Here is a 63,119-nt window from a genome sequence, read left to right as displayed (position 1 = left end):
GTGTGTGCGTCACAATAAGAAACTTGAGCTGACCTATTTTTCCCGCAGGCAGAATTAAGTTTCTCATGGATATGTCTTCATCCGCTGCACTGATACCTTCAGTCTCCATGGAACAGAATGTCTCTTCCACAGAGTCCTTTTGGAGTCATTTCAACACTGCCTGGACAGACAATGACAGTGGTTCTCAAATATGTTATAGCAGGGGTCTTCAACATTTTCAGGCCAAGGACCCCTTAGTTGAGAGACAGATGAAGCAGGGACTCAATCACAATAAATAAAGGCATATAATAAACATGACTTAGGCAACAAACAAACCAAAAAGAAGGAACAGAAATCTCATGATTGCCTAAGTCATCTAGACGATGCAGATTTCATTTCTTTCCTGAAAACCATAAAAATATAACTTACTTATAGGCAATCTATGAGGCTAATACTATTGTAGATTACTTTTTACTCCACTGCAATTATTTGAAAACTTTAAAGATACATTAACCCCTATATTATAGTATCAGTGTATTTCAAATGGGCCTTTTGACTCAGCTTTCAGGAAGAAACCAAAAATACACAGGGAAGCCAACATTATAACCACACCCACCCAGTAGTCTAGAGACACATCAAAACTATGGCACCGCCTCTTTAAGCCATATTTTATGCTTTATAATTCATCTAAAGCTCACAGTGCATCACAACTTGCAATCCATTGTGAGCTTTTTGTGAGTGAGTAGGCCTATTTGGGCAGTTTGTGAAACATTTTGAATATTTGTGTAAACAGAAAATTGTGAAATGGGACATTTTGAATAATAAGTAGGCTATAATTTAACTTTTCGTAGCCTATATAGGCCTACTGTCAAGTAAACATTTGGACTTTTAATACAACTGTTTTACTACACACACAACAGAGTATTTTTTATATTGTGGTATTGCTACTTTTACTCCAAAATCAGAGCACTGCCTCGTTTATATGCAGTATATATTATATATTATAATATTATAATATTATATATTAGTATATATATATATATATATAATATTTATATGTAGTTGATCAGCATCTTTTTCAAAGCAAACAGTGAACGATGAAGGGCAACCAACCTTTTGTGTTAGACGTTGGCGCCCTCTACTGCTGAAACAGTGCAACAGCTGAGTCGGGCAGGTGCGCAAAAGTGAGCAAAATCGACTCCAAAAACCACAGATTAAATCCCACTGGGATTATCCCAGTGCTTGGATTTATTGTGTACAGTTAGTTACACACCGTACAAGGGCATCAATACCATTGCATTGCATGTACACTTGACTTATTTAAAGCGTAGCCCAAGTTTATCAGCTATTTCAAAATTTCACCAACATAAAGGAAACGTCAGGGCTATTCATCTAGAAATAATAGCATATCAGTGGTACTCAAACCTTTTTATGTCGAGGACCTCCAAATTGACACTCATTAGCCCGCGGACCCCCATTTGAAAAGACATGTTCGCAACTGGTAAAAGAACAAACCTAGCCCAGCCCTACCCTCCCCTCCCCTGCCCCTTCTTTGTAGGCCTACTTCTGTTTTCTTGTTCTTTCATTTTCTTTTCTTTTCATATCTACTGCATAGTACTGTGTTCTATTCGTCTGTCATCCAATGTTATATGAGATACTTCAATGGTTTCCTGTGGAAATAAGCTTAGTCTTTTCATGGATCTCCTTTTAGTAGACCTTGTACCAGTGAACTGTACCGTCATGAAACTGTACCTTTTCCTATGCAAACTTCTAATAAAGTCTTCAATCAATCAATGTCATCATGCCAGGGACCCCCATATAAGAGAAGTGTTCCAACTATTTATTTTTAGTATAGAAGAGGCTATAGAGTAAAATCCTCAGTAGGCCTATTCATGAATCTACTTGTAACTTGTCCCCGAGGGCCAACAAATGGAACCAAATTTGGTTCCATTTGTAGATTGTGTAGGCCTACACTCACATAGTAAAATGTTTATGTTGAGTGAGTGAGTCAGGAGGGATGTTTTAGAACAACAGATTGCACAACAGACCTACAGTATAGATAGACCAAGTATAGTGTTGATTGAGTAGCCAGGTGGAAGTAAAGCTATAGAGCTCTCCAGGGGCGTCACAAGGGGTAGGAAAAGTGGGACTGAGTTACCAGGGCCCAAGGGGGTGGAGGGGCCTTCATTATTTTATACTTTATCTATTGAAAAATAGCAGATATACAAGCTCACAAGATCTGCTATTTTTGAAAAGTCGTGAAAATGTGTGCTGAAAATCTTTGAATATATGTATCTTTTAAGCCAACATTTCTAACTCAAATTTTGCTTCTGGGTGGTCCCTGGAACTAAATATTTTGAGATGGGGGTCCGTGGCCAAATACATATAATTTTGAGGGTCCTTCACATGAAAAGGTTTGAGCTCCACTGACATCCAAACATAGATTTTTCAAAAAAAAAAACCTTAGAAGGATTTGAAATATTCAAAGATTTTCATGATTTTTCAAAAACAGCAGATCTTGTATAATTATCTGCTATTTTTCAATAGTTAAAGCACAGGGGGGGCCCACAGTGAATCCTTGTACCCGGGGCCCAGAATGTGTTGCGACACCCCTGGACCTCTTCTTCCGCTGGCCAGAAGCCGCACAGCAGCATTGATGGGGGCGAGGAGCCTCCTTTACGCGCGCCGCGCGTAAAGGAGGCTGGACTGCCTTTATAAAGCCTCGCTCCCACACTGTGGACCAACAGTTGTTCACAACAAGTCTTCCAAACCGGCAGCTCGGATCACAACGCGTCGAGGTTAAACTTGAGGATGGAAGGATGCAACAGGAGATCTTCTTCTTCTGCCTCCTCCTCCAATAAGGACATCACGGTGCTCGCTCTCCTCCTCCTCCTCGCGGCGCTCATCCAGCGGTTCGGCCTGGTGGGCTCCGCCGCCAACCCGTCGCCCCTGGCGGGCTCCAACTGGGGCAACCCGCGGCGGTACGTCCACCTGCAGACCTCCACCGAGCTCCACAACTACTACCTCGAGGTCAGTCTGAACGGCCACGTGCGCAGAACCACGGCCAGGAGTTCTTACAGTAAGTCTAAGTTGTTTTGTTTTTGTTTTGTTTTTGTTTTGTTTTTTTCAGTGGTGTAAAGTAACTAAGTAAATTTACTTAAGTAATGTACTTATAAGTACAATTTGGAGTTATTTGTACTTTACTTGAGTATTTCCAATTTCCAATACTTTTACTTCTACTCCACTACATCTTGGATCCAAATATTGTACTTTTACTCCACTAAATTTATTTGAAAACTTTAGTTACTAGTTACTTTGCAGATATACATTATAATATTATAAAATACACATAAACGACTTTAGCCTTGTTTTATACCTTGGCTATTTGAAAATAGCCGATCTACAAGCTCACAACACGTCTCATCGCGACACGTTGTGAGCTTGTAGATCTGCTATTTTCAAACATTTAGTACTTTTACTTTTGGTACTTTAAGCACATTTTAATGCCAATACTTTCATACTTTTACTCAAGTACATTTTGAATTCTGTACATTTACTTGTAACGGAGTACATCTACAGTGCAGTATTGATTCTTTAACTTAAGTACAACATGTGAGTACTTATTCCACCTCCGTTTTTTTTTGTTCTTTCATTTTACTTTCTTTACATATCTACTGCATAGTACTGTGTTCTATTCGTCTGTCATTCAATGTTATATGAGATACTTAAATGGTTTCCTGTGGAAATAAGCTTAGTCTTTTCACGGATCTCCTTTTAGTAGACCTTGTACCAGTGAACTGTACCGTCATGAAACTGTACCTTTTCCTATGCAAACTTCTAATAAAGTCTTCAATCAATCAATCAATCAATCAATCAATCAGTCACTAATGGCTAGCCTATACAGATCCTTCTCGAAAAATTAGAATATTGTGTAAAAGTGCATTTCCTTGAAACTGTCGTATATTTCTTGAAATTTTCATATATTCTAGATACATTGGACATTCAGTGAATTATTCCAAACCTTTTTTTGTTAAAATTTTGAATTTTTATGGCATATACATCTCATGAATTTCAAAAGTCCATATTTCAAAATATTACACTATTACACGAAACCACTCAAAACAAGGATTTATAATAGAGAAATGTCAACCTTCTGAAGTCTGAGTTGCTTGAAGTCCAGTGGGAAGTTTCCGAAGTCAGTTATGATTTGGGCTGCTATGGCATCTGCAATGCTTTTTCACACAATATTCTAATTTTTCGAGAAGGATCTGTATATCTAAAATATGATTTGTATATCTAGGACATTTCATGCTTTCATGTTTTGTGTCTCCTGTTTGCAGTTATTTGGACTGGAATAAAACGAATTGTGTTTTCTTCTTCTTCTTCTTCTTCTTCTTCTTCTTCTTCTTCTTCTCTTCTAACAGGTGTTATTTTACTCAAGTCTGAGTCCAGGGAGCGCCTTGCCATCCTGGGGATCAAGAGTAACCGTTATGTGTGCATGGATGGCGAGGGGACCCCCTTCAGTTCTGTGAGTAGATACCTTATTATATACCTTATTATATACCTTATTATATACCTTATTATATACCTTATTATATACCTTATATATTATATACCTTATACGTTATGTGTGCATGGATGGCGAGGGGACCCCCTTCAGTTCTGTGAGTAGAGACTCTACTATAATACCATATATTATATACCTATATATATATTACTATAGAATACCATATAGAGCATCTACTATAATACCATATATTATATATTATATACCTATATATATATTACTATATAATACCATATAGAGCATCTACTATAATACCATATATTATATATTATATACCTATATATATATTACTATATAATACCATATAGAGCATCTACTATAATACCATATATTATATATTATATACCTATATATATATATTACTACATAATACCATATAGAGGGGTAAGAATCTATGGGTTCTTTTAATGCAGGGCTCCTCAAAACCGTTCAGCTCGATTGCCAATTAAGGCAAAGCCTACATTTGGTAATTGGTAGGCTACTATAGCCTAATTCAAGGGATTGCAAAACTAGTGAAAATAGCTCTACAAGCCCACAGGGTCAAGTGAAGTGAGCTTGCAGTTCGGCTATTTTCACTAATTTAGAAAGTTTGATTCTTCTAGCTATAGCTATTTCAGATGTTTTAATTTAAATGTTTTAACAAATGTAAATAATTTCCGATTTCTTTTATTTTTTTGAAAAATTCTGAAAATCTTTGGCAATATAAACACAAACTAAAACGTGACACATTTACTCGTGAGTAGCAACCCATAAAACGTCCCTCGACCCATTTTGGGATCCTATTATGTTTAGGAAACAATAGACCTATAGATCCTCATGTTTAGCAAACAATAGACCTATAGATCCTCATGTTTAGGAAACAATAGACCTATATATCCTCATGTTTAGGAAACAATAGACCTATAGATCCTCATGTTTAGAAAACAATAGACCTATATATCCTCATGTTTAGGAAACAATAGACCTATAGATCCTCATGTTTAGAAAACAATAGACCTATAGATCCTCATGTTTAGGAAACAATAGACCTATAGATCCTCATGTTTAGGAAACAATAGACCTATAGATCCTCATGTTTAGGAAACAATAGACCTATAGATCCTCATGTTTAGGAAACAATAGACCTATAGATCCTCATGTTTAGGAAACAATAGACCTATAGATCCTCATGTTTAGCAAACAATAGACCTATAGATCCTCATGTTTAGCAAACAATAGACCTATAGATCCTCATGTTTAGGAAACAATAGACCTATAGATCCTCATGTTTAGCAAACAATAGACCTATAGATCCTCATGTTTAGCAAACAATAGACCTATAGATCCTCATGTTTAGGAAACAATAGACCTATAGATCCTCATGTTTAGGAAACAATAGAGCTATAGATCCTCATGTTTAAGAAACAATAGACCTATAGATCCTCATGCGTTTATTCAATCAAGAATAATCTTTAAAATCTTTATGCACAAACGAGAGTTTAACGAACATAATTTATGCACATTTTAAAAGATGCGGTATAATTTGATTTGTTGTTGTGAAAATAAGTGTTAAATAAGTGTCAAATTATGGGTATATTGTGATATTTAGGTCTATTCAGTGGTGCTTGTTCAGTAACAGCCTAACAGGTGTTTGTTCAGTAACAGCCTAACAGGTGTTTGTTCAGTAACAGCCTAACAGGTGTTTGTTCAGTAACAGCCTAACAGGTGTTTGTTCAGTAACAGCCTAACAGGTGTTTGTTCAGTAACAGCCTAACAGGTGTTTGTTCAGTAACAGCCTAACAGGTGTTTGTTCAGTAACAGCCTAACAGGTGTTTGTTCAGTAACAGCCTAACAGGTGTTTGTTCAGTAACAGCCTAACAGGTGTTTGTTCAGTAACAGCCTAACAGGTGTTTGTTCAGTAACAGCCTAACAGGTGTTTGTTCAGTAACAGCCTAACAGGTGTTTGTTCAGTAACAGCCTAACAGGTGTTTGTTCAGTAACAGCCTAACAGGTGTTTGTTCAGTAACAGCCTAACAGGTGTTTGTTCAGTAACAGCCTAACAGGTGTTTGTTCAGTAACAGCCTAACAGGTGTTTGTTCAGTAACAGCCTAACAGGTGTTTGTTCAGTAACAGCCTAACAGGTGTTTGTTCAGTAACAGCCTAACAGGTGTTTGTTCAGTAACAGCCTAACAGGTGTTTGTTCAGTAACAGCCTAACAGGTGTTTGTTCAGTAACAGCCTAACAGGTGTTTGTTCAGTAACAGCCTAACAGGTGTTTGTTCAGTAACAGCCTAACAGGGTCTCCCATCCCATCTCAGTCTTTAGTGAACAGAAAATACGTTTTCAGGTCGGGATACCAATTGTATCCGATCAGGAGAGAGAACTCAAACAGGATAGAGAAGTGGAATTGGAAGTGAACAGACACAACTGGAACATATTATATTAATGTTACATAACACTATAAACATATTATATTAATTTTACACCATAAGAATATAAACATGAAGAAGCTGATAAAAGATTACTCTCGGTTTGGTTTTTGCTGACCGAGTACAAGTACGAGTACTTCATTTTGAGTACTCGCCGATACCGAGTACCGATACGAGTACAATTAATGATACAAAATGTCTTTAAATTACGTTTTTAATTTTTTTTATCAGATGTTCCTCACTTTCTGGCTGTATATAACACATTAAATTGAATTGCTTTCCCAGAACATGGCACAACTGCCACACATTTCACCTTTTTTTCAGGTTTAGCCCATGGAAATTACTGTACTGTGCATGATCTTCTAGATCTGCTATGTTCAAACATATTGTATTTTTACTTTTGATACTTTAAGAGAGAGAGAGAAAGGCGAAGTGGCGGAACACACAGGGTACTCGGGCGCTTTGTGAGCAGTATCGGGCGAGTACCGATACCACGAGTACCGATACCGCAAAATAGGCCGGTATCGGGGCGAGTACCGATACCACGAGTACCGATACCGCATCCCTAAGAACTGGAGAGATGTGGAGAACCCAGAACAAACATCTGCAATGATTGCCGACACAATATAAAGCTTTAAAGCAAGAAGAAGGAAAACAAAGCTTTTGGTTTGTTTTTTAACGAAAACACATCACTTACAGACACTGTGTTTAAACAAGTAGGCTGGCCTATAAACACTACAGCAGGATTTGACGTGGGCTTCGTGCTCTTATCAGGGTTCCCACACATTTTTGCCAATTCATTTCCAAAACTTTTCCAAAACTTTTCCAGAATATTTAACCCGATTTCCAGGACTATATAAAAAGAATTCAGCTCAATAACGAGTCGCTTACTCCTATGCGCAATGCCTAAAGACAGGTAGTGTATGCCAGTGGTTCTCAACATTTTCAGGCCGTGACCTCCGAAATAATCATGTTTTAACTGGGGACCCCCACCCTGATGAGCACTAAGAGTTGAGGAATTTTGTTTAACACGGTTTCATGGTGAAAATAGCCGATCTACATGCTCACAACGCCTCGCGTTGCGAGGCGTTGTGAGCATGTAGATCTGCTATTTTCACAATTTCTGCCTCTAATATTTGACAATTTGGCCAATGTTTAATTTGTCATTTCAGAGGTATTAACAAAATCAATAAGCTTTTAACCTCAGCCTTCCCAAAAACAGAGAAAGACACAATGGTCAGAAATGGGACTTTGTGAGGATAGAAGGTGCTAGTGGGACCCCCAAAAAAGGTTTTAAAATAGGAAAAGTGAAAATTCAAGAAGGTGCTAGTGGGACCCCAAGAAAAGGTTTTAAAATAGGAAAAGTGAAAATTCAAGAAGGTGCTAGTGGGACCCCCGAAAAAAGGTTTTAAAATAGGAAAAGTGAAAATTCAAGAAGGTGCTAGTGGGACCCCAAAAAAAGGTTTTAAAATAGGAAAAGTGAAAATTCATGGTGTGTCACCTTTATGTCTCCTCAGGCCGTCTGTCTCCGGGACGACTGCCTGTTCACCCACAAGCTGCTGGAGAACCACCGTGACGTGTACCTCTCTTATGTACCTCTCTTATGTCCCCCCAGGCCGTCTGTCTCCGGGACGACTGCCTGTTCACCCACAAGCTGCTGGAGAACCACCGTGACGTGTACCTCTCTTATGTACCTCTCTTATGTACCTCTCTTATGTCCCCCCAGGCCGTCTGTCTCCGGGACGACTGCCTGTTCACCCACAAGCTGCTGGAGAACCACCGGGACGTGTACCTCTCCAGCAGGACGGGCCTCCTGCTCAACCTGGAGGGCTCCAAGCAGCCGTTCACGGCGGGCCAGAACCTCCCGCAGACCGCCCTGTTCCTCTCCGAGAAGAACACCGTGCCACTGGAGCGCCTGCTGCACCGGGAGAGGAAGAGGAACCGCGGGCTGGCGGCGGCGGCGGCGGACGCGGACCCTCCGTCCGACGGGGGGGAGGAGGGCTGCGACTCCCGGGCGGCGCCGGAGGACGACCCGGACCCGGACACGGAGCCCGGGGAGGGCCACGTCTCCAGGGAGAGCCCGTCCAACCACGACCCGTGGAACGTGGTGTACGCGTCCAACCCGGCCAGCCCCAGGATCACGGGGATGATGGGATGAGTGGTTTTTTTTTGGGGACCACCGACCTTTGGTTTGTGTGAACCTCCCGTGGTGATGTGCGTTTAGTTTTTGACAGCTGGTCTGAGGAAACTCTTCCTTAAAAAAAAAAAGCTAAATTGAAATAATATGTGACATGGGAGAGTGAAGCCTCGATCAGAGTCGGCACCGCGGTGGAAGGCTATCCACCGCGGTGTAGTCTTTTTGAGTCATAAAACTACAACGTTACGTCATTCCTCGCGGTGGAGAGCTTTCCACCGCGAGTCCCGACACATCTCTCTGTTTTTACTTTCAGACAGATAGGCTCTTCACCCCGTTCACTAATTGGTCGACCTGGACCAGTCAGTCACGGTGAATAGGACTTCACCGTGACTGACTATGATGGCCTTCACTTATTTTCTGACTTGAGGTGGAAAGCTTTCCACCTAACATTTGCGGTGGATAGCTCTTCACCGCAGACTCTGATCGAGGCTTAAGAGGTCACCAGCCTATTCGCCTATAACTTATTCGCCACAACACATTTGGTCCTTTCACCTGGCGCTTTCGCTGTGGAGGAGAGTCTTTTCATAGCATAGGCGAAAGTGCCACGCGAAAAGACCTAATCCATCAAGGAAAAGACCTAATCCATCAAGGAAAAGACCTAATCCATCAAGGAAAAGACCTAATCCATCAAGGAAAAGACCTAATCCATCAAGGCGAAAAAAAACAAAACATAGGCGAATATGCCTGACACCGAGTAAGAGTATACCGTTAGCCCAGTGGTTCTCAAATTAACTACAAATTAACAAATTCGAGGCTCTGGCCTAATTTGTGCCTAATTTGTGCCAAACTGGGGGATCTTTAAAAAAAAACATTTGAGAACCACTGCTTTAGCCTCTGGGTGACTTGTGGTCCCATTCATCGTTGTCTGATAATAGGTTTATTATAAACCATGGAAATGGTGAGAAATGAACTCTAAAACAGTGGATTGTCTAAGTTTAACGCCGTGTTGTGGCTTTGCACCGTTTACTAAGATGCAAGAGATTGTGGAAACAAGATCAAAATCTTGAATCGATTTTTGTTTATCGCCTAAAGATTGTGTCCAAACCTTCAGTCTTAATCTAAAGATTGTGTCCAAATCTTCAGTCTTAATCTTTCAGTGTCTGTAAAAGAAAGAAAAAAAAAAACTCACTGCTGGTTGGCGACAGCAGTGAGTTTTAAATAATGTCACCGTTGTTTGTTTTGTTTGCTCTTATTTGTGTATTTTGAACGACAGTCCAGTCTTATTCAATGACTTGAAAGTAAGCCAGTCAACTACAGGGTAAAATAACTACATCACAGACAGGTGTACTAATCAGGGACGTGCTGGGCCCCTGATTCAGCCCGGGAAAAAGAGTTGGAGAGGCCCTCGTTGCGCGCTATAGAGAGAGATCTCTCTCTATAGCGCTGCTGCTACTCAAAGATTTGTGACAAAGTGACAAGCCAGTGGGCCAATTACATGAGTTATATTTTGTCGTTGTCGGGTGGAAACCTTGGATGTCCAAAACCGTTTGTCTTGTATTTATCATTTTAAAAATGATTTAAACTAGTGAAAACAGACGATCTACAAGCACACAACGCCTCGCACCACGAGGCGTTGTGTGCTTGTGCGAGGCGTTGTGTGCTTGTAGATCTGCTGTTTTCACTACTTTTGTTTCAAAATTTACAAATTTGAAACTTGGAGATACGAGGTTTCTGCCCGACAGTGACGATTTACTTTGTTGGCCGCCCAGCCCCCAAAATGGAACGAAGGCCGACATTATATTTGTAATTTTTTCCTAATGGCCGACCTGGACCGGGCCAGTAATGAACCGGCCGTTCGGGAGTTGTCCTGCTTTTCCCAATAGCCAGCACGTCCCTGGTACTAATAACTACATCATAGACAGGTGTACAAATATAAACTCTCGCTCTGTTATTTGAGGAGTTTTATTGGTGCAGGACGCCACCAGCAAACAATCAAGAGAATCAATAAATAATATTTATTTATTTAAAACCATTCCTCTGTTATTTGTATAGTATTTATATAAATACGTAGTAGTTTATGTGCTGCCTACAAGAAAATGTTTTGTTTTGGAATGTGTGAGTTGTGTGCACTGTAAAATTGTTTAAAGAATAAACTAATGAAGTAAAAATACATATTGGGTGTGATTTGCTGATTTCTGTAATTCATTATTTTCAGACACATTTGTTTGTTAGATTTGTGATGTCACCCGTTTTATGCATATAAGCAGTAGTGGTATTTTGAGGCATTTACTATTATTAATACTATATTATACTATTATAATACTATTATAGAGTATTTCCATAACTCTATTTTGTATTATTATTTTAGGCTTACTCCACAACATTGGATGCCTTTCATTAATTTACAAATGTAAAACGCAACAAATAAATTAGGATGCATTATTGCTAAAATATACAAAATATCTCCTTGATCAGCAGCAACATCCATTAAAGGTGGTGTGTGATATTGTTTTGTTAAAATAAGTGTTAAATAGCTCTATGTTCTGAAAGAAATCATTAACTGTTCAGTTACAGATGGGCTCCCATCTCTCCTAACCCTTCACTAACCTATAAGAAGTATAAAGTACTATACAAAGAAATCATTAACTGTTCAGTTACAGTGGCTGCCTAATGGCCACTAGGGGGCTCCGTAGGCTCCCATCTCTCCTAACCCTTTACTAACCCATAAGAAGTATAAAGTGCTATATAAAGAAATCATTAACTGTTCAGTTACAGATGGACTCCCATCTCTCCTAACCAGTAGTGCTTTGGGATTTTCTTTTCAGGGCGGACGGTGATTTATTGACGTCACGTGCACGCGCGTGCACGCGGGAAAACAACGGTTTTCTAGTCTTAATTAAATTTGCATTGTTACTTAAGATTTTATGTTCTACTTTCTTTTAATTCATTTAGAAAATACAGCGCTCCAGTAGGCTATAGAGAAACAAAGTTTGCCTTGAACGAATCTCAAACACTTATACCACAGTAATGGAGCGATGTATGAGGACACACACACACACACACACACACACACACACACACACACACACACACACACACACACACACACACACACACACACACACACACACACACACACACACACACACTCTCACACACACACACACACACACACACACACACACACACACACACACACACACACACGGAACCATAACCATAGGAAGTATTACGTTTGTTTTATTTGCACATGCATGCCATAAATTCCATAGGGATAGATCACAAATTACATTTATGACATCATCATTATAGTCTTTTTTTATACATTTGTATAGTAGTCTATATGCATTCACATTAGGTGTGGAATGTGTATGTGAATGTTTTTTGTCCTGTTCTGTTTGTAGGTACTGTGATAATATGTCAATAAAAAAAATTACAATTAAAAATAAATAAATAATGTGAAGAATCCCCTGGCTGCATGGGGTCCCGACCCACAGGTTGAGAACCACTGTCATATGCAACCTTCTAAGTCTTCAATCAACCAGTGGAGGGCAGTAATACGCCTTTATTGTTGCACCGTCCACACTGACGGAAATCCAAACGAGGAAGAAGAAGATGTGGCAAAGGAGTTCTCCTCAACGCTATGGTCCAAAAATAACAAATACACTTTCGCTACTCAACAAAACAAAGACGGCTTTTGGGAGTTGAAAGCCTACTTTCCTTAGTGGCAACACCCTGAACCCCCACCTCACCTCTAAAATACACCTTTTGGACAGAAAAGAAAATATTTCACCGGAAGGTGAAAATCTGGTCAATGGACATTTCTATTGACAGGATCTGTAGAGGGCGCTGTGGAGTATCTAAAACCTCCGGTGAAATATTTTCTTTTGTGTCCTTAAAGCTATACTGTGTAAGATGCTCAACTAGTGGTCAGTAGCCCTATAGCAAACCGCGGTCGCGTTCGCGTCTTTCGCCCGTTTTTCGTACCTTCACACCCCCGCGTCTGCCTCCACAACGTCGAGAGCTATCTTTAGAGGGGTCCCTGGTTCCTGTGCGTTCAGGCATTCCGGAGAAACGGACTACTTCACCCTGCCTGGTAGGCGAGATTACCTTTTGAGTAAAGAGACACACGGGCGACTACAAATATGGCGACCCCACTTCAAGATGCGCTGTGATTGGCCGGTAGTGTACCATGTGTGCATGATCGGCGATGTGATTGGGCAACGTATACACAACGTATACAGATGATGCAGATTACGTCATTTTGGCGCGAAATCCGGTCCACGGCCAGGATCATAGAAAACATATAAAGAGAAGGCTTCAGAAGCTGAAAATAACAGAGTGGGTGTTCTAAAACTTTAGCGATTTAACAGTTAGGACAATTTTAAGATTTGTTTTATAAAAAAAGTTACATGGCACAACTTTAAAGTGTATTTTAGACGTGAGGTGGGGCCCCCCGGGTGGCCTCTGAGTGTTGCCACTAAGGAAAGTAGGCTTTAAGCCCACAAAAGCCTTCTTTGTTTTGGTGAGGAGTGAAACTGTGTTTGTTATTTTTGGACCAGACGAGAGGCTGCACAGGCTTTGTGGGGGCGCAGCGGATGTAGAGTAACATAGCGTTAAGACAGGGTTGTCAACATTGGACTGTCAGAATCCAGGAGATTTATTTTTTTGGGGGTGCGCGGAACTCCCCAACCAGGGTCTGGGGGGTGCTCTCCCTAAAACGTATTAATAGATATATTTTCCTGTGTTCTGTTGAATTGTGTGCATGTTTGATACATTTATCAGGATTACTTTACTAGCATGTGTACAATTTCAGCCTAAAATGCCAAATGTAGGTGTACAGATTTGATGACTGCAGCAAAGTAAGACATCTTTAATAATGATGTCTCATCTGTAAGTCATTACTTAAGTGAATATCTGTATGATCTTGCATGAATTGCCCCCACCCCTAAAGCGGGGGGTCTGGGGGTCCTCCCCCATAATTTTTTTAACATAGTAGATTTAATCTCCTGTGTTGTGGTGAATTTTGTGCATGTTTGATACTTTTATCAGGCTTGCTTTACTAGCATGGGTACAATTTCAGCCTAAACTGCCAAATTTAGGTGTACAGATTTGATGACTGAAGCAAAGGACATCTTTAATAATGACTTCTCATCTTTAAGTCATTACTTAAGTGAATATCTGTATGATCTTTCTTGCATGCATTGCCCCCACCCCTAAAGCGGGGGGTCTGGGGGTCCTCCCCCAGAAGAAAATTAACATAGTAGATGTAATTTCCTGTGTTCTGGTGAATTTTGGGAGTTTGATACAAAATCCAGGAGAAATCCAGGAGATTTGCCAATCCAGGAGCATGCCAGGAGATGGGGTCAAAATCCAGGAGACTCCTGGGAAATCCAGGAGAGTTGACAGGCCTGGCGTTAAGAGACCTTAAGAGAGTCCTTCTAACGCTAGTACAAGGGTCTTCAACAGGAGGTCCGGGACCCCTAGGCAGTCCCCATAGTTACTACAGGGGGTCCTCCAAATCTTTGCGTGATAGAAACTTTTTATTTTTATTTGAATATATTATTTTAACCACTTGAACCCTTTTGAGAATATTGAGAATATCCGCTTATCGGATTAAAATGCTTCTCATTCAACAATACGGACGATACGGGTAATTCTGCTTGAGCGTACCATATTGTGACATCCGAGAGCCTTCAGCAATTACTTTATTTTTTGAGATATGAACTTTTATGTGGACGTACGTGGCAAATTGGTAACACCGCTCAACACCAGGTCGAGGTGGATCCATGACGGCCCGTCATGTTTCAGGTACATCTTCGTCCCCCAACTCTCGGCGCCTCCGCTCCGGGCCGTCCAAGTGGATACAACGGAGCGCTCCCTACCTCCGGTTCAGCCAATCAGAAGCTTCCGAGGGGGCGGATCTTCTGCAATGTGATTGGTCGGTGACCCATGACGTCACCAATGAGCCAAACAGGAAGTGCAGCGCAGTGATAACATGTTTACCTTCAGCTTGACATTTGTCCGACAGTAAGTGATTGATATTAAATATACTTCATATTAATTTAAACCGTTATTATTATCATCCACATTGATGCACGTGGCAGCATTATGTGTGACAAGTAACACGAAAGCTAATACTGTTTTTACTGATGGGGAATCAGATAACATTGTGTCTGTGTGTGTGTGTGTGTGTGTGTGTGTGTGTGTGTGTGTGTGTGTGTGTGTGTGTGTGTGTGTGCGCGCGCGCGCGCGTGCGTGTGCGTGTGCGTGCGTGTGTGTTCACACAGTGGAGAGACACAATACAACAGAGACAAGCTGCTACAAGGTAGGTCTGATCTAAGACAGGTGAGGGGTCCTCAACCTGTTCAGGCCAGGGACCCCTTAGCTCAGAGAGAGATGAAGCAGGGACCCCTTAGCCGGGACCCCTTAGCTCAGAGAGAGATGAAGCAGGGACCCCTTAGCTCAGAGAGAGAGAGGAATTACATATACCAGGGGTCTTCAACCTGTTCAGGCCAGGGACCCCTTAGCTCAGAGAGAGATGAAGCAGGGACCCCTTAGCTGAGAGAGAGATGAAGCAGGGACTCTTAGCTCAGAGAGAGATGAAGCAGGGACCCCTTAGCTCAGAGAGAGATGAAGCAGGGACCCCTTAGCTCAGAGAGAGATGAAGCAGGGACCCCCTAGCTCAGAGAGAGATGAAGCAGGGACCCCTTAGCTCAGAGAGAGATGAAGCAGGGACCCCTTAGCTCAGAGAGAGATGAAGCAGGGACCCCTTAGCTCAGAGAGAGATGAAGCAGGGACCCCCTAGCTCAGAGAGAGATGAAGCAGGGACCCCTTAGCTCAGAGAGAGAGGAATTACATATACCAGGGGTCTTCAACCTGTTCAGGCCAGGGACCCCTTAGCTCAGAGAGAGATGAAGCAGGGACCCCTTAGCTCAGAGAGAGATGAAGCAGGGACCCCTTAGCTCAGAGAGAGATGAAGCAGGGACCCCTTAGCTCAGAGAGAGAGAGGAATTACATATACACATATTGTATAAAATTGTGTTGCAGTTCAATAGATTTCTCTGACAGCTTAGACTTGTTTGACAGCACTATTCCTGTTGGAGTGATGTGTATTTGACAGCACTATTCCTGTTGGAGTGATGTGTATTTGACAGCACTATTCCTGTTGGAGTGATGTGTATTTGACAGCACTATTCCTGTTGGAGTGATGTGTATTTGACAGCACTATTCCTGTTGGATTGATGTGTATTTTCCACACATTGAACCACTTGAACCGTTATTATCATCCACATTGATGCACGTGGCAGCATTATGTGTGACAAGCAAATCTAATGTTCCACTCAGAATAGGGTTGCTAGGGTTCAAGTGGTAAATGATAAAAAAAAAACATGGTCATATCAAACAAAGATTTGCCACCAGTTTACAAGCATCTAGATTCTGATATTTTCAATAAAATCAGATGACAGTCCCTGCGGCCGAATAATAATAATAGTACATATTTAATTTTTTGGCTCCTTGACATGAAAAAGGTTGAAAACCTCTGGTGTTTTCATATCTGGAATCTAGAGTTGCAATACCAACCCAATACAGCCCACACATCCAAACAGAAAAGTCCTATCTGATTGTATTAAACGTTAAACTCACCAGCATTGCAGCTGTTCGGAAAAGCTTGAATCGTCCTCTTTCTATCTGCAAAGTTATTGTTTCATAAAAATACACCTTATGAGCTACTTTCAAGTGTCAGAGTTGTAGAGTAACGTGTGACCATTGAGGGATTTCCAACCAAGCGCTTCCAAACTCCCAACACTTAGAAGAAATATCGCCTCTGTGGAATTTATTGACAGAATGTACTGCAACATCTAGATTCCTGATATTAAAACATAGAATCTAAGGGTTTTCTTGCGGCTAGTCAAGGTGTACTTAGTCTCTCGAGAACAGACTAACTGAGCTCAAGTGCAAAGGACCTTTTCTGTGACGATGGCTGGCCAGATTGAGGAAGACACAGTGCTTTCAGAAACACTGTTTCATCGGGGTCGTGTTTCTCCCTCCGCGTCATCAGCGCCCACACCCTAGGTGGGGTCGGCGATAGGGCCTTTCTGTGTGGAGTTTGCATGTTCTCCCCGTGTCTCCTAGGATTGATACCCTCACAAAAACATGCAGTAATCCTGGTCTCAATAATGCCTCCCCCTGGCCAGCCGAGGCGCTTGATGGAGGGGAAAGGAACTGGTTGGAATAACGTGTTCCTTCCACGCGCTACGTCCATCCCGGGGAAATCCCCCCTGTCAGGTGAAAAGAAACAACTTGGACTACTCATGCATAGAAGGAAGCATGAGGTCAGTCCGTTGTCTCCCCAGGCGTGGCAGAGAGAGAGCAGAGCCCAGGATTACATAGGCAATTGGCACTGGGTGAAAAAGGGTTGCAAAAATCGTGGGATAAAAATTATATATAAAAAAGAAACACTGTTTCATTTGTGGAGGCCTGCGAAAGTCAGAAATCTCATTAGTCCTACATCTCATTAGTCCTACATCTCATTAGTCCTACATCTCATTAGTCCAAATGTAGTTAGGGTTAGGTTTTAGGGAGGTTTGGGTTAGGTTTAGGCATAGGTTTACTGAGGTTAGGTTTAGGTTTAGGCATAGTATTTTTCACCAGGTTAACATCACCAGATTCTGACTAATGGGATGTAGGAACAATAAGATTTCGGACCAATGCAATGGCACTGTTTCTGTGTTGTCCTGTGTGTTCAGGTCAAGGTGTGGACACGGTGCTGTATTGTATTGTACTCAGTGGTGCTTTGGGATTTTCTTTTCCGGGCGGACGGTCATTTATTGACGTCACATGCACGCGCGTGTACGCGCCTCTAGAGGCTATTTAGATAGAAAGGATGTCAGCAGATCTAATGGTGGGAAAACAATAGTTTTCTAGTCTTAATTACATTTGCATTGTTACTTAAGATTTTATGTTCTAATTTCTTTTAATTCATTTAGAAAATACAGCACTGCAGTAGGCTAGAGAAACAAAGTTTGCCTTAGACGAATCTCAAACACTAAATACCACAGTAATGGAGCCATGTATGAGGACACACACACACATCGACACATGCACATGCAGTCACAGCTGGAAACCTAGGTGTTAAAGTAGGCTATAATATCCATATGAATAGAGGGGGCTTGAGGACGCTCACACATTCACCACTAGAAACCTGTTATGCATATCGCGGATTCGCGGGGCGGGGGGTTGTCGAGAGGGGGGCGGGTGGGCGCCACACGGCGTCCGGTCGCGTCCGGCCCCGAAAGCGCTACTGATTGTACTGTATTGTACTGTAGTATTGTACTGTATTGTACTGTAGTATTGTACTGTAGTGTACTGTAGTATTGTACTGTACTGTGTTGTCCTGTACAGGTCAAGGTGTGGACACGGTGCTGTATTGTACTGTAGTATTGTACTGTATTGTACTGTAGTATTGTACTGTAGTGTACTGTAGTATTGTAGTGTACTGTAGTATTGTACTGTACTGTGTTGTCCTGTTCAGGTCAAGGTGTGGACACTGTGCTGTCAGAGACAGGTCTCCAACAGGCAGAGGCAGTGGGACAGTATTGTACTACTATTGTACTGTACCGTGTTGTCCTGTACAGGTCAAGATGTGGACACGGTGCTGTATTGTATTGTACTGTAGTGTACTGTAGTATTGTACTGTACTGTGTTGTCCTGTACAGGTCAAGGTGTGGACACTGTGCTGTCAGAGACGGGTCTCCAACAGGCTGAGGCAGTGGGACAGTATTGTACTGTATTGTACTGTATTGTACTGTATTGTACTGTATTATTGTACTGTACTGTGTTCAGGTCAAGGTGTGACAGGTCTCCAACAGGCTGAGGCAGTGGGACAGTATTGTACTTTAGTGTACTGTAGTGTACTGTAGTATTGTACTGTATTGTACTGTAGTGTACTGTAGTGTACTGTAGTATTGTACTGTACTGTGTTGTCCTGTACAGGTCAAGGTGTGGACACAGTGCTGTCAGAGACAGGTCTCCAACAGGCCGAGGCAGTGGGACAGTATTGTACTGTATTGTACTGTAGTATTGTACTGTATTGTACTGTAGTATTGTACTGTACTGTGTTCAGGTCAAGGTGTGGACACTGTGCTGTCAGAGACAGGTCTCCAACAGGCCGAGGCAGTGGGACAGTATTGTACTGTATTGTACTGTAGTGTACTGTATTGTACTGTAGTATTGTACTGTACTGTGTTCAGGTCAAGGTGTGGACACGGTGCTGTATTGTACTGTATTGTACTGTAGTATTGTACTGTACTGTGTTCAGGTCAAGGTGTGGACACTGTGCTGTCAGAGACAGGTCTCCAACAGGCCGAGGCAGTTGGACAGTATTGTACTGTATTGTACTGTAGTGTACTGTATTGTACTGTAGTATTGTACTCAGGCGCGTAGGGAGCGGTAGGCGAACAAGGCGACCGCCTACCAACTGAGATCTGATCTCGCCTAAAAAAAAATATATATATAAGTCTCTATTTCCATTGACAAGGCAGTAATAATGTGGAGCTGTGGAGAGAGGACCTGAGATGTCTCTCAACCAGACTGGAACCTGAATGAAACTGGTTGAACCAGTTTCATTCAGGTTCCATTCACTGACTGGTAGCCTACCGGTGGTAGGCGGGGGGCGATTAATCAACACGCGTCTGCACTATGCAGATGTAAATTTTTGCTATTGTTTTCAAGCAGGGGGGGTTTGGACCATTAACTGTCTTACCTGCCTTTTACTGTATAAAATGGGGTCTGAAACTAGCCTAGTCCCATTCATTACTGGACACCAACCAAGATGAGACCAGCTAAGAAGAAGACGAGATTCACCCAGAAGACGCTGAGCTTCACTACAGCCTCCAGCAAGCCGCCGCCTGCACCGCCGCCTACCGAAGAGCCTTCTGCCGGCAACAACCATCCGGAGGCGGCCTGCTTCCCAGAGCCAGCAGCGCCCAGCTGCTCAGCCACTGTCGAGGTGGTGACAACAACCGTTGAGAGTGGGACGCCGCCGCCTGCACCGCCGCCTACCGAAGAGCCTTCTGCCGGCAACAACTATCCGGAGGCGGCCTGCTTCCCAGAGCCAGCAGCGCCCAGCTGCTCAGCCACTGTCGAGGTGGTGACAACAACCGTTGAGAGTGGGACGCCGCCGCCTGCACCGCCGCCTACCGAAGAGCCTTCTGCCGGCAACAACCATCCGGAGGCGGCCTGCTTCCCAGAGCCAGCAGCGCCCAGCAGCTCAGCCACCACCACCGATGCTCCAACAGACCTGTCTGCTATAGACGAACCGGCAACTCAACCCAAACTTAAAAGCTTCCCCAAAACAGACTTCAACGGAACACGCAGGAGTTTTTCAAGCCTATGGTACGACAAATTTCAATTTATTGAATACAGCATTAGTCAAGATGCTGTGTTTTGCAAGTTGTGTCGCCACTTTGGTAATGGAGAGACTGATTTTAGACGTGGTGGATTTAAAGGCTGGAAAAACATGGCTACGTGCTGTGCTAAGCATGAGAAGAGCGACGGACATAAAGGAGCAATCAAGAAGTCCCTGGGCTACAAAGGAACCACGACCAGTGGCCGTGGAACGGTCCTAAATCAGCTGACAAACCTCGAAGGGATTAACCTTGGAAAAATTGAAGACAATCGGGATCATGTCAAAGCTGTTTTGAGCTGTATTCTGACATGTGCAAAGCAAGGCATAGCACTACGTGGACACTCAGAGACAGACACTGCTGATGGCGACGACAGTCACAACCAAGGTAACTTCCGAGAGCTGTTTAAACTGATCTCCATGCATGATCCCCAAGTGCAAGCGCGCCTAGCTGAGCTTGGTGACAATTCTAAAATGCTCAGTCCTACAATTCAAAATGATCTAATCGAAGCTGCATCCACGTTGTTGCTACGCACGATAAAGGCTGAATTGCATGCTCCTCAGACATTTTACGCAATACTAGCAGATGAATGCAAAGACCTCTCAAAAAAAGAATTGGTGGCTGTTTGTTTACGCTATGTGTACAAGGGTGCTATCATGGAGAGAGCCATAGGATTTGTTGAAACAGAGAAGATGACGGCTAAAGTAATTGCAGAGAAAATCCTGTCAATTGTGCAACCTTTTAACCTGGACAAAAACATGTGTGTTGGGCTGGGGTTTGACGGGGCTTCTGTGATGTCTGGTTACAAAGGCGGGGTGCAGGCCATTCTTAAGCACTCCTTTCCAAACGCTACCTACACACATTGTCACTCACATAGGCTTAATCTTGTTTTGTCTGCTGTAGCACGCACATCTCAAGACGCAGAGTCGTTTTTCACTACTCTTAATACACTGCATGCTTTTATGACAGGCTGCAGCCGACATGCTACTTTCATTGATCTTCAGAAAGAGAAATATCCACACAAGAGACCCCTTGAACTTGAACGTGGTTGTGACACAAGGTGGAGTTCAAGAGCTAATGCTGTTACTAAAGTGCACGAACTTTTTGACATTATAATAGACCTTTTGACTAATTATGTTGAGAATCGAGGTTTGTCATGTGAGGAGGCACATTCATTGTTGCTTACGATACAAACAAAGAAATTTGTTTTCCTGCTCGTCCTCTTTAAAAACCTGTTTTCTATTTCTGAAGCGGCAACCAATGGCCTGCAAAAAAAAACCACTACTGTACCAGATGCTATAGATTTAATTGATGGGCTCAAAAGACAGCTGTCAGCAGTAAGGTGTGATGAAAATAGCAGCAAAGGATATCAAAGCATCCTGACCGAAACAAATGCTTTATGTGATGAACATGATATTGTAAAGTGGGAAAGATATGCAGTTAGTACCAAGCGAAAATGCTTTCGTCCCTCTAAATTCAATGATAGTGTCGTTACCACTACCCTGGGAAAACAGTCAAGAGTCCAATGTGACAAGGATTTACGCATCATGTTAAACCAGATTGTAGACTGTCAACTTAATGAGTTGAATACCAGGTTCCAACCAGACTCCTATGGTTTCATGACATCTGCTAGTGTATTCTTAGCAACTCCCCGTGCTGTTAATGTAACTGATGCTGATGTAACTGAAATGGTAGAAACTCTCAATGTCTCTGGCAGTGTTTTGGGTGTTACAGCAGTTAAAGAAAATGAGCTTGCTTCATTTATGACTCACCTTGATATCAAAGAAAGCAAGGGAGCTAAATGTAACACACTGCTTAAGGTTTTGGATGTGTGCCCAGATGGCGCCTTCCCCAGTGTCCATTACTTCTTAAAAGCACTAATTACTCTGCCCATGACAACATGCTCTGTTGAACGTCTGTTTTCCAGTGTAAAAAGAATCAAATGTGCACAAAGAAGTACCATGACAACCGCTCGCCTAAATGGTCTGTGTCTCCTCGAGTTTGAGAGAGACTTAACTGAACGTCTGAACTACGATGCAATTATCGATATTTTCAAGCTCAAGCCCCGCCGCATGTTGTTGTGAGCCATGTATTTTAAGGGACTTATTATGTTTACTTTGAACTAATTTTTAGCTAGTGTTGTAAATTGAATTGTCGCAAATTGAAATATGTCACTATTTGGGAGCAATGTTCGCCTTGTTTGTAATGCTATACTGTGCTTTTTGAAAATAAAAACCCTTACACTGAATATACTGGAATAGTGTTTTAATTATAATGTATTTTAAAATGTGTTATTTGTTGATGGGCTGATAGCCCCCTCCTCCTCCTCCTCGGGGGGGGGGGGGGGGGGGGGGGGGTCTCCTCGGGGGGGGGGGGGGGATTTTTTTTTTTTTTTTTTTTTTTTTGGGGGGGGGGGGGGGGGTGCTGGGTTGGCATTTTGGTTGGCATTTCGGCTGGCATTTCGCCTACCAAAATTTAATTCCTGGCTACGCCCCTGATTGTACTGTACTGTGTACAGGTCAAGGTGTGGACACTGTGCTGTCAGAGACAGGTCTCCAACAGGCCGAGGCAGTGGGACAGTATTGTACTGTAGTGTACTGTAGTATTGTACTGTACTGTGTTGTCCTGTTCAGGTCAAGGTGTGGACACTGTGCTGTATTGTACTGTAGTGTACTGTAGTATTGTACTGTCCTGTGTACAGGTCAAGGTGTGGACACGGTGCTGTCAGAGACGGGTCTCCAACAGGCCGAGGCAGTGGGACGGTTCCTCCAGGAGCTCCACTTCGACCACGTCCTGGTCAGCAACCTCCAGCGGGCACAACAGGTTGGCCTTTCACCATTAGGACATTTTCAGGGTTCCCACGGTCATGAAAGTCCTGGAAATATTTTGAAATTAGAAAAAGATTTTTTCCAGTACTGGAAAAGTTTGGGAATTCATCAAGGGTCCTGGAAAAAATAGCTATGCATTGTCTTTGGTTATTGATTTAGTTAACACATATGGTGCCAACCCCGAGTTTCCCGAGTTTGTATTGGTACTAGTGCTGTGCCAACCCCGAGTTTCCCGAGTTTGGGCCGTTTTTGAAAAAAAAAATCTTTTTTTTTTCAAAAAAAATTTTTTCAAAAATTTTTTTTGGACCTCCAGAAATGTATTAGGCATGATCGCGATCGCGAAATTGCATGTTTAACCCCCATACCAACCCATTCTTTCAAACATGGCAGCCATGTTTGTTTACATCTGAAGAAAACATAATGGCTGATAAATCATGAATGCCTGCACGGATTTCCAAGCGGATTTTTTTGTTTGAAAGCTGTGAACAGCATCTACACACGTGGTGCATCATCTAGGCATGGACGTGCACTTTTTACACACTTGCACAATTACATGGAAGTCTATGGTAACCATGGCAACGCGGGACATTGGCCGGAAAAAATCATTGCAACATAAGTGTTAATACCTCTGAAATGACAAATTAAACAATGGCCAAATTGTCAAATATTAGAGGCAGATCTACATGCTCACAACGCCTCGTTGTGAGCATGTAGATCTGCTATTTTCACAATAGAAAAGTGTTATACAAAATTCCTCAACTTAGTGCTCGTCAGGGTGGGGGGGTCCCCAGTTCAAATATGATTATTTTCGGGGGTCACAGCCTGAAAAGGTTGAGAACCACTGGCATACACTACCTGTCTTTGGGCATTGCACATAGGAGTAAGTGTCTCGTTATTGAGCTGAATTATTGTTATATAGTTCTGGAAATTGGGTTCAATATTCTGGAAAAGTTTTGGAAAAGTTTTGGAAATAAATTGGTAAAAATGTGTGGGAACCCTGCTTTTTACACAGCGATGAATTGCCACTCAAATAATTGCATTAGACATTTTGTCCATGATTAATGAATGCCTGGAACATTTTATAGAGTCGATCGATGCATTGACAGATGTTTCCCTTCTGCTGCAGACTGCTGAGGCCATTCTGAGGAACAACACTCACTGTTCTGACAAAGAGATGGTTCTGGAGCCTTTACTCAGAGAGAGGGTAAGTCAGTCTGACACAGAGATGGTTCTGGACCCTTTACACAGGGAGAGGGTAAAGCCCGTATCAGAGTCTACGGTGGAGACTTAAGCCGACATCATAGTCGCCTGGGCGGTGGAAGGCTTTACACTGCGGTGTAGTCTTTTCGAGTCTTTTTGAGTCATGAAACTACAACGTTACGTCATTCCTCACGGTGGAGAGCTTTCCACCGCGAGTCCCGACACATCTCTCTGTTTTTACTATCAGACAGACAGGCTCTACACCCCGTTCACTGATTGGTCGATCTAGACCAGTCAGTCACGGTGTACAGGACTCCACCGTGAGTGACTATGATGTCCTGCACTTATTTTCTGACTTGAGGTGGAAAGCTAATTTGCGGTGGATAGCTCTCCACCGTACACTCTGATACGGGCTTTATCCACCGCAAATTTGAGGTGGAAAGCTTTCCACCTCAAGTCAGAAAATAAGTGCAGGCCATCATAGTCACGGCCCACTGTGAAGTCCTTTACCCCGTCTACAGACCTGCCAACCCGTACGCATTTTGCGTATTTAGCACGCATTTTAAGGCTCTGTACGCAGGTACGCTTTATCCAATGATCTCTACGCAATTTCGTGTCATGGGTGCGGTAAAACAATTAACCCAAAAAAAAGAGAGAGAGAAAAAAAACTTGCTGAGCGCTGGTGAGAGAATGCCTGCCCGCCCGCTCGCCCCTCCCCTCCCTGCTACAATCTCCTCAAATTGGATGCAGCTGCGACCTATGGCTGCGACAGCTGATCAGCTGGAACACTGAACACCATGGGAGAAGACTTATCCACCGTCCGTCAAGCAAGTTCGCCCGTGTGTTCGCTGCGTGACTCCGGTCGTAGAAGCTTACATTGGGGATAAATAGCAGTGGTGTGATATGGATTTTAGAAGTGTGGGTCCTCTAAATTCATGACATGCGAGAACGCTGTTTTTATTGTCAAGAGTGTTTAGTGTATGCATATGAGGCGCGCGTGCGTGCAGCAAAATAAGCGTGGGCTTGCCGAGCCCACGGCATCTTACCCCTGGCTGTAAATAAGGCTTTAGAATCCAAAATGATGAAAACAAATGGGGGCGTATATATATTTTGATGTGTTTCGAGCGGCCAACTCTGTTCCATAGTGTCAGAAGGAGAACTCCTTACGCTATGGACCAGAGCTGAGCGAGCAACTGAACTGCCTTGCAGCCTGAGAACATTATTTGGTAAAAAAGAAAGGGTCTTCATTGACACCTTGTGGGGGAAAGTGGTATCAGCGGTCTGTTCCTAATAAGCGATATTCTATTGAATACCCCTTAATTTCATGTGCACTTAAAGGAGCTATGGTCAACTTTCTTGAAAAACGGACCCTAAAATAAAAGTTTTGAAAATGTTTTATAAAAAGATTAAGCTTCATATGTGTTTCTATCAAAATTGAAGTGTAAAATAATCATTTAATTTGGCCATTGTCAGACTGACTTTGTTTGAATCCCTTATCAATCCATATAAAATAGGAGAGGGATATAAACAGTCAGTCTGACAATGGCCAAAATGATTATTCTATCATTATTTTATTCACGATATTCCTGGCCCCGCCTCTGGCTTCCTGTTCATATCCTGAAAGAAAATAAAAAACATCATTTGGTTTCCTGTGTCCTTGCATTAAAGTGTCAGTAGAGGCGCTCTGGGCTCTTGGCTCTGAATGAACCGGTGTTGCCATGTCTGCTTATAATAAGCAATTGGTGTCGTTGTTTATTGGGCTTACTTTCTAATATTTTTTAAACCAGTGGTTCCCAAATCTTTTCATATCAAGGACCCCAGATTAACAGATTTGTCCACAGTCGCAGACCCCCATCTGAAAATATGTGGTGCCAGGGACCGCCACACAGATTTGTGTTGTTAAAATGTTTCAAAAATATTCAAATTATTTTCGTTTTTTCTTTCCTCTATATTTTTTAAATAGCAAATATACAAGCTCACAATGTGTCACAATGTGACACATTGTGAGCTTGCTGATCTGCTATTTTCAAATGTAAATGTAAAGTAGTAAAACTGAACCTAGTTAATTCTATTGGGCTTATTATTCATAGACCTGGCCGCTTGTCTCTGGCAATATCTGGCAACAGACAATTCCCTGTCACTTCCTTGGGATCTCTTGTTCTTCGACTTGGGAGGAAGTGAAAAGATGTTTAAAAATGCTCCAGCGCCCTCTGTAAAAGGAAAATGGCAGCCTCCATAGAATGGCCAGGAATATCGTGAATAGAAACCTACATGAGTTGAATACTTTCAACTTCATGCAAATAGTGCACAGAAATGTGTTTTTTTTTTAAGTCACTGGTGATCGACTGTTAGTCTATAACTAACTCTGACCAAGTGCAGTTAGGGTATTACCTGGTAAATACTTTTTCTCCGGACCAATGTTATTTTTATTTAAAAGGTAACGGCTTGCCTCCATTTAATGTAAGTCAAGACATGCAATGTGCTACATTTCTGTTGTGAGATTTCTTAAATCTAACTCTAAAGGTCCCACCCATAAAGGTGAAAAAAAAGAAAATAATGCGCTGTGCGGGGAAAACCTCAAAATTTGCGGCGCGGGTCCTGCGGGCGCTGCGGGTCCTGCGGGCGGCGCGTGGGCGCGAAAATTTCCCAAGGTTGGCAGGTCTGCGTCTAGACCGGTTCAGGTCGACCAATCAGTGAACGGGGTGTAGAGCCTGTCTGTCTGATAGTAAAAACAGAGAGATGTGTTGGGACTCACGGTGTAAAGCTCTCCACCGCGAGGAATGATGTAACGTTGTAGTTTCATGACTCAAAAAGACTCGAAAAGACTACACCGCAGTGTAAAGCCTTCCACCGCGGACCCGACTATGATACAGGCTTAAAGCCCGTATCAGAGTGTACGGTGGAGACCTATCCACCGAAAATAAGTGCAGGCCATCATAGTACGCCACGGTGGAGACCTATTCACCGTGACTGACTAGTCTAGATTGACCAATCAGTGAACGGGGTGTAGAGCCTGCCTGTCTGATAGTAAAAACAGAGAGATGTGTTGGGACTCGCGGTGGAAAGCTCTCCACCGCGAGGAATGATGTAACGTTGTAGTTTAATGACTCAAAAATACTCGAAAAGACTACACCGCGGTGTAAAGCCTTCCACCGCGGACCCGACTATGATACGGGCTTAAGTCAGCCAAGTCATGGAGTATTTGTAGTTAATAATGATGTCAACGAGGTTAGAGCAAGTTCTGTCAGGGAGGCCATGGCTACACAGAGCTTGATTTATCATATATCCTGGTTTTTCAGATATCCACATAGAAAAATATCTACGTCCACACGACAAAGATATCTAGGTCTAACAAGCACACACACACACACAGTAAAGTCTTCAGAGATATCCAGGTTCCCTGTCTACACGGATCCAGTGAATTGGATATTTTTCAATGTCTCCACTTATTTATCCGGTTTCAAAAATATCCAGCTTCGCGGCCGAAATATCCAGCTTCATGTGGCTGCAAGCCCCAACAGCACCAAAACATGTCTAGATTCAGAAATATCCAGCTTCATGTAGCCCCCCCCCCCCACCCCCCGCCTGCACGTGTGTGCACACACACACACACACACACACACACACACACAAACACACACACACACACACACACACACACACACACACACACACAGCTGGTTAAACATGTTGCCTCATGCTAGATGCAGAATAGATAAGCCTCATGCTAGATGCAGAATAGATAGTAGATACACCATAAAAATGCTAATATACAGCATATGATTTGTGAAAGTGACAAACGGGCTTCACAGTTATGTCAGGTGTGTTCATATGCTAATGGTGATACGATTTCAGATCAATTGCTCCAGCCACTGAGGAAAAACGCTGTGACAGACAGACAGACATTTGGAAAATTATATGTTTGATGATGAGAGGTCAAAGTCCTTGCATACTTCCTTCATGATAGATCACCCTATTTACATGTCTGTGTCTCCTTTATCAATCACACAGGGGTTTGGCATTGATAGATCACCATATGTGACCGAACACAGCTGAGAGCTATTCATTGACATTTTTTTCATTTTCACTTTTTTTGACCCAACAGTTTTGTAGATATAGCTTATAGAGTTATGCCATGCAGAAATACTAGATCTGAGAAATTCAGCCTTTTAGATAAAATGTAACCTGCAAAATGTGAGGTTTCTCTTCACATTAATTTAAAAAAAGTCTTATTTACATGCAGAGTTAAGCTCTGGCGTTTCAGTGAAATGTAGCCTGATATTTATGAAATGTGTTTGTGGCTTTATCACTTTTTAGAAAAGAAAAAAAAAAAAGTAATTTCAGGGCTGGTCAAAAGCTGTGCTTTCCGAAATGACTGCCCCTCTGCTATGCTGGGACACATATTTACATGTCTGTCTCCTTCATCAATCACACAAGGGTTTGGCATTGATAGATCACCATATTTACATGTCTGTGTCCTTCATCAATCATACAGGGGTTTGGCGTTGCTGAAGGACGTCCCAAAGAAGACTTGAAGAACATGGCTAACGCTGCGGGACAATCCTGTCGAGACTTCACTCCACCAGGAGGAGAGACCTTGGACCAGGTGAGACCTTAGACCAGGAGGAGAGACCTTGGACCAGGTGAGACCTTAGACCAGGAGGAGAGACCTTGGACCAGGTGAGACCTTAGACCAGGAGGAGAGACCTTGGACCAGGTGAGACAGACTGGAGGAGAGACCTTGGACCAGGTGAGACCTTAGACCAGGAGGAGAGACCTTGGACCAGGTGAGACAGACTGGAGGAGAGACCTTGGACCAGGTGAGACAGACTGGAGGAGAGACCTTGGACCAGGTGAGACCAGAAGGTGGTTCCACACTGTGATGTTCAAAACAACATGTAGGAGACGGAGTGCATTGTTTTTACAACAGCACCCCACAGTGGCCTTGTGTGGATATGGCAGTTTGTTCTTGTACTTATTTCATATATTGTATTCCGGAAACCAAACCACTTTGTAAGTGCAGTTTTGAAAAGGGTCATATAGAACTCTGCCGAAAGCAGATCCTTGTGTCCAGTACCGATCCTGATTCTGGAGAGTCTCTAGACCAGGGGTCTTCAACGTTTTCAGGCCGAGGACCCCTTAGTTGAGAGAGAGATGAAGCAGGGACCCCCACAACCTGTTCATAGATTCCATATAGTTTCATTGTTTGACAGCACAATCATCAGTGTATTTTGGATTCCTGTCAATTAGTGTTTTCAGATTAACCACTTGAACCGTTAATACTTAATAAACTTGACCTTTCACTCTGTACTCAGTCTGCTCTTTTCCCCCCCCTCTACACCAAAGCTCGTTGCCGAAAATAGCAGATCTACAAGCTCACAACGCCTCGCAGCGCGAGGCGTTGTGAGCTTGTAGATCAACTATTTTTGGCTTAAGTTCTCAGAATATGGACACTAGGGTTCAAGTTGTTAATATAAAAATGATTGGAAGATTTGGAGGACCCCCTGTAGTAACTCTGGGGACCCCCTAGGGGTCCCGGACCCCCTGTTGAAGACCCCTGCTCTAGACTGTAATTACCCATGCTTTAACCTGCATTTCATCAAAGATTGCAACATTTTCTTATCAATTTGAAAAACACAGATTTGATCAAAGTTTCTAGGTTATTTGAGAACAATAACTTCTGAGCCAAAACAACCAAAACTTTTTGATGGATAAAAAAACATTTAAACAATAACTTTAGTATTCAGGAGAGGAAAAATGTCATAAAACATCCTTGTACTCTTAAGGTGGATTTGATGTAAAAGGCCTTCAATATGTTTGGGCCAGAGACTTAAAAATACACAAACACACGTCTTATTTTAGTCATTTTATTCAACCACCGATACATTTTCACAAGAAATTCTTTTCAAACTTTTCGCCTGTAATAACCTGAATAACCCAAATATAGGCTGCATGACTGCCAATACCAAAGTCAAATAGCAACCCAGTGATGTCATTACGTGCGCATCCCGCATCAAAAACTCATTCAAGTCACCCAGGGACTCATTCATGTCATGGTCCTGGGGTCCCGGGGATGCGCCTCCATTGGAGTCCATGTTAAAATAATTTACCGCGTTGTTTTTCCACAGACACCACCATTGTTCATGGGTGAAAGCATCCTACTTTACCCTACGTTAACACAAGTAAAATCCACGTAGAAAAAGTATTTAAACAGGCGATAGAAACGTCAATGTTTTGATTCCACCGACGTCCGACGCCATTTTGCGCGAGTAAACTTTATATTGAGGACTCATAATACTTTTCTGGGACCCATTTGAATGACCACCTGTGGGTCCCGGGACCCATTACATTGAAAACCTAGTAACATCACTGAACCCATACATAAAGTACCTCATCTCTGTTCTCCTGCTCACAGGTGAGGCTGCGATTCAAGAAGTTCCTCAAAGTCTTGTTCCAGCGGTTGGTAGACGAGCACGGCTGGCCGGCACACAGTGACAACATGCCGGGACAGAGTGACACCATGGGACAGAGGGACACCATGGGACAGAGTGACACCATGGGACAGAGGGACACCATGGGACAGAGGGACACCATGGGACAGAGTGACACCATGGGACAGAGTGACACCATGCCAGGGGTGGCAGCTGGAGCAGCAGCGGACGTCCCCAATGTACGCATGTCACACATACAGGGTTCCCACGGTCATGAAATTCCTGGAAATATTTTGAAATAAGAAAAATATTCTTCCAGTAATGGAAACGTTTTGGAATTGATCAAGGGTCCTGGAAGGTCCTGGAAAAAAATAGCTATGCATTGTCTTTGGTTATTGATTTCGTTAATACCTCTGAAATGACAAATTAAACATTGGCCAAATTGTCAAATATTAGAGGCAGAAATTGTGAAAATAGCCGATTGCGAGGTGTTGTGAGCATGTAGATCGGCTATTTTCACAATATTAATTTTATATGTTTATATGTTTTCTATGAGTTGTGAGGGGGGGAGAATTTCCCGGCAAAATGATGTCATCTCCCACATGATACACTACCGGCCAATCACAGCGCCGATCATACACCACCGGCCAATCACAGCGAGTCTTGCTGTCTCTAAAGGAAGTAGCTTCCCTCAGCAACTGTGTTTACATTGGTGAAGGAATCTTGCCTGCTACTCCCTCAATCCTGGTCTAAAAATGATGGGAGACGGCTCTACGGAATCGTATCGGCGAGGCGGAGGTGCTCGCGACGGCCGCGGGGGTCCGGCGACTCCGGCCGAAAAAAGCAATACCGCTAATGACCACTAGTTGAGCAGCTTCCACAGTACAGCTTTAAATATTCTGGAAAAGTTTTGGAAATTAATTGGTAAAAATGTGTGGGAACCCTGGTGTAAAATGTGGTGATTCTTCTCCACAGCGGCCCCGCCCTGGTGACGAGGATGCGCTCCCCCCTGTGGGCCCCCCTGGTGGCGCGGGGGTCCCTGTGGGGGTCCCCGGCGAGGGCCTGGGTGGCGTGGGGGTCCACGTCCTGGTGGTGAGCCACGGAGCCTTCATCCGCGTGGCCATCAGGTAGGAGTGGGCGATATGGTGATAAATATCGTTGAGGCGATACAATGTCTCCACGATATGCCTTTTCAGAGATATCGTATGTATCGTGATACAATGAGGGAGTCAAGGTCTCCCTTTAACTCTGACAGTATACAAATTAAACCAAATTGGTTTCATTTGTACACTGTCAGAGTTACATTCTTGTAAGGGTCAAATTTAAACCTCCCAAAAGGAACCCAGAGAGTCCCTGGACCCCACATTGAGGACCACTGGTCTAAATTGTCGGTTTTTCCTTTTTCCTTAAAGGGACTACACCATGAATTTACATTTTTCCAATTTTTATGTATTTTCTTGGTGTCCCACCAGCAACTTCTATCCTCACAAAGTCCTATTTCTGACCATTGTGTCTTTCTCAGTTTATGGGCAGATCTATGTTAGCATGTCTCAGAACGGTCCTGATTGTGAAAGGTCAGATTTGTGATGTCACAAGGCCTGAGAAGGAGGCAGGAGGAGCTGGGAGAGGGTTGGGGAGGGGTGGGCAGGCCTGAGAAGGAGGCAGGAGGAGCTGGGAGAGGGTTGGGGAGGGGTGGGCAGGCCTGCTGAGCAGGAGGTGGGGAGGAGTGTGGGGCCAAAACTGGTTCAATAGCGCAGTCCTCCCACTCAGGACAAGGTGGTACTGCAGCTGAAAATGCTCTGAAAGCCAGGCAGAAATGACAGGGGCTCTGTATTCAGGAGTGGTAATTTAGCCTCAAACCTTTTGAAAAACGTTTTTGGGACACAAACAGTGTTATATAAATTATTTTTAAATGCATGGTGTGTAGGACCTTTAATTTTTTGTTAGCTTGTACTGTAGGTGGGGCGGCATAGCCCAGGGGTAGAGAAACCGTTTAGAACACGAAGGGTTCCCAGTTCGAATCCGGGCTCCCCCTGAGTTAATGTGCAAGGGTCCTTGGGCAAGACTCTGAACCCCTAGTTGCTCCCGGTGAGCAGGTTGGTGCCTTGCATGGTTTCCTCCGCCACCGGTGTATGAATGTGTGCGTGAATGGGTGAATGTAATGCACAATCTCTGTAAAGCGCTTTGGATAAAAGCGCTATATAAATGCACCATTTTTAAGTGGTTGTACTGTTAAAGGAGTAGTTCACCACTTCTCAACCTGTATTCATATAATAGGTCCTCACTAATGTTCATGATAAAATATCACAATTCTTTTCTACTCAGTCCAAGTCTCCTAGGAGAGCTGTGGGAAGTTCAGAATCCATAGTCTTGTGACATCATCATTTTCCCCCAAAAAAATGTAATCAATATTTTTGAAAAAAATATTTAGATTTTTAATATTGCGAGAACAATGGCTTCCACTTTAAAATTGCAACTTTTCAGGAATAGAAAGCCTGCAGTTTCTATAAGCTGGATTGGTAATCGATGATGTCACAAGACTATGGGTTTCTGACCAGCCCACAGCCCTCCTCTGAGAGAAAAAAAAAAAAAAAGAAAAGCTATTTTTGAGTGAGGACCAATTATATGAACATAGGTTGAAAAGTGGTGGAGTGCCCCTTTAAGTAACTTGGAAAATAACCATCAAAACCAACATGAAAAAGAATGGTGATAAGATTGTGTATCGTGATTTTGTGTTTTTCCATATCGCCCACCCCTCCCATCAGGCACCTGGTGGACGACCTGCGCTGCTCTCTGCCTCCGGGCACCAGGACGTCCCAGGTGTTCTCGCCCTGTCCCAACACCGGCATCAGCCGCTTCCTGCTCACGCTCAGCCGCCGGGCCCCCGCCGCCTACCCCCCGCACAGCCGCCGGCCCCCCGCCGACCCCCCGCTCAGCCGCCGGTCCCCCGCCGACCCCCCGCCGACGCCGCTGCTGTCCTCCGTCCGCTGTGTGTTCACCAACAGGAAGGACCACCTGGCCAAGCTCAAGGACCCCCAGTAGCGGAGTGCAGGGGGTCGCGACCCCAGGGGACTCCCCAAATTATTTTGGGGAGTCCCCAGATGATTAACTTAAAGGGCCACTTCACCTCTGGGACAACCCGATCTTATTTTATTGTTGTTTGGGACACGATGAACACAAACCTGAGTAGTTTTTTGTGTTTAATCTGTTTTTTGAGATATTTTAGTATTTACTAGTGATGTATTGTAGTAGTTTTGCATCACTGATGATGCAAAATGCATCACTAGTCATGCTTAAATACTAAAATATCTAAAAACACAGATTGGACACAAAACATAACTCAGGATTGTGTTGATCGTGTCCCAAACAACAATAAAATAAGATCGGGTTGTCCCAGAGGTGAAGTGGCCCTTTAATGTGCAACATTGTTTTCTCACAGTAAAGAAACCAACATAAAGTTTACGTGTATAGAGGGTATCTGCAAATATCTAAAGTGACAATTTAAGGACTTTTTAATACCTCTAAAATGACAAATTAAACAATGGTAAAATATTAGAGGCAGAAATTGCTATTTTCACAATATAACCGTGTTATACAAAATGTAATGCCTCAACTCTTAGCGCTCGTCAGGGTGGGGGTCCCCATTTAAAATATGATTATTTTGGGGGTCCCCAGTTAAAATATGATTATTATTTGGGGGTCCTCAGTTAAAATATGATTATTTTGGGGGTCGTGGCCTGAAAAGGTTGTAGGCATAGCGAGGAGGGAAGGGGATGCCTTACATTTTATCCCTAAAGGTCTTTGCCTTGTTTTACTATTTTGAAAAACATTTTAAATATTTCAAATAGCTGATCTATTGTGGATATAAGACACTAAACCCAGACAAACCTACGTGGAACGTAACAGGCTATTTGAAAATGTTTTTCAAAATAGAAAAAAGGAAAAGAGGTTTAGGGCTAAGGTAAGGCATGGACATGGCGGATGTGGTAACTGTGTTTTGTTATTTCCTATCATTATGCAAATTATCGGCCATCAGTGGTCTAGGTCTAGGATTCTCCAAAATCGGGATTGGACGCAAAAATGTGTCATCGGTCGATTCGGTCGGGCTCCACGGGGTTAGGGTTAGGGTTAGACCCTAACCCTAACCCATACACCCAGGGTTAGGGTTATAGGCCTGGGGCCAATTCTGATATCTTCACAAATTGGTACCACCCAAGGTGACCGTACGTTTTTTACATTTTTGACTTCTTACATGTTACATTTTGGTATGATAACCCTTTCTGAGACCCAGCTTAATTGATGTTATCAGCCGTTAGAGTCGGTGTCCCATTAACTTTACATTACAGGGGAAAAAAAGCTAAAATTAATCTGCTTTAAGTAGCATATGAGGGGTCAAACTAGGGGGTTTTCATGATTCTGAATCCATTGCAAGCATTTGTTTTGCACGAAAAACATTCCTTGGGCTAAAATAGCCCCCACAAAAGTGTGAAAAGTGATGACTCATCACTTTTCATCCCTAAACCATAGTCTTGTGGGTCCGTTTGTAGCCCAAGGAATGTTTTTTGTGCAAAACAAATGCTTGCAATGGATTCAGAATCATGAAAACCCCCTCGTTTGACCCCTCATATGCTACTTAAACCTGTAATGTAAAGTTAATGGGACACCGACTCTAACGGCTGATAACATCAATTAAACTGGGCCTCAGAAGGGGTTATCATACCAAAATGTAAACTAGAGACATGTACGAAGTAAAAAATGTTAAAAACGTACGGTCACCTTGGGTGGTACCAATTTGTGAAGATATCAGAATTGGCCCCAGGCCTATTAGGGTTAGACCCTAACCCAGGGTGAATGGGTTAAAGTTCTCTGTCGCCATGACTGATTTCAGTCCTTTGGACTCCATAGAAGCCAGCATTATATTAATTTATTATATTATTATTATTATATTATATTATTATTATTATATTATATTATATTATTATTATTATATTAATATTTCTTTAAGACTAGAACTGTTCAAACTAGCAATTATGTTCAGAAGCATCTTCCATAAAATCCTATGGCTAGCCTAAACCTAAGCCTAAACCTAGGCTCCAAAGTAGGCTGAAATCTAAAAACATTCCAAAATGATTCAACCTTCAAAGGCTTCTCAGACTCAAAGATGTACAAGCTCGCAGTGCGGCACCAAGTGACGAGCTGTGAGCTTGTACATCTGCTATTTTTGAGCGGTGCTAACCGCTCCTATAGACCGCTTTTTTACCAAAACTATGATGTCACAAATGATGATGACATGAGTTCGCTAGACCAATGAAACACTTCGATTCTGTTGATCTGTCCATGATGTCATAGTCACAGAGGCACCCGATTGGTTAACCCTGATTTAGAACGCGTTTAGGCCGCGTAAGATACGTCATAACGCGTTTAGGCCGCGTAAAATACGTCATATTTGAAATTCAAGGTTAGCACCTTGAATTTCAAAATTATATTAGATGAATATCACTTATAAGCGATAAAATAACCACACTTTTAGACAGACTGTGGAAAATCTTACAGGTTATAAATGATAGGCAGCTAATACAAGTTTAAAATACAAATGAACAGACTTTGAAAAACTAAAATATTCATCTTCTGGCCTCTTCTGGCCTCTCTGGAGGCCTCTCTGGAGGTAAATAAGGTCACTTATCATTACACTACGACACTCTTACAAGTTACAATCCGTAGCTTGGTCAACTAACTGATGAGAAATGACGATAAAGACTTATATAGTCTGAGCAGACCTCTAGACTGACATCATACACAACAAAAACAATATTTGCCATGCATGCCTATCAACACTGATTCGCGCAGGAATTAGTTTGCACCGCTCACTTCGCACAGGTGCGATTTTTAAATACCCATGGTAGCCACTTTTGCTGGGGACCCCCTGGAACCATTCCAAGGACCCCTGGGGGTCCCTGGACCCCACGTTGAGAACCAATGCAGTATTGTTTGGAACTGTTAGTCACCTGGGGGCAAGCGTCACGTCCGCATTCTTCTGAGCACTCCTAAATCAGCCGAGATAGTTTTGTTTGGCATGCATGACTTTATAATGAATATTATGAATATTCTTGGTTTACAGTGGTTGTCTATGCTGATATTCAGTTGTGATATTATGGATTATGTTATCCTCCACTCAGAGAAGCTTGTTTTTGTCACACTATTTGTGTTTACGTGTGGAAATTGACCAGCACTTTTATGAAGGTATGATATATTTATTTTTTACAGCACATAATTTAATGATATGTTTGACTCCATTTGCTGCTCTTTTTTCGTGTTATACCAAAGTCATAAAATAAGTCCTACTGCTATCTGGTCAGTGATCATTGCATTGTTTTAGTTGATTTGTGTAATGATGGATTGTGCTGCTGTTTCTCTGGTGTCTTTACAAAGAAATATACTGTAACACAAACACAGCTGAGCTTTTCTGGACTTATTTTGTTTGCAAAGTAAATCTTTTATTGACACGAAACTTCAAGAACAAAATGTATCGCGGTTTGCCACACTGCAGATTGCAGCGTACTCACAATTCAGATTAGGGCAGCGTGAAATTAGTAAAACATGCGATATGCCACAGCATTGTTGAACATTGTGACGACTGTATGACTCGTTGATGAGTAAACAAATATTGAAGTTTACAGTTTGACCGCCTTTTTGCCTTAGGTTCGGTGCTGACACAAGGACCCTGACAATGAACCGCCTACTGTACTGTACTGTACTGTACTGTACTGTACTGTACTGTACTCTACTGTACTCTACTGTACTGTGCTCTACTGTACTCTACTGTACTGTGCTCTACTGTACTCTACTGTACTGTGCTCTACTGTACTGTACTGTACTGTACTCTACTGTACTGTACTCTACTGTACTGTACTGTACTGTACTGTACTCTACTGTACTCTACTGTACTGTACTCTACTATACTCTACTCTACTGTATTCACACACTGAAATGGAAAATTGTATATTTCCATTCCAACAAATGATTTTACAGAAAGCTTTGCTACAGCAACTCTTGACATTGAATATAATCCACCGATTTAGCAATACAGTTTCTCACTGCCCCCCTTAAAACACGTTCTTCTAATCCAAACTAAAACGTTGTTTATGCCGGGATTGTTCAAAATGCTTTTGTGATACAATAAGTATATTATGTATGTTGATATTGCCATGATACCGTTTGGATATATTAGCCCAAATTCAGATGGCACCTGTTCTTGGTATCTGCTGGAAGTAACATATTTATACACAATGTTAAATTATTCCAGGGGTTTTGACTCTGGAGGACTAACAACTTTCTCACAGTAAAATCCTCCGTGTTAATTTATCCATTTTTACACAGGGTTAAAATGAACTCAGGGCTAACGGCTATTAGTTAGGTAAAGTTAGCCAAAAGTTAAACCAATCTGGGAACTAAATCAAAATCAATATCTTTCTTCACAAATGTGTTCATAAAGGTGTCAACTATCACCTCTGAACTTTCTCAATCACAACTCCCTTGGGGAACTTTGTGGGAACCAATCAAAGTTGGGGGTATCGGGATACCTGGGCCTGGGATTAAAGGGGATAAAATGAAAAGAATGTCAATATGAGCATATGGGGTGTGTAATTAGGGTATTTTTGGGCTGCTGAATCCATTCCAACCATTCGTTTCCAGTTTAAATGACTCCTTGGCCATAAAATAGGCCTAATTGGCTAAGGCTTAGCCAATCATGTCATTCGAGTTCACCTGTGTCCTGTTAGTCCCTATGCTTTAAGGATGAGTGGGATAATTGTATGGAGTGAATTAAACAAATGAATCAAGGTTTACTCTTTGTTTGTTTTTATATTACAACTAAAAGGTGAATTCAATAATACTACTTACTTGGGATTACACATTTCAGTGTTTGAGCGATGATAAGTTAGACACCACGAGCATTCACCGCCCTCTAGTGGAGGCTGAAGTTATAACAGAAAATACTTAAGAATTGTGACATGCTCCACTGGTGTTCACTGTTCAAGTCATCTGATCTGAATGAACAAATCAATCAATCAATCAATCAATCAATCAATCAGTCACTGGTTCATCCAGGTAGGTGAATGATTGGATCATTTGATGGGATTGGTGGAAGAAAGATGGACTCTTTTCAGTTTGGACTGAATGAAAGGATTGATTGATTGATTGATTGATTGATTGATTGATTGAAGACTTTATTAGAAGTTTGCATAGGAAAAGGTACAGTTTCATGACGGTACAGTTCACTGGTACAAGGTCTACTAAAAGGAGATCCATGAAAAGACTAAGCTTATTTCCACAGGAAACCATTTAAGTATCTCATATAGGATGGATCGGCCTTCATCACACTTGTTTTGTATAAACTTAAAACACACTGGATAAAAGTTTCCCAATTAGTACATGGTCCACTGGTCCAGACCAGATTTTCTTTTTTTTAATCTTTCTTTTTTTTTTAAGGTCCAAGTCTGTAGATAATATTTTGGCATGATCACAGCCACTCCACTCACAGCTAAGTTAGTGATATCAGCTGTTAAAATATACCCTCTCCAATTGAAATATAGCATTTTAAATGCTGGTGCATATCCTATGGTTTGATTTCAAGGGCAACGTGGACGATATAGTAGCATCTCAAGCAAGCAAGCAGCTAACCTCAAGAAGAGGTTACTTTGGGCTGTAGGCTAGTATGACAAGGCTGACATCCTCCAATAGATGGCAGTATAGGCTAGGCCTGTTACGGCCCAAGGGATACTCTTGGATGGATGTGGAGCCTTTTAAGGCCCATTCCCACTGGGCCAGATAAGATAACAGATACAATCAAAAACATCTTTCTACAGATAAAAAAAAAATCTCTTTTTCCATTCAAGTGGATGGTAAGATACAGATACAAAAAATATCTGTCACAGATATATATTTTTTATCTGTGACAGATATTTCTTTTTTATCTGTATCTTACCATCCACTTGAATGGAGAAAGAGATTTTTTTTTATCTGGCCCAGTGGGAATGGGCCTTTAAAGGAGTAGTTCACCCCCAAAATGACTTTTTTACTATTGATTACTCACGCCATGGAGACTTGAGTTCAATAATATTTTTGTCGCATTCCAAAGCCAATAATTTGATTACAATGAATTCACCTCCATTGATTCCGGATGGGGACCCAAACGCATTTGGGTCCCCATCCGGAATCAATGGGATGGGGTAAATGTAAATGGGGCTGTTAAGTCTGACATTTTGTAGGCAGAGGAGAACTTTTGCCCCCCAAAAAAGCGAATCTTTTTACTATTTTTACTATTTAGCCTACTAATTTTTCTTCTCTTTGTTGTTGAAAGGAAAGTGATAGAATTATACTTTTCTCGGAACTGTTGAAATAGCGAGGGACAGATATTGACAATAAATCTGCTTGGAGGTCTGACTACAAAATGATGTCACGGCTTAAAAGCCCCATAATAATAGTTTTTTGTCTAAATGTGACAAATACAAAAAAATATTATTGAACTCAAGTCTCCACGGCGTGAGTAATCAATAGAAAAAAAGTCATTTTGGGGGTGAACTACTCCTTTAATCTGAAATGCCACCGTCCGTTATTTACGGTTACCGTAATGTAGGCTACTAATGTAGGCGCAGGGGGAAATAACGGGGCGTGTCTCTGCAGCTGGCAGTGCGTCTACGTGGCTGACGACTTTCCTGCTTCTACATTCCTAGGAGGAGGAGGAGCAGGGAATTCCTGCACTTTTATGCTCTCTCTCACTTAACCTGTTGTTTATTATTTATTATTAACTATCAGTAGTAGTGTTAACAATAAGACATATTACCAAGGCTGCAGTCTGCACTACACTATGAGTTTAGTTGAGAGCTGTGCGTCTTATTTTAGGGAGAGACGAATAATAGTCGACTAGAAGTAATTTTTGTGTTTGTTTTCCTCCTCCACACTCACACTGCTTCTTTCTTTGAGGGGAGACAGAAGGGGCTTCTTGTGTGACTGTGAACACTACTTGGCCTCTTCTTGTGCCCAAACTAAAACAAACTAGAAACACAATGCCTGCAAATGAGGTGAAGCAAAGGAAGAACAAGACGCCCAAACAAAACGACGAACAACCGTCGCCCGAAAACTGCAGAGATGATGAGACGCAGAAGACGTGTTCTTCTCCAGCCTCCTCTTCTCCTTCATGCGTGGATGGCAGAACCATGGTGTGTCTCCTCTCCGTGGCGGCGTGCGCCTTTCTGAGCTGGTAAGTTCATTAAAAACACATTGTCTTCTTATTGTACCCATACATCATGTAACAAATGTATGGGTAAGTACAAGTGATCTTGTTTTAATTGTTACAAAGTTAAAGGAGTAGTTCACCCCCAAAATGACATTTTTTCCCCCTATTGATTAGTCATACCATAGAGACTTGAGTTCAATAATATATATATATATATATATATATATATATATATATATATATATATATATATATATATATATATTATTTTTATTTGTCGCATTCCCAAGACAAAAATGTGATAGTCAATTTACCCCCATTGGTTCTGGATGGGGACCCAAATGCATTTGGGTCAGAATCAATGGGGGTAAATTTAGGGTCAAGTAAATGACCCTTGACCCCCCATTGATTCTCACCCAAATGCATGTGGGTCCCCATCCCATCCAGGCCTGTCAGTTCAGTGCCATGTCAATAAAACATACATTTTAATGACATGCCATTATTCATTCTGACATATTTTGATTAGCAGGACATTGTTATAACGATCATTAGACTCAATAATCCCTGACTCCCCCCCCCCCCCCTCCCCAGTCAGAGTTTTAATGAATGTAGAATTATGTGCAGGATGCAATTTGCTGTAAATTAGGTAGTTTCGTTTAATTGACCATATACAACAATATTTGATTTTAAAATAAAAATCTCTCTCTCTCACGTCTGCCAGGGTGCCAGTGATCACCCTCCCCTGTGCCAATGTTGGCATCTGGTGCCTAAGGTTGCCTACCCCTGCACTGTAGCAATGATTGTGACTGTAGGTCGCATTTACTATAAAAACTTGCAGCTCATGTGTATCAGTCAGTCACTCAGTCAATCACGCCTCATGTCACACTCTGTGACTGGCGTCACGGAAACCACACTCTAACCACAAATGAATTCTGTCCTTGTCCCTTTTATGCCCATATATGGAGTTCCCTGATGTCATCAATATTAAGCCCATATCTATGAATGCCCATATACTGTATGGACATAATGTCTCATGATAACCAGTGTGCTTGTCACACTTGCAAATGAATTATGTTACTGAACAAACACTATAGCAAAGATTAGTATTAGAATACAGTAAATAGTTATATATTAAAATAGTTAACACTGACTGTACACAGTTAGGAGCAGTTTTTCAGAGAAGGAATGTTAGAATGGATTCCAGTTGACTGTGGTGGTGTTCTATCTTCCAGGGTGGTGTTATATTTGGGTGGTGTTCTATCTTCCAGGGTGGTGTTATATTTGGGTGGTGTTATATTTGGGTGGTGTTCTATCTTCCAGGGTGGTGTTATATTTGGGTGGTGTTCTATCTTCCAGGATGGTTCTACAGCAGAACGAACGCTTCTCCCAGATGGAGGACAAGTACAACGTTCTGCATGGACAGACGGCGCGTCTGTTCGCTATGGAAGAGGATGTCCTCAAGGTGTCCAAAAAGGTTGGTTTGAGACCACTTCCTTCCATAGACAATCCATAGTGTTATTTAGTGTTGTAGTACTCCAGTCAATGATTCGTCTGAGTCGTCTCGAGTCAGGACCCAAGTCCAGATTTCCATTGACTCTGTCTCGTCTCGGTCTCGCCCATGATTTTACTCGGTCTTGACTCAGTCTCAGGCTAATTAAGGGACTCGGGACTCTTCCTCCACCGAGTCCACTCAAGGCAAGAGTCAAGACATGGCAATTAAATAATTGTATTATACACATATTAAGAGGAGCCCATTCACATTAACATTATAAGAGAGCTGTCTGGTGCTTTTCATTGATGAATTACTAGATGATGTGTCTAAATTATTCAGTAAGAAAAACCATAGTCTGGAAAATGATTCAAAAAGTGTAAATAATAGCAGGAACTATCAAGATATTAAATGATGTCCTGACTCCCATGACTTCTTCATTTTGCTCTCAAAGTGCACCAGAGCAATAAGTTTAACTTACAAATGCAATGAGAAGGGGATAATACCCACTGACCACACCTCAGTTCCTGAGGTCCAATGCGCTTCAGCTAAGTTGTTTGGTTATTAGGGTGTATTTTGCTTTCCTTTCATAACCAAAAGGACTAGTGTACGCTTGAGTCACAAAATGGATAAATGAACACTGAGGATTTTTACTTTATACTGGTTTTCTTAAGCTTTTTTTGTGGGGGGCATCAATTCAGTATTGAGAATTTCAGTGTAGTCAATGGTCCACAATTATGTTCTGTTCTCTAAAACAGTGGGGCCTGGCAGGGATCCTGGCAGGGTTCACCAGCAAAAGGGCAAACACTTAAATGTAACTATTATTTCTGCAGCCATAAGGTATTAGCTCAACGATAGAATGTGTAAGAATTACTCTGACTCTTTCCAGATGCCGGAGATAAACAAGATGTCGTCTTAATAGTGGCTTGGCTCCATGTGGCCAGTCTATGACGTCGGTCACCTATGATGTATCTTTGGCGTATGACGCCAAAATCTGGCAATTGTAGAATTCTGTACTAAATGTGATCTAACAAATAAATGATAATAATCTTATGGGGGTCCCTGGCACAAAATCTTTTCAACTGGAGGATGTGTTTGACCTAAAAAACACTGCTCTAAAAACACACAAAGCATGCTCCCACATTGTGTACATGTGTGGGTTTATTGTTACCATATATTGCGTATACACTGTAAATACAGTAGGACTCAAGAGCGCCCACAGAAACGGCATCCTGTTTTGTGTTGCGGCTGCAGCTCGCCGCCTCTGAGGACGACCTGCAGGAGGCGCTCTCCGCCGCCGCCCTGGCAGCGAGGCTCCGACAGGACATCTCCGTCCTGCACGCCGCCGTCCAGGCCATCCAGGACGACGAGAACTCCGCCTCCCGGGAGCTGGAGGCGGTCAACGGCCGCTTCCTCAACGTGACGGAGACGTGGCAGGCGCGCCTGTCTGCCGTCAACGCCGACCTGGTGGCGCTCAAGGCGGAGGCGCGGGAGGCGCACGCCGGCGCCACCGAGAGCGTCAACGAGGCCGAGCAGAGGTCCCGGGCGCTGGCGGAGCGGCTGGAGGAGCTGGAGGACAGCACCAGGAGGAACGCCCGCGCTCTGGAGCGCGCCGAGGAGGACGACTTCAAGCGCGCCCAGGACCAGCTGGACTGGAACACCAAGCAGATCCACAAGCTGGACGGGCAGATCGGCGAGCTAGCAAGGAGCGAGGCGGAGCTGGGCGCCCAGCTCCAGGAGCACATCCCCAAGGCGCTGCAGTGCGAGGCCCACCTGCCCGCCGTGGAGGGGGCGGTGCGCTCCATCCTGAAGCTGACGGGCGACCTGAGCGCGGCGGAGAGGCGCCTGGAGGAGGTGACCATGCAGGTGTACGGCACGGAGGACAGCATGCTGAAGTCCCTGGGCGAGATCGCGGCCATCCGACAGGAGCTGGACGCCGTGCACGCGCACAACAGCATCCTGAAGATGAAGAACGAGCTGTCGGTGGTGAGGGAGGCGGTGAAGGAGCTCACCATGGTGCTGAGGAGCGGCCAGGCGGACGGCGAGGGGGTCCCTGAGGGGGTCCCCGAAGAGACAGACGGGTGGATGGAGCTGGAGGAGGATGAAGAGTGGAATGACCCTGATCAAGAGGACAGCCCCTCTCAGACTGTCGGCGATGACGACCTCACTGAGTGATGTCCTTTGGCTCTTTTCAACTACTAGAACAAACCGTGCCGTGCTTTGTTAATAACAATTCACAGGTTCTGTTGTTTTGTTCGGCTACAGCTTGGTTTCAGATAATGGTTCTCAGAACCTCATTTGGGCCCTGCTCTGCTCAGGAGGCGGTACTAAGGCCGGAACCCAGAACTTAAACTTGCTAAAGCCGATCTACAATCTCGCAAATCTTTGTCACATTGTGATACGTTGTGAGCTTGTAGATTGGCTTTTATAATGGAAACCTATAAGAAAATCACAGAACTTGAGTAATTTCAGGTTATAGAAGGTTCTGGGTTACCCTTCGTGGTTGAAAAAGCCACTTGTGGCCAAACAAACAGGGGAAGGAGCAGTGCTCTCCCTCTGTTAGTTTTTTTTTCTCTTCTCAAGACCATCTCAGTATTTATGTTTTGTGACTTGTGTGTGTCTCACTTTTAGTGTACAAGAATGTATTTTAGATATGTACGTAAATACTGTACAGGTATATATAGATACTATGTTTACTATGATGTGATTTTCACCCTAGCATCCCCCATTCTGGGGTGAACATTCAGCTAAAATAGCAGATCTACAGGGCGATGCGTTGACAGCTTGTACTGTACATGGGGTTTAAGTGGTTAAATATTATATTTCAATACACCCCATAACCAATACATCATAGTAATTTGCACTGCTTAAACACTTAAGCCATGTTTTGAAATGTTTGGGTGATTTGTTTTTGCATATAATGAAAACCTCAATATTACTTAAATGTGCAAAAATGTGTCGACAACATATGTCTTTGTTTGTTTTGTTACTAGAATGAATAGCATTTAGCATTTTACATTGCATAATGATACCTTTGTTATTTAAATTATCGCACTGTACAAGTTGACAGCCAGTAGTTTAAAGGAAGCACAATTGTTTCGTCAAACCTTTGCAGTTTGTTTCTAATAAATAAATAAAAACCCCTTATGCTCTTGATATCGTTGTTGTATTTTTCATTCCATATGCTGTCACACAAATCTCACCATGTCTCTTTGTAACAAATCTATTTTAAATTATAAAATGTTGTCTATGGCTTTAGGCTTTAAATGCGGCTTTAGGCACAAATCCTGTATGTGATATGTTGTACAATATACATTGATCTCCACACATCTTCTGTTTAACTATCCGTTGTATATCTATCTGTAATCTTATCTGCTGTATACTCTATCCCAGAGGTCTTCAACAGGGGGTCTGGGACCCCTAGGGGGTCCTCAGAGTTACTACAGGGGGTCCTCCAAATCTTTGTGTGATAGAAACTTTTTTTTCTCCTGTTTTATATTAACCACTTGAACCAAATTCTGAGAACTTTAGCCAAAAATAGCAGATCTACAAGCTCGGAGCGCGAGGCGCTGTGAGCTTGTAGATCGGCTATTTTCGGTAAAGAGCTCTGGTGTAGAGGGGGAAAAGATACTTTTAGGTACATGTTCCACTACATCTCGAAAATGGCCAATCACGTTGAAAGCTTCCCACTGAGCACTAGTCTAAAATTGGCCTAAAAGTGAAAGTTTTTTAGACGTCTAAGCTTAGATTAGACATTGATTAGACGTCTAACAGATGTCTATATACCGTATAGACCTGATGCGTCGTTCTGTGTCCTAAGAGTCCAGTTATGAGACGTTAGACAGAGCTCCCATTTCAGCTTAAACTCAGTCAGCATATTTAAAGGAGCTATAGTCAACTTTTTTATTGTAGGGCCGACACTTTGTTTACATCCTAGTCTATCCACCTGTTTCCGCGGGAGTTTACTGGAGATTATTTGGACCTGTTTGGACCACACTTCCGGTTTAACAGCAGACATACAAGCTCACGTCGCGTCGCAGATGCAACCGTTGTGAGCTTGTAAATTCACACTCGGCTGCGGCGCCGGAAGCTCGGTACAGCGTCTGCGCAATGCACTATGGGGCGTTGGAAACTCGTGGATAGACTAGAATGTAAACAAAGTGTCAGTCTGACAATGGCCAAAATGATTATTTTATCATTATTTTACGCTTTTTGTGGTCAATTTTGAATAGAAACACATATATGAAGCTTTTTTTTTATAAAATATTTGTGAAACATTATTTTTATTTTAGCATCCGTTTTTCAAGAAAAAGTTGACTATAGCTCCTTTAATGAATTTACAGGAGTATTTCCCACATCATGAACATATGAACAGCAAGTGCATGAAAGTACCACAAAATACAAGCCTGTTATTTTGCGACGTCAGTCGCTCCACAGCAGGAAAACAGGAAAACTAGCTTGGCTGCCCACCGAGGAATTCTGGTCTTTCCATATCTAACAAAGTCTATATATCAAATCTGTCTTGCATGTGCTCTGCACTGCTGCCCTTCTTTCTCTGATTGGCCAGCAGTGCTCAGTGAACACTGTAAGAAATAATGGTTGTTTCAGGCTTAAAGGAATAGTTCACACATTTGTGATTGGTCAAAACTTTTAGACCAATTTTAGACGACTACTTTACGTCAGTATTAATACATTGTGGTGTTTCTTCTTTTACTTGAGAAAAAGAAATCCACCACTGACTGTATCCGTTAGGGATGGGTATCGTCTGCGATACTTTTAATGGTATCGATCCATGACGTCAATACTATCGAGTATCGGTTCACGTAAAAACGAACGATACCTCGTTTCGATACTTTTGAACAATAATAATAATAATAAAACTTCAACAGTATCAATAGCCTATCTGTAAAATGTATGTGTATATTCTATTGTAGACAAACAATAGAATTAATTATACAATAGCAGCCATAATAGTAATAGTAGTCACGTCAACTACTCTACTAGGCCTACTTGACATGAAAATGGAGGAATAACTGTCTCAATAACCTATTTTGGTGTGTAAAATAGCCCATAGAAAAAGGCAAATAATAATTATAATAATAATAATAAATAAAAAGTATCGAAAATGGTATCGAAAAAGGTATCGTATCGATTCAAAGGTGAACGATACCCATCCCTAGTATCCGTAGTAGGGATGGGACGATAATCGTTATTAGCGTTTATCGTGATAAAAAAACACTCACGATAATCGTATCGTGGAAGTTTAAATTTATTGTGAAATTATCCTCTGTCATTCACTGGGATCAATTCACATTTTATTTGCAGAGCTGCATATCCGGTTACCATTTAAAGTTTAAACCCTCTAGGTAAAACAGACCTGGAAAAAACATGCTTGATACAGCCTTTATTTCACTCTCTACCAGATCACTTTGCCTTAAAAAATAGCCGATCTACAAGCTCACAACTCACAAGCTTGTAGATCTGCTATTCTTTTTGGCAAATGTTCCGCCCCAGGATAATGGATGTTGGGGATAATAGAGCATCGCAGTGAGGTGTCGGAAGCAAACTCGCCATTCATTTTGACCATAGGGTTTTTCATTATCAGCCACAAAGTCGTAGCAATTCAATGTACACTTACCACTAGGCTGGTGGTTGTAAAATGGTTCTATATGCTCCTGTAGAACCCCCGAGTATGTATGCAATTAACCTCGCCTACCAGGCTTTCTCCCGGGAGAGAGCCTGGTGTTCGTTCACAACAGACCGTTTGGTTTCCGCCTAAAGCGCGGAAACCACTAGAAGAAGCGGCGTCGCTTTGATTTGGTTCCCACCGTTTGTTTCCCCAATCCCTATTAAAATGCTCGAGTAGCCTAGTGTGGTTTTGCCGGTCGCTAAAAGTTGGACTAAAACATGCATATACCAAACTAATTTTTCAAAAGCAAAACTACTCCGCATCGAGGAGTTTATTAGGTAGGCCATAAAAGTATGTCCTTGAGCGCAGGGGAATTATTTTGGGTTAAAACTGTTTCCGGTGGATAGTTCCGGCCAAATTGTAGTCCTTGAGTACTACAACATGACGTTTTGTGGTTTCCACTCGAGACCGGTTACAAACCCGAAAAGTGAAGTGATCCCAGACTAGTATGCAATCACTCTAGTTTTAGTAAAAACACGTTTTAATCAAGATCGCACAGAGAAGAACTGCATTTCCCATACTGCTAAACATGTACATCCTGTGAAATCGACGGCTGTGATTGGTCTAGCTTCTTCTTCTTTCACATATCTTGCGGTTATCGCGGAAGTAGCTACTGCCCCCTGTCTTCCCGGCGGATTATTGCACTTCAGCAGAACTCCGTGAGCGATCGTCTTTCGTTTACAAATATGATGCACTATGTTAAGGATGACGATAAGAGCGTCCACAGAGAAGACAATCACTACATTTCAGGCCATATGCTGGCCTGGATAACTAAACTGAGCGTGATTTAAGGGCTATATTTCAGGAAACAAGTGTCATTCGCAATGCATTCTGGGAGTGTAGTTTCCGCAATTTTTAAAATAATGATGTACACAGTCTTGTACCCTGCCCTTTTTTTGAGCTTTCTAATTAATCTTTGCATTCAAAAAAATGTGAATATTGTCATGATTCCTCTCCAGCCGAGGTGGCTTTGTCCAAGGCTTAAAAACGTTTAAATAAATACTTTATGACATGTCTATGGAAGAAATGAATGGGGAAAACGCTTCCGACACCAGAGTGAGGATGGGGTGGGGCTTCAACTGCGATGCTCTATAAATAAATCTTCATATCGTCCTCCCATCCCTAATCCGTACCTCCTCTTACTTATCCTTATTGATCCTGCTTCAGTGTGAGGACGTCCAGGGGGTCCTGGGCGGCCTGGAGGCTCAGAGGGGGTCCCTGGGGCCTCAGACGGAGGCTCTGGAGCGGGACGTGGGCCAGCTGAAGCAGTGGGCGTGGGGCCTGGCCGAGAAGCGGGCTCAGCTCCTGGGCAGCATGACGGCTCTGAGGGAGGCCGTGGACACCATCCAGCAGCGCACCGCCAGCATCACCCAGGACATCAACAACAAGGTCTGTTACAGCTGCCTACAGCGCCACACAGTGGGGGAAAGGTCTGTTACAGCTGCTGACAGCGCCACACAGTGGGAGAAAGGTCTGTTACAGCTGCCTACAGCGCCACACAGTGGTGGGAAAGGTCTGTTACAGCTGCTGACAGCGCCACACAGTGGGAGAAAGGTCTGTTACAGCTGCTGACAGCGCCACACAGTGGTGGAAAGGTCTGTTACAGCTGCTGACAGCGCCACCCAGTGGGGGAAAGGTCTGTTACAGCTGCTGACAGCGCCACCCAGTGGGGGAAAGGTCTGTTACAGCTGCCGACAGCGCCACCCAGTGGAGGAAAGTAACTACCCGTAATTGCCGGACTATAAGCCGCGGCTTTTTTCCCATGTTTTGGCTTATACAACGGTGCGGCTTATATAGAGATTTTTACAGCTAACGGCCAGTTAGTTCTTTTTACAATGGTCTTTAACAAGGATTTATATATAGATTTTTACAGCTAACGGCCATCAAGGGCGCTCTAGCAGGAAGCAGGAAGGACACCTGTGGCTTATAGTCAGGTGCGGTTTATATATGTAAACATTACTTTTTTGTTCCAAATTTAGCTGGTGCGGCTTATATTCAGGAGCAGCTTATAGTCCAGCAATTACGGTAAGTACATTTACTCGAGGGGCGGTAGTGGCTCAGGGGTAGAGTTTCCGTCTTAGAACACAGAGGGTACCCAAAGGGTTCCCATGCAGTTCGATCCCGGGCTCCCCCAGAGTTAGTGTGGAAGAGTCCTTGAGCAGGACTCTGAACCCCACATTGCTCCCGGTGAGCAGGTTGATGCCTTGCATGGTTTCCTCCGCCATCGGTGTATGAATGTGTGTGTGAATGGCTGAATGTAATGCACAATCTCTGTAAAGTGCCTGGGATGTGCCTCCCCCTGGCCAGCCGGGGCGCTTGATGGAGGGGAAAGGAACTGGTTGGAATAACGTGTTCCTTCCACGCGCTACGTCCATCCCGGGGAAAATCCCCCCCTGTCAGGTGAAAAGAATCAACTTGGACTACTCATGCATTGAAGGAAGCATGAGGTCAGTCCGTTGTCTCCCCAGGCGCGGCAGAGGGAGAGCAGAGCCCAGGATTACATAGACAATTGGCACTGGGTGAAAAAATGGGTTGCAAAAATCGTGGATAAAAATTATAAAAATAAAAAATAAATTAAAAAAAAGTAAAGTGCCTGGGATAAAGGCACTATATAAAGGGCGCTATATAAAATCCACTACATTTAATTGCTCGCAAGTTGCTCACTATGCGTCGCGATGTGACACATTGTGAGCTTGTAGATCGGCTATATAAATATTTGTATACATTTGAAAACTTGTGAAATGGGACATTCTGCATAATGAGTGCTTAACTACTTTTGTACGCAAGTACATTTTGATGCCAATACTTTTGTACTATTAAGGTGGTTGCACACTGCTGCGTTTTTCGTTGCGAAATGCGTTTTTCAGGGCAAGGAGAGAGAGAGAGATAGAGAGAGCAAGGGACTGAGTGGTGCGCGAAACGGGCGGCAGTGTGCAAACGTGACTGACATAACGTGAGGTCGATTTTTTATTTGCGGGCTCCTGCCAGTGAGGAGCCCCCACCGGGAGGACGTACTGTTGTATCCTACTGACTGGCCTGCCAGTGAGGAGCCCCCACCGGGAGGACGTACTGTTGTATCCTACTGACTCACCTGCCAGTGAGGAGCCCCCACCGGGAGGACGTACTGTTGTATCCTACTGACTCACCTGCCAGTGAGGAGCCCCCACCGGGAGGACGTACTGTTGTATCCTACTGACTCACCTGCCAGTGAGGAGCCCCCACCGGGAGGACGTACTGTTGTATCCTACTGACTCACCTGCCAGTGAGGAGCCCCCACCGGGAGGACGTACTGTTGTATCCTACTGACTCACCTGCCAGTGAGGAGCCCCCACCGGGAGGACGTACTGTTGTATCCTACTGACTCACCTGCCAGTGAGGAGCCCCCACCGGGAGGACGTACTGTTGTATCCTACTGACTCACCTGCCAGTGAGGAGCCCCCACCGGGAGGACGTACTGTTGTATCCTACTGACTCACCTGCCAGTGAGGAGCCCCCACCGGGAGGACGTACTGTTGTATCCTACTGACTCACCTGCCAGTGAGGAGCCCCCACCGGGAGGACGTACTGTTGTATCCTACTGACTCACCTGCCAGTGAGGAGCCCCCACCGGGAGGACGTACTGTTGTATCCTACTGACTCACCTGCCAGTGAGGAGCCCCCACCGGGAGGACGTACTGTTGTATCCTACTGACTCACCTGCCAGTGAGGAGCCCCCACCGGGAGGACGCACTGTTGTATCCTACTGACTCACCTGCCAGTGAGGAGCCCCCACCGGGAGGACGTACTGTTGTATCCTATTGACTGTCCTGCCAGTGAGGAGCCCCCACCGGGAGGACGTACTGTTGTATCCTACTGACTGGCCTGCCAGTGAGGAGCCCCCACCGGGAGGACGTACTGTTGTATCCTACTGACTGGCCTGCCAGTGAGGAGCCCCCACCGGGAGGACGTACTGTTGTATCCTACTGACTGGCCTGCCAGTGAGGAGCCCCCACCGGGAGGACGTACTGTTGTATCCTACTGACTGGCCTGCCAGTGAGGAGCCCCCACCGGGAGGACGTACTGTTGTATCCTACTGACTGGCCTGCCAGTGAGGAGCCCCCACCGGGAGGACGTACTGTTGTATCCTACTGACTGGCCTGCCAGTGAGGAGCCCCCACCGGGAGGACGTACTGTTGTATCCTACTGACTCGCCTGCCAGTGAGGAGCCCCCACCGGGAGGACGTACTGTTGTATCCTACTGACTCACCTGCCAGTGAGGAGCCCCCACCGGGAGGACGTACTGTTGTATCCTACTGACTCACCTGCCAGTGAGGAGCCCCCACCGGGAGGACGTACTGTTGTATCCTACTGACTCACCTGCCAGTGAGGAGCCCCCACCGGGAGGACGTACTGTTGTATCCTACTGACTCACCTGCCAGTGAGGAGCCCCCACTGGGAGGACATGGAGCCTTCATCCTACTCCTCCCGCCCAACGCTCCCTGCTGACAGGTGCTGCCCCAGCCTGTAGGATTACACACAATGGCCAATACCACCCTCCCTGCCCAGCTTCCTGTCCACAATTGTGTTCGTGTAGAGCAGGGTTCCCCAATTAGTTTTCCCCAAGGGCCGAATCATGTCTAGGGTACCAAGCCGAGGGCCACAACATTGAATCATGTCTAGGGTACCAAGCCGAGGGCCACAACATTGAATCATGTCTAGGGTACCAAGCTGAGGGCCACAACATTGAATCATGTCTAGGGTACCAAGCCGAGGGCCACAACATTGAATCATGTCTAGGGTACCAAGCCGAGGGCCACAACATTGAATCATGTCTAGGGTACCAAGCCGAGGGCCACAACATTGAATCATGTCTAGGGTACCAAGCCGAGGGCCACAACATTGAATCATGTCTAGGGTACCAAGCCGAGGGCCACAACATTGAATCATGTCTAGGGTACCAAGCCGAGGGCCACAACATTGAATCATGTCTAGGGTACCAAGCCGAGGGCCACAACATTGAATCATGTCTAGGGTACCAAGGCGAGGGCCACAACATTGAATCATGTCTAGGGTACCAAGGCGAGGGCCACAACATTGAATCATGTCTAGGGTACCAAGGCGAGGGCCACAACATTGAATTATGTCTAGGGTACCAAGCCGAGGGCCACAACATTGAATCATGTCTAGGGTAACAAGCCGAGGGCCACAACATTGAATCATGTCTAGGGTACCAAGCCGAGGGCCACAACATTGAATCATGTCTAGGGTACCAAGCCGAGGGCCACAACATTGAATCATGTCTAGGGTACCAAGCCGAGGGCCACAACATTGAATCATGTCTAGGGTACCAAGCCGAGGGCCACAACATTGAATCATGTCTAGGGTACCAAGCCGAGGGCCACAACATTGAATCATGTCTAGGGTACCAAGCCGAGGGCCACAACATTGAATCATGTCTAGGGTACCAAGCTGAGGGCCACAACATTGAATCATGTCTAGGGTACCAAGCCGAGGGCCACAACATTGCAGGGGGCGACGGTGGCGTTCGCTCTACTCCAGCGACAGTTCAGGTATCGTCACTGTCGGGCAAAAACCTTGTATCTCCAAGTTTCAAATGTGTACGTCTTTTGGTAAAGCAAAGCCCTGCTTCATCATACAAGACCATTGCACAAAAGTGACAAAACTAGTGAAAACAGCAGATCTACAAGCACACAACGCCTTGCGATGCGAGGCGTTGTGTGCTTGTAGATCGGCTGTTTTCACTAGTTTAGTACATTTTTTAGACGATAGATACAAAACAAACGGTTTTGGACATACAAGGTTTCCACCCAACAATGACGATATACTAGTGTTGTTGCTGCTCTTATACCACCATTATTACTGGGGTTGGTGTGGGCTAGGGCATTCACCGAATATTCGAATATTCGAATATTCGAATACTAACGTCACTATTCGACTTGGTAAACTGAATTCGAAAATCGAATATATTTTTTTTACTCTTTTTTTTTTTTTTTTTCTTTTTTTTAAATTATTATCATTATTATTGTTTATTCATGGTTCATACAGCTTGGCTAGATAGGAAGTCATAAAAGATGATTTGTCAATGCCCCTGGTGGATGAATTGGTGCAGTCTATATACTGATGTCATGATGCTGATGTTTCAGACACTCAGCGGTGTCTTCTCATTCATTCATCCCGGCTTCACGTTCATATTCTCGGCTGTGAATCCAAGGAAACAGACGTCGTTTGAGTGGGAGACACGCCGACTTCCAAATGCTTGTGTGGCCGTGTATTGGGCATCAGAGAGCGGATACATATTCAGCTGGTGGACTGGGGGAGGCGCGCGACACACACACACACACACACACACACACACACACACACACACACACACACACACACACACACACACCTTTGCTGCGTGTATCGCTGCGGGAGAAAGCCTGGTAGGCGAGGTTAATCGCTGCTAACGCGTCGCCGACCGTTTTAAAGAGAAAAGAGGAGCTTAAACACAACTTTGCTAATTGCTAGTGTTCCGTGTTGATATGTTTTCATTTTCCACGACGAGTTGTGACTGCGTGATGACATGCAGCAAGGGAGGCGGCACGTCTATAATGTGAGCTTGTAGATTAAATGTTTTTGACAGAGCTCGAGCCAAGCGTTTGTGAGTGTGAGTGAGAGAGAAGAGACCCCGGCCCGCTGGTGCTGCTGCCTGCTGGAGCTGCTACTCACTGGACCTCCAGTCATTCAGTGTAGTCAGAATTATGTATCCACCCTGCAATGCTCATTCATCGGCCACAAACGTCGTCATGCCACGGACTTCCAATATTTACAAGCGACTTGGGCACTAGCCGTTAAGAAAGTATGAATGAACTTCCCCCGAACCTAAATAATTTCGGGTCGGGGCGTCCTCCCGAACCGAAATTATAACGGTATGGATCGACCCTAACTGCCTGTTGCTGATTATAGATTTGTTTGAACAGTCATTTTTTATTATTATTTCCACCAGCTCACGGTGCGAGCCGCGGCGTTGTGAGCTTGTAGATCTGCTGTTTTCACTAGTTTGGGTCCTGGGCGATTGTCTAATTTCTATTTTGGGTCACGGGCTAAACTGTTTGGTAATGTGAACCGCTGGGTTAAAGTCTTTTTATTTTAGAGCATGAAAGAGAAACTGATTAGAAACTGTTGCGCTGTGATGCAGGCAAACTATACAGCTGTCAAATGTACTGTTCCAGGGGAAGCACTGAGCGCACCCATACTTGCTGGTCGCTTAATCCAATCAGGTCGCGGCTCATTTGTAAATGCCACGGTCAATAGCCAATCGTATTTCACTAACCTTCAGGTCTGTCCCGCCTCCAGTGGTTAACCCTCACTCGCATGTTGTGTTCAAGACTTGAAACAGCGCATCAATGATTGAGAGGCCGAGAATGGCTCGTTTTTATTGGATGAAAATATATATATATAATTCCCGTCGAATTCCGACTATTCGAATACTTTGAGGTCGAATAATTCGAATTCAAAAAATCACTATTCGTGAATGCCCTTGCCCTAGTGTGGGCCAGACAGTAGCCCCCCACGGGCCGCCTATTGGGGAACCCTGATTTAGACACTCAACAAAGCCAGATGCAACACGGTGGATCTGAACTCACAACCTCCGTGGTCGGGGGCAGGGACTTTACCACTGCGCCACTAGAGCACTCTTCTGTACCACTTTAAACCAAACTTAAATAAATAAATTCTGCTCTACAAGCTCACAATGCTTCCCAAAGCTTTGTGAGCTTGTAGATCTGTTTTAGATGAAGTAATGGCTGTGTAACTGCATAGAGATGTTTAAACCAGGGTCTTCAACAGGGGTCCTCTGAGATACTACAGGGGGTCCTCCAAATCTTCCAATCCTTTTTATATTAACAACTTGAACCCTAGTGTCCATATTTGGAGAACTTTAGCCAAAAATAGCAGATCTTCAAGCTCACAACGCCTCGTGCTGCGAGGCGTTGTGAGCTTGTAGATCGGCTATTTCCGGCAAAGAGGTTTGGTGTAGAGGGGAAAAAGAGTAGACCAAGACAGAGTGAAAGGTCATGTTTAGTAAGTATTGACGGTTCAAGTGGTTAAATATCTGAAAACACAAATTGACATGAATCCAAAATACACTGATGATCGTGCCGTCTAACAATAAAACTATATGGAATCTATGAAAAGGTTGTGCTTGCTTCATCTCTCTCAGCTAAGGGGTCCTTGGCCTGAAAAACACTGAAGACCCCTGGTTTTAAACGATCTTCCCTCTCCTGCCGCGTACGTACGTACGTGTGTCCCCTAGGTGGCGTCGGTGAGGACAGACGTGCGGCGGATGTCGGGTCTCCAGTCGGAGGTGGAGTCCCTGCTGACGGAGGTGGGCGAGCTGGAGAACAAGACGTCGCAGGCGGAGCGCAGCATGGTGAAGCGCATCGGAGACGTGCTGGCCGGCAGCGTGGACCGCGTGGGCAGCCTCCGCACCTCCTCGGAACGCAACGCCCAGGCCATCGAGCAGCTCCGCAAGCGAATCCCCCAGCTGGTCTCCGCCAACAACGAGCTCGCCAGGCGCCTGAGGGAGCTGGAGAGCGGCCGCGCACGTGTGCTCAAGACCGCCACCTTCGCCAGCGACCTCAAACCCAAGGTGGCCTCCATCAAGCGCGATTTCGAGGGGTTCGCGCCTCAGGTGTCCGACCTCACCCTGCGGATAGGGAGACTGGCCGAGGACGTGACTAAGACGGAGCGGGACGTTGCGGAGCTCAGGCAGACTTTGGCTAGTCTCAGTGCAGTAGGGGGGGATTTGGACGTCACAACTAAACAGGTCAGTGAAATGACCGATATCCCCAATGTCGGAGAGATGCTTTCGCAGCAGGCCAACGTGAGTTGGCCACAAGCTCAGCCGAGCGGGGGCTGATGGGAGTTATCGTCTGTCCCCGTTTTGTTGAACAAAAGATCAAGTTTGGTTAACTAGCACTCATATTGCTGCTACAAACATAGCTCTGGTCCATAGCGTTAGAGGAGTGCTCTCCCTAACGCGGCTATGTTCCTCTACCTCCTCTCCGGCTTGGCAAAACCGGAAAACCGTCTTGTCTGGTCCAAAAATAACAAAAACTGTTTTGCTACACAACAAACCAAAGGTAAAAACTTTCTTCAACCAGGTGTCTCCATCCGGTGGAATATTTTTCATTTCACCCTAGAAATGTATTTTAATCGTGTGGTGGGGGGCCCAGACTGCGTCCACTAAAGTAGAGAACGTTTTCAACTCCCCACAGATACCTTTGGTTTGGTTATTTGGTTATGGTAGTTTTTGTTATTTTCGGACCAGACGAGAGGGCTTTCCGGTTTTTGCCAAGCCGGAGCGGTGGTAGAGGAACATAGCGTTAGGGAGAACACCTCTCTAATGCTATGGACCAGAGCTACTTCAAACCCTAGGAAATGTTCAGTGAGTTTATGTCCATTTAAAGAGGCAAGCTGAGCTTGGTACAATGTGATATAGGGCTGGACCGCTACAGGTTATCTGACAGCTAAGTCTGTTTACATTAATTGTACCTGCAGCTTAGTGGTGTACATCATTCCTACCCTTCTACCCACTTTTAATCTTGTTTTGTTTTCTACCAGCAGGGGGCAGAAAACTCACAGATTCTACTCTAGTGTTAAGTTATGCTTTAAACTTTGGTTATCCAACTGAATGTCCTAAAAAAGAAGTCTTCAATGCCTGTCATGCAACCAGGTTTGTATTGATGCACATTTTGGAATTAATCCCAGCAGAGGTTTATGAAAAAGAAAGCTGCTCTGGCAGTAAACTATTTATTTTCTGGATCAGGGCACACTTGCAAATACAATATAAATGGAATGGCAATGCATTCATGTGAGAAAAGGATGAATTGTTTGGTTTTGTTCATTGCAGAGATGAGTGACTACACTGCCAAGAAAAGACTTGATATTGCACTGTAGTTAAATAAAATTGTTGTAATTGTGTTTCATTTGTGTGACTTTGTTATAGTCCAAATGTACATCATTTGGACTGTATGTCGGCAATACTGTATGGTATTTTTGTATTTTCACATATCAATGGCCAAAACGCAAAACCTCCTATCTGCAAATGTCATGATTTTTGGATTTCACTTGAAATGAGGACAACAGGCTATGCTGCACATGGTCAGTCTGTCTGCAAGATTCTTCTGCCCCTCATTTAGCCAAAAAATGTCATGTGACTAGAAATAGTGATGTTGAACACACATTTTCTTTTTCATTTTCCCAACAAAGTGAATTTTTCAGATAGGAGGTTTTGCGTTTTGGCCATTATGGACACCCCGGCTCTATAGCTATGATTAATATAGAGCTTTAACCTTTTCATACCTGCTCTATAGCTATGATTAATATAGAGCTTTAACCTTTTCATACCTGCTCTATAGCTATGATTAATATAGAGCTTTAACCTTTTCATACCTGCTCTATATAGCTATGATTAATATAGAGCTTTAACCTTTTCATACCTGCTCTATAGCTATGATTAATATAGAGCTTTAACCTTTTCATACCTGCTCTATAGCTATGATTAATATAGAGCTTTAACCTTTTCATACCTGCTCTCTATAGCTATGATTAATATAGAGCTTTAACCTTTTCATACCTGCTCTATAGCTATGATTAATATAGAGCTTTAACCTTTTCATACCTGCTCTATAGCTATGATTAATATAGAGCTTTAACCTTTTCATACCTGCTCTCTATAGCTATGATTAATATAGAGCTTTAACCTTTTCATACCTGCTCTATAGCTATGATTAATATAGAGCTTTAACCTTTTCATACCTGCTCTAATAGCTATGATTAATATAGAGCTTTAACCTTTTCATACCTGCTCTATAGCTATGATTAATATAGAGCTTTAACCTTTTCATACCTGCTCTATAGCTATGATTAATATAGAGCTTTAACCTTTTCATACCTGCTCTATAGCTATGATTAATATAGAGCTTTAACCTTTTCATACCTGCTCTATAGCTATGATTAATATAGAGCTTTAACCTTTTCATACCTGCTCTATAGCTATGATTAATATAGAGCTTTAACCTTTTCTCTATAGCTATGATTAATATAGAGCTTTAACCTTTTCATACCTGCTCTATAGCTATGATTAATATAGAGCTTTAACCTTTTCTCTATAGCTATGATTAATATAGAGCTTTAACCTTTTCATACCTGCTCTCTATAGCTATGATTAATATAGAGCTTTAACCTTTTCATACCTGCTCTCTATAGCTATGATTAATATAGAGCTTTAACCTTTTCATACCTGCTCTATAGCTATGATTAATATAGAGCTTTAACCTTTTCATACCTGCTCTAATAGCTATGATTAATATAGAGCTTTAACCTTTTCATACCTGCTCTATAGCTATGATTAATATAGAGCTTTAACCTTTTCATACCTGCTCTATAGCTATGATTAATATAGAGCTTTAACCTTTTCATAGAGCCTTTTGTTTCTAACAACAACAACAAACACTACAGACCTTTAGTCCTGCTCAGTGCTTGTGAAACCTTTTCATTTCAAGTACCCCCCCTAACTCTGAGAGTGTACAAATGGAACCAAATGGACCGTTAAGGGTCCATTTGGTTCCCTTCCTACACTCAGAGCCACAGACCTGTTAAAAAGGGACCATTTAAACCCCTCTCAGGGGCCTTTTCCACCGGCAAAGAACCGGTTCAACCAGTGCCGGTTCAACTTTCTTGGAACCTTGGTTGGTTCTCGCGAACCGGCTTGCGTTTCCACCAGATTGAACCAGAGGAACCAAGGATTTTTGTGGTTCCTGTTCAGAACCAACTTTTACGAACCAGAACCGGGTCTTTGCCGGTGGAAAAGGCCCTTCTGTGTGCTTTTTCGACCGGTAAAGAACCGGTTGGGGTTCTCTCTCCCGCCAATGGGATGAACCAGAGGTTCTCTCTCCCGCCAATGGGATGAACCAGATGTGAGCTTTTCCACCGAGAACCCAGTTGGTTCTGAACCGTAAAAGCCACAAAATCCTTGGTTCCTCTGTTTCGAGGTGCCAGCTACACGGGGCTGGATATTTCTGAAGCTAGACATTTTTTTGTGCTGTTGGGGCTTGCAGCCACACGAAGCTGGATATTTTGGCTGCGAAACTGGATATTTTTTAAACCGGATAAATAAGTGGAGAGATTGAAATATATCCGATTCACTGGATCCGTGTAGACAGGGAACCCGGATATCTCTGAAGACTTTACTGTGTGTGTGTGCTTGTTAGACCTAGATAACTTTTTCGTGTGGACCTAGATATTTTTCTATGTGGATATCTGAAAAAACGGGATATATGAAAAATCCAGCTCCGTGTAGCCATGGCTGGTGGAAATGCAAGCCGGTTCGCAAGAACGAACCAAGGTTCCAAGAAAGTTGAACGGCAAGGTTCTTTTGGTGGGAAAGGCCACTTGGAGAACCACTGGTCCTGCTGAATCAAGTGAGATCACCTGGTGTCCAGGTGCTCCATACTTCCATTTTCTCTGAAGATGTCCTTCCCGCTTGGAGGGGAATAAATGTTATTTATAACCGCATGCAGTGCCAGCGGCTATGGAAGCTGTTATTTAGTGTTAAAGGCTCATGTTAGAACATAAGAAATGGAATGTGCCTGTAATTTAAAGGAATCAGGTCATGGACAGTTCACAGATCCTGTTTGTCCACATGGTGGCGTTACACCACACAACAAAAGGGTTGGAACCCATTTTGGGTCACAAGTAAATCTCCCATATTTTACCTTTTACTTTTTCAAAAATGTTCAGAGAACAAAATCTCATTTAAACCCTATTCTGAAAATGGTGAAAACAGCCAATCTACAAGCTCACAACACGCTGTGAGCTTGTAGATTGGCTGTTTTCACACATTTTTAAGTGATTATTTCATTGTGTATGTTTTTGTAAGTTTGGGTCTCAGAGAGACAACAAATGTCTCTTTTGGGTGTCGAGCTGAACCCCTGCGTTAAATAGAGCAGGGGTCTTCAACTGGGGGTCCGGGACCCCTAGGGGGTCCTCCAAATCTTTGTGTGACAGGAACTTTATTTTTTTCTACACTTGAACCCTATATACCTATTATGTGGAACATTGGGTAAGAATAGCTGATCTACAAGCTCACACCGCCTCGCAGCTTGTAGATCTGCTATTCTTGGCAAAGAGGTTTGGTGCAGGGGGGAAAAGAGCAGGCCAAATATTGAGGTTATACTATAATCCAACAACCTGGACTGATGATAGGGTTGTCAAACTAGTCTGAGATGGAATCTATGAATTGTTTTAATCTGCATACAACATGTAGTAGGGGGATCGGGACCCCTGCTTCATCTCTCTCTCAGCTAAGGGGTCCTTGGCCTGAAAACGTTGAAGACCCCTGCTGTAGAGTAGAATTTCTGAAATGTCAGTCAATTTCTGTGATGTTTCCTCCTTGCCTCAGCGTCAGGGGCGTCACAAGGGGTGGGAAAGTGGGACCGAGTTACTAGGGCCCAAGGTGGTGGAGGGGCCTTCATTATTTTATACTTTAGCTATTGAAAAATAGCAGATCTACAAGCTTGTAGATCTGCTATTTTTGAAAAGTCGTGAAAATGTGTGCAAATCTTTGAATATATATGTATTTTTTTGAGTGAACATTTGTAACTCAAATGTTGCTCCTGGGGGGTCCCTGGAACTCAATATTTTGAGATGGGGTTCCGTGGCCAAATACATACCATTTTGGGGGTCCTTCACATGAAAAGGTTTGAGCTCCACTGACATAGAAACATAGTTTTTTCAAAAAAAAACTCTGAAGGATTTGAAATATTCAAAGATTTTCATGATTGTTTCAAAAATAGCAAAGCTCGCAGCACGGCACTCAGTGCCGCGCTGTGAGCTTGTATATCTGCTATTTTTCAATAGTTAAAGCACAGGGGGGGCCCCACAGTGAACCCTTGTACCCGGGGCCCAGGATTTGGTGTGACACCCCTGCTCAGACAGCGTGCCAACGTTGTGTCCGCAGGGTGTTTACACAACGTTGCTGAACATTCAGAACATTCAACACATGAGTGCATCTCTATTTGTTCTAGTAAGTATACGTGTTGCCTGCTGTGGAGGCCCCACCCCTCCCTCCGCCCCCAAACAATGCCCCATAAAGCCTTGGCGTGCGACAGGAAGAGCATTTCTGAAGTCAACACCTGGAACAGACCTGTATAATCAGCCCAGGCTCGTAGCCAATCACCAAACCCCAACACACCACAACTCATCCAAGCTAGCAGGCAGTAGCAGCCTATTAAAATGTTGTCCTACCAGGGATTCAGTTAAAACCTGACATGAGTACAGGAATACTGTAACTACAAAAAAAAGGATTTGTGTGTGGTAGATGTTATGAATTATGACCCATGCACATAGACATGAAAGGGGGCTTGAGCCCCTGCCCTTTTAACAGTCTGTAAAAAGTGCCCTCTCCAGACCATGCATGCAGTTTTTACTATGATGAAAGAAATGCAAATGCCCCCTCTTTCCATGCCATACCCGAAGGCAGCATTCAAGAGAATTGCCTTGTCCAAACTCTTCTGAACTTGAATGCAGCATCTTATGTTGAAAGAATTGCCCTCTCTGTGTAGAAATCCATGCCGTTACGCCACATCTCCAGTATTGCCTTTTTCATGCTTAGTTTAGTGCGGTATCAAGAACCAAAACGAAAATAGCCGACCTCCAAGCTCACAACGCGTTGCAGCGCGACGCGTTGTGAGCTTGGAGGTCTG

The 63,119-nt window shown here is 43.4% G+C and overlaps 4 protein-coding genes across 4 annotated transcripts; all 4 read left to right on the top strand.

Moving 5' to 3' along the window:
- Positions 1–2,790: 2,790 nt before the first annotated feature.
- LOC308308977 (fibroblast growth factor 23-like) lies at positions 2,791–9,111 on the top strand (the record flags this gene model as incomplete). The annotated part of the gene is made up of 3 exons (XM_080754430.1): positions 2,791–3,058; positions 4,404–4,507; positions 8,680–9,111. 3 exons carry the CDS (start codon positions 2,791–2,793, stop codon positions 9,109–9,111), a joined length of 804 nt encoding a protein of 267 aa, XP_080610556.1.
- A 5,967-nt stretch (positions 9,112–15,078) lies between these two features.
- LOC308309050 (fructose-2,6-bisphosphatase TIGAR B-like) lies at positions 15,079–33,999 on the top strand (the record flags this gene model as incomplete). Its single annotated transcript, XM_080754514.1, has 8 exons — positions 15,079–15,120; positions 15,381–15,418; positions 23,200–23,321; positions 24,453–24,530; positions 29,022–29,132; positions 30,942–31,196; positions 31,933–32,084; positions 33,723–33,999. Exons 1-8 carry the CDS (start codon positions 15,089–15,091, stop codon positions 33,997–33,999), a joined length of 1,065 nt encoding a protein of 354 aa, XP_080610640.1. The 5' UTR covers positions 15,079–15,088.
- A 7,022-nt stretch (positions 34,000–41,021) lies between these two features.
- Positions 41,022–44,855, top strand: LOC308308976 (inhibitor of nuclear factor kappa-B kinase-interacting protein-like; the record flags this gene model as incomplete). The annotated part of the gene is made up of 3 exons (XM_080754429.1): positions 41,022–41,215; positions 42,548–42,665; positions 43,935–44,855. 3 exons carry the CDS (start codon positions 41,022–41,024, stop codon positions 44,853–44,855), a joined length of 1,233 nt encoding a protein of 410 aa, XP_080610555.1.
- A 104-nt stretch (positions 44,856–44,959) lies between these two features.
- Positions 44,960–57,308, top strand: LOC308308975 (inhibitor of nuclear factor kappa-B kinase-interacting protein-like; the record flags this gene model as incomplete). The annotated part of the gene is made up of 3 exons (XM_080754428.1): positions 44,960–45,004; positions 49,537–49,758; positions 56,666–57,308. The coding sequence occupies 3 exons, from the start codon at positions 44,960–44,962 to the stop codon at positions 57,269–57,271; spliced, it is 873 nt and encodes a 290-aa protein (XP_080610554.1). The 3' UTR covers positions 57,272–57,308.
- Between the last annotated feature and the right edge of the window lie 5,811 nt (positions 57,309–63,119).

The sequence above is a fragment of the Nannobrachium achirus genome (assembly GCF_963921795.1).
Source record: "Nannobrachium achirus genome assembly, chromosome: 23".
NCBI classification, from domain to species: Eukaryota; Metazoa; Chordata; class Actinopteri; order Myctophiformes; family Myctophidae; genus Nannobrachium; species Nannobrachium achirus.
The sequence above is the reverse complement of the archived record's forward strand: the minus strand, read 5'-3'. Positions and strand labels throughout refer to the sequence as shown.